Consider the following 72,089-nt stretch of genomic DNA (forward strand, 5'->3'; position numbering starts at 1 on the left):
AGAAGTTATGGCTAGACAACAGTTCCTGTGGAAAAAGCCAAAGGGTTGGGGGAGAGGAAGGAGGAGGTATGTGGTGTTTTAGGGCAAGCTCAATATGAGTCAATGATGTGATATGATGTGATGTGAAAGCCACAGAAGCTAATGTGATATTAAGCTATAATGACTGAAGCATAGTTCTCAGAAGGAAGGAAATTGTATTTCCACTGCATTCTATCCTGGTCAGTTCATATCTGGAATATTCTGATCATTTCTAGGCACATTTGATTTTTTAAATTTCAAATATTTTATTTTTTCCAATGACAACATAAAAAATATTTTTAAACCTTTACCTTCCATCTTAGAATCAATACTGTATTGGTTGCAAGGCAGAAGGGCAGAAAGGGCTAGGGAATGGGAGTTAAGTGATTTGCATAGGGTCACACAGCTAAGAAGTATCTGAGGCTAGATTTGAACCCAGAACATCCTATCTATAGATCTGGTTCCCAAAACACTGAGCCATGTGACTGTCACTTAAAAATAATTTTTAACATTTGTTTTTTAAAAATATTGAATTCCAAAATTTTCTCCTTTCCTCTTTCCTCTATCTGCTCATTGAGAAATCAAATGATTTGATATGAGTTATATGTGTACAGTCATGAAAAACATATTCTAATTGTTTAGATCTGACCTTATTTGTTTGAAAAGTGTTTTATAATTGTGCTCATATGGTTCCTGCGTTTATCTTGGCCTCGTATCATATATTTTCTGTAGTTATATTAAATGGAATTTCTCTTCCTATCTCCTCCTGCTGGACTTTGTTGGGTAATATATAGAAATGCTAATAAGTTATTTGTATATTCTACATCCTGCAACTTTGCTAAAGTTGTTAATATTTAACTAGTTTTTTAGTTGGTTCTCTAGTATTCTCTAAGTATACTATCATATCATTTGCAAAGAATGCTAGTTTTATTTTCTCATTGCTTATTCTAATTCTTTTAATTTCTTTTTCTTCTCATTCCTATACCTAGCATTTCTAATACAATACTGAATAGTATTTGTGGTAATGGGCATCCTTGCTTTAACCAGGATCTTATTGGGAGGGCTTCTAGTTTGCTTCCATTATAGATAATGCTTAGTGATGGCTGTAGATAGATACTACTTATCAATTTAAGGAAAAGTCCATTTACTCCTATGCTTTTTAGGTTTTTTATTTGTAATGAGTATTCTGTTTTGTGGATTCATCCGGTCCTGTTAATTTTTTTTCTTAGGTATCTCATTCATACCTTGTTCAATATCTTTTTTTTCTAAGATAGGGTTATTTGAGTATTCTGTTTCCTCTTCTGTTAATCTGGGAAGTTTATATTTTTAAAGTATTCATCCACTTTACTTAGATTTTTTATTTTTTATTTATTATTTATTTTAGATTTTGAATTTATTTTGAATTATTTATTATTAATTTAATATTAACTATTAGATTTATTGGCATGCAGTTGGGCAAAACAGCTCCTAAGCATTGCTTTATTTTCCCCTTCATTGGTGGTGAATTCACCCTTTTCATTTTTGACAGGTAATTTGTTTTTTTTCTCTTTTTTAAATTAAATTAATCCACAGGTTTTCTATTTTATTGTGTTTTTCTCATACAACTAGGTCCTAGTTTTATTTATTTGTTTGATATGTTTTTCTTTCAATTTTATTTTCAGAATTTCCAATTTGGTGTTTAATTGTGAATTTTTAATCTGCTCTTTTTCTAGTTTTTTTAGTTGTATACCCAATTCATTGATCTGCTCTTTCTCCATTTTATTGATATGTATTAGAGATATAAATTCTCCCCTAAGTTCTGCTTTATCTGCATCCCATAAATCAATCTCTTTAATGAAATTATTTATTGCTTCTATGATTTGGTCTTTGATCCATTCATTTTTTAGGATTATTTAGATTAAATTAACTGTAATCTGTCTCCACAATCCTTTATTAAATGTATTTTTATTGCATTATGATCAGAAAAAGAAGTATTTAATTTTTCTGCATTTGGTTGTGAGATTTTTATGCCCTAAAACATGATCAGTTTTTTGTGAAGGTACAATATGTAAATGCAAAAGAAAAGTATATTCCTTTCTATTCCCATTTGATTTTCTCCAGAGGTCTATCATATTTAACTTTTCTAAAATGCTATTCATCTCCTTAACTTATTTTTTTATTCATTTCTTTTGGATAGATTTATCTACTTCTGAGAGAGGGAAGTTAAGGTCTCCCACTAGTTTAGTTTTATTGTGTATGTAATTCATTTAGCTCTTCTTTTAAGAATCTGGATGTTCTACCATTTGGAGTGTATATGTTTAGTAATGATATTACTTCATTGTCCAGATATTACTTCATTACTTTTAGCAAGACGTAGTTTCCCTACTTAATCTCTTTTAATTAGATTTTTCTTTTTCTTTTGTTTTCTCTGAGATCAGGCACTACATTTTAGAAAACATAGTGGTAAGCTATAATACATCTAGAAGAGGGCAAACAGAAAGGTGAGGCAACTTGTCATCAAAGGAATCGAGGAAGCAACTGAGTTGTTTTGCCTGAAGAAGTCTTAAGGGATATGATAGATGTCTTGAAGCAGAGGAAGAACCCTCATGTGAAAGAGAGCTTGACTTGTTTTGTTGGGTCCCAGAAGGCAGAACTAGGAGTGGTGGGTTGAAATCATAGAGAGGCCGATTTCTCTTCTTAGGCAAAGAAAAAAATGTCCTAATGACTAGAATAGGATGCCTCCAGATGAAGCAGTGAAGAACTGAATTTTCCTCTCCCCAGAGCCCTTCAAGCAGAGATGCTATAGAAGGGATTCTAAGCACATTACAAGAGTTCATGCTAGAAAGACTGAAAAATGATCATCTGGTATATTCCAAGTGATTAATACTAGGCATGGTCTCATAACTTTCCTAATGTCCCAATCAATCAATGAGGAATTTGTATGTTAGAATAAGTAACTCCTGAGATCTTTTCCAGTACCATTCTGATGCGATTCTCTGATTAATTTCCACCCAGAGTGGGGTAAATCTTCATATGTACTATAAGCCAGTCTGTATCAGCTTACCTAAATTTGGCCCTGTGACCTAGCAGTGAAAGACACCATGCCCTACAGCTAACGGATTTAATGTGGATAATCTTACAGCTAATCCAAACATCATCACATACCAATTATGACTAGGAAAGGCCATTACTCATCTCATTTAATGAAATTACTATGTATGGGGGAGCTGATGATTGAATTGATGTGTGAAGCCCTATATCTTTTACTGTTATTTCCTATGAGAACTCAGATTTAAGAGAATTAAGGGCTAAAAGATGAAGAGAAATATATATCTATAGCTAAGCATGGTGGGTTTTGTTGAACTATACTTATCCAATGATGTATAAAGCGGACCTGAATTTTGAGATACCCTTGACCAAATAACTTAAAGCTGACCAAATTGGCCTTCTTTCTATTCCTCATATAAGACACCCCAGGCTCCTCACCTCCGCTTCTTTTAGAATCTTTATATCCCTGAGAAGTGAAGCTCATAAAACCTTTCCTGATACCCTCCCAGCAGCTAGTGCAGGGATCGGCAACGTATGGCTCTTTCTGCAGGAGCCATAAAGTCAATTTTTTTTCAGGCACTGTTACAGGAGTGTGCAGTGTTACAGGAGCGCACTGTGAGCACTGTACGGTTCTCATGAAATTACATTTTTAAAAATGTGGCGTTTATGGCTCTCACGGCCAAAAAGGTTACCGAACCCTGAGCTAGCATTTCACCAAAAAAATTACTTTGAAGAGAGGAGGTAACAGTAATGTTGCCCCTCCCCCAAAAAAAGTCAAGAAAAGAAAGCAAATGCAAGATTATTTGTTTTGAGTTTAGAAGAGAACACAAGGAAGTTCAGAAGGAAACAAACAGGATAGCTTTGAAAGTAACATGCCAAATTCATCATATGCTTTTTTTTTTAAAGTAACTGTATAAAAGAAATGTGTAGTTTCATACATAATCCTCTTTTCATTGCACTTATGCAGAAATGTTAGGGCTGGGGCAGTGTTTGTGGCATTCAAAATGAAAGAATACAAATTTCAAAACATGAATTGTTTATTTATAGGTAAAGTCAGTACTAATTACCAACCTATCCTATCCTGGAAAACAACTTTTTTTTTGTATTCCATGTGCTTTAATTTTTTCTTTAAGTATTTTTCTAGGATTATATGAATCATGTTCTTTCCCTACCTTTTTCCCTCCCTGCTCCCAGAGCTGACGTGCAATTCCATTGTATTATCATTCAATACCTATTTCCATATTATTCACTTTTGTAATAATCTTTTAAAAACCAAAACTCCACATCTAATACCCATATAAACAAGTGAAAAATCAAATGTTTTCCTTCTGCATTTCTACTCCCACAATTCTTTCTCTTGATGATGCATTCTTTCTCATAAGTCGCTCAGGATTGTCCTGGATCATTGCATTGCTATCTGTAGCAAGGTCAATTACATATGATCATTCCACAATGTTTCTGTCTCTATGTACAATGTTCTCCTGGTTCTGTTCATTCCATTCTGCATCAGTTGTTGGAGGTCTTTCCAACTTGTATGGAACTCATATTTGTTCAGCTACTGAGAAACAACTTTTGCATTGTAGTTGTTAGACTCCTCTTTCTTTATGAAATTACATAATGTATGTAAGGTGCTTTGTAAGCCCTCGAGTGCTTTCTAAATGTGAGTTATTATTATTATTATTATTATTATTGTTGTTGTTGTTGTTGTTGTTGTTGTTGTTGTATAGCCAAACTTTTGTATATTTTCTTACCAACTTCTGAAGATTCTTAATTTCATGTTGTTGTTTGTTTTTTAAGTAGGTGGCATAAGGATACCAGTAAGTGCAAAGGCATGGAAGTTCTGGGTTCCAGCTCTGACTCTCCCAGATCCTTGCTTGAGTGAAGCAATTGTACCTCCCTAGAACTCAGTTTCCTCAGCTGTAAAGTGAAGGATTTAGTTTAGATCCTTTTTACAGCCTTTTCTAGTTCTAACACTTTTTTTTAATTTATAGCTTATATTTTGAATTTATTCTTTGACATATTGCTGCAGTAAAATATAAACCAAAATGTGTCTAAATGTGGGGGGAAATCCATTTTTAAACATCTAGATACAAAATAGGAAATAGCCTATTTTAAAACACAAAGAATTATCCTTTTGTGTTTGAAACAGTCCAGGATCTTGTTCCTGAGATATGATGTTTCTACATGAAACAATACAGCTGCCCTCTGGTGACCACATTCTATGATGTTGGGAATACAAACTCTAGCTAATTAATGCTTTTTGCATTGTTTGACATGTTATCTGTCTGACATGTCAGATCTTTAAAGTACCACAAAAATGGAGATGTTTATTCTATAATAGATAAAAGAGGGGAAAGTTACATAGTAGTCTATACAATTTAGGTACTTTTCCATTTCTCTGCTAGATGGTAAGCTCCTTGAGAGCAAGGATTGTCATTTCTCACCTTTGTACCACCGATATTTTGCAAGGAGGAAGCATTTAAAAGTTTGGAATGAATTGAAAACACATGGAAAGAAAGACCCTTAGTTTTTCAACACAATATGACAAAACCTGTACTGTATCCTTGACATCCTAAACTCTCAGAATCTCAGAGCTGGAGGAGACTTTCAGAGATCAACTAATCCAACCTATAACAAAAGGGAAAAAAATCTTCCTATAAGCCTCTCGAGAAGTAATCAGTCTGTTCTAGAAAACTTCTAGTAACAGGAAACCAAGTGACGGGGGGGGGGGGGGCAGCCTATTCCACTTCCTGATAGCTCTTAATATGAGACTTTTTCTTAAATTGAGCTGAAATATGCCTCTATAGGGTACTTGTTGTGTATATGTAGATACTTTGTTTTATTTTTAAGAATTATATTCTGTATAATATATGATCTTACTTCAGGCAAAGTAAAAATCATAAATTACTTTAAAAGACAGAAAAGGAGAGCAACCAGGTAGCTCATTGGATTTAGAGCCAGGCCTGGAGACAGGAGATCCTGGGTTCAAATATGGCCTCAGATACTTCCTACCTGTGTGGCCCTAGGCAAGTCACTTAACCCCCATTGCCTTGCCCTTACCACTCCTCTACCTTAGAACCGGTACATAGTATTGATTCTAAAACAGAAGATGAGGGTTAAAAAAAAAAGATATCATAGAAGCAAATTTTTCTTGAAGAGTGTTCTTTAATCATATTGTACTTGCTATAGAAATAATTCTATCCACTCAAAACTATGTCAAATTTTGCTAGCTATTAGATTTTCCAAATATAAGCATTTATATATATTGCTAGCTATTAGATTTTCTAAATATAAGCATTTATATAATTTGATATCAAGCTACAGTAGTTTGGCTAATATTTGGAAAGTATATGATTCAAATAGCATTGAAGGGGATCCAAAAACACAAAATTGTCCTGACTATTTAAATGTAGATGGTGATTTTTTTATTACATGATTATCCACAAAACCCTTTAAATGTAGTCTTTTTAAATGCTATATAAATGCCCTTTTTATAATGACATTTTCAAGTTAGAGAGCTCTCTAGCTTAATTTTTTAAACCCTTACTTTCTGTCTCACTTATGTGTCATTTCTAAGGCAGAAGAGCAGTAAGAGCTAGGCAGTTGGGGTTAAGTGATCTACTTGGGGTCACACAGTTGGGAAGTATCTGAGACAAGTCTGAATCCAGGTTCTTCCAACTCCGGGTCTGGTTCTCTCTCCACTAAGCAACTTAGCTGTTCCTCACTAGCTTCATTTTTAAAGATCAATGCTTGCCTAATAACTTTATATCTTCAAGATAACTTATGTGTGTAATCCTATACGTGGCAAATCGTTACATAAATGAAGCACATGTTCCTAGCTCCTGATCATTCAAGTCTGGTTTTTAACTTTCAAAGGTTTCTCTATTATACTAAGTAATTTTTTAAAAATACTCTTAAAAATGCAACACATAAATATCTTTCCCATTTCACATAACAAATAGCTATTGTGATGGTTAGATGACATTGTCCACTATGAAGCATAAATTGGGGAATAGATTAAAAGCCTGAAGAGCATCCCAGAGGACATTAAGTCCAACTCCATCATTTTATAGATGAAGTAACTTTGACCCAAGGCAGTAAAGTGACTTTCCCAAGGCCACATAGCTAGTACACGATCAGAGGCAAGATTTGAGACTAGTTTCTCCAAACTCCCCAACTAGTATTTTAAGTGATGTTACCATCCACCCAAGCATCTACTAAACACTTGTGTACCAGGCAGTATCCTAGGCATTGGCCATTACAAATCAAACCAATTCTAAAGGAGCTGTTATGGTAAGTGCCTAGGGAATGTTCATTGATTGCCTAACCCTAGGCTCTGTAATGCCAACAAATGGGCTTTCTCTCCAGTCCTCATTCCCAAGGGCACCTCTCTGCCTTGGTACTGGCTGTCTCTAGTGCCTAGAATGTACTAACTCCTCACCTGCAGTTCACAGAATCCCTCTCATCCTTGAAGACATCACTTAAAACACTCCTGTTTTGCAGCCTATCTGATCTCCCCAAACTGCTAGTGCCTATCTTTTTTCTTAACTCACCTTCCAACTTAGAAGACAGGAGAGTAGTAAGGACTAGGCAATTGGGGTTAAGTGACTTGCCCAAAGTCCCACACTTAGGAAGTCTCTGAGGCCAGATTTGATTCCAGGACCTCCTGTCTCCAGACTTCGTTCTCTATCCACTGAGCCACATAGCCACCCCAAGCTAGTAACTATTTTATTTTAGCTATTATACTTAAACTATTATCTTCTATATTTTGTTAATACTTATTCCACATATATTCATATATGTATATGATATTCCCTCAATAGAATATAAAGTACTATAGAGAAGAGATGGCTTCATTCTTTGTGTGTATCTCCCCAGTGCCTAGCACAGTGCCTGGCACATAGTAGGGACTTAATAATGTCTATTGATTAACTATCCCTTTTAACTATTTGTTAGTGTGAGAAAAGGCATCCTAAGGAAGAACAGTCCATAAATGGAATTGCAGCTGGAGGTGAAGAGGGTTTCCCCTGATTCCACCGAGTTCTCCATTTAGAACCTGGTGACAAACAAAGATAATTTGGAAGATTTGTCTTCCAAAGAAGACCTCATGGAAAGTTACATAAGCCTTCTGCTAACTGAGCTTTTATTCTTGGCTCTAGACTTCCTTAGATCCATGGCTCCAGGTTGGGGTGGGGTTACGTGTGAGTGACACAAATTCATTGGCTTATACATGATTCTGCATGTTTTAGAATGCAAGCCTCCTTAACTATCCATAGATATTATATAAAACCATGATGCTAAAAAAAATTAATAAGGGATAAGACACCTCCCTCTCTGCTCCACCTGAAGGTCCGTTCCTTAGTCCATAGCCAGTTCCTGTAGCCTATATGGTTTCTGTAGGCTCCAGGCCAGCTAGCATATGCAGGAAAAGGAGCAGCTAGCAGATGAAAAAATAGGTGACTCAAAGGCCCAATGAGAATTTCTTGCCAAGTAGAACCACGTCAAATTAGACCCACCTGTCTCTACCTTCCAGCTGCCTCTGGGAAATGGTCTTACCCAATCAGCCTAATTAGTTAGAAGAAGTTTTACTAACTGTGAATAGCTCTGAGGCTCTGAAATTTAATCAGTTCAAAAGGGAAAACTTCTTGTGGGGACTTGAAGCTGTTTCTGAGCCATGGGCTTAAAAACATTGTCATATGAGAAGATGCTCTGCCAAATTTCCCAAAAGGCTAAAATTAGGGCTGCCCTATATATTCACAATTTGAAGACATGACACTCCTCTCTCTTTCAACCATATGGTTGCTGAAGGTCTTAACCACCTCGGTTACCATGCAGGTTCTTCCTTTGGTTACAGACATTTCACAACCAGATAAGTAAAACAGCACAAGATAATTAGCTCTAGGTATAAATGTCCCTTTTTTCCTGCAGGTGCAACATTAATTTGGACAAGAAGCTTGTCCAAAGTGGTATATTTAAACCTTTCCTGAACTCAGTTAAGTCTCTTAGGCCTTAATTCCCTATTTGCTGAGCCACCATTAGAGATCTTCCCCAGACTATCAATCAGTAATGGTCAAAAACCACTTATTAAGCACCTACTGTGTGTCAGACACAATGGTAACTGGAGCGACAAAATTGTAACAGATACTGTGTAACTATAATAAGCAAGAATTTCAGCCCTGAAGATTAGAAAATTTACCTCCCTCATTTCTTTTTATGGGGTGGATGACTATGAGAATAAAATATGGTATATGTTCTCAGACTCATTTGAAGTTTTAGCTGGTTTTGCTAAATTTTCTCCTTTTCATATTTTTTAAATAAGAGACAGTTCATTGGGAGAAGGAGAAATCTGTTCAGAAATGGTGACATGAAAACAAAAGATATCAATAAAATAATTTTTTTTCTAAAAGAAACATTATGGGGAGCACAAGACTAAAGAAAATCAAATGTTCCAATCTTAAAAAAAATAAAGGAAAGGGAGTAGAATTGAGAAACCATAGACCAGTGAACTGGACTTTGATTTCTAGAAAAGTTCTAGTATGTGTTGTTAAAGGGTTAGTGAATATCTAGAAAAGGAAGCAGTCATGACGAAAGGTCAATCCATCAAGAACAGGGACATGCTGGGCTTACTATTTCCTTCTTAATTAGTTAAAATGAAGGGATTTTACTGACTAATTGTGAATAAATCTGAGGCTCTGGAATTCAGTCAGTCCAAAAAGGGCAAATTCTTGTGAGGACTTGAAGCTCTTCTTGAGCCATGGGCTTAATACCGTTGTCAGAGATCAAAGAAATAGTTATATTTTATTGAGGTTTTTTAGGGGTTTGTTTTTGTGGGTTTTTTGCAAAGCATTCGACAAAAGCCTTTCATGCTATTCCTATGTAAGAGTTTGGGAGATGCTAGCCATCTCCTGGGAAAATTTAGGTAAATTTGAAGCTAGTTGAATGACTGGATCCAAAGGATAGTCCTTGATGGTTTTGATGGGTAACAAGCTTGATATGAATCAAATGCTGACTAGCATTTGGGGGACTTAAACATAACCTAGGTAAATATTAATGGGATCTTGGCCTTCATTTAGGATGGTGAGAGAGGAGATAATAAGCCCATTTGTCGCCATCTTAGTCCAAAAAAGGTTATGTTTCAGATAGATTGCTGAATTCAGGAAAACCATTGGTTCCAGTTCTGACTCATAGTAGCTTTATGATGCTGGGGAAGTCATTCAAATTCTCTGAGTCTCAGTCTTCCCATCAGTAAAATGGGCATAATAATGTCTACCTTGAATAGTTGTTGTGAGGATCAGTTGAACTAATTACTATATGTTATTAATATACTTTGGAAGAATTGAAAAACTATATAAATATACATTATTGTTGTTATTGTTACATTGCAAACACATTTTAGGAACTACACAGCTAAACTGTAAAGTGTCCAGAGGAGAGCAATCAGGATGGAGATGGGCAATGTAACAGGGAGATTGGGTCAGAGAAAATAAATGTTTAGTCAAAAGAGGAGCCTTAGGGGGATATGAATTTTGATGTTGTTCAGTCATTTTCAATCACATCTGATTCCTTGTGGCTGTATTTGGAGTATTCTTTGTAAAGATACTCAAGTGATTTGCCATTTCCTTCTCCAGCTCATTTATAAACTGAGGCAAATAGGTTAAAGTGCCTTGCCCAGAGTCATATAGCTAGTAAGTATCTAAAGGAAGTTTTGAACTCAGGTCTTCCTGACTCCAAGCCCAGCACTCTCTACTGCCCCATCTAGCTGCGCCAAGCAGGACATGAAAGTCATTTTCAAGTAACTGAAGGACTGGGGGCAGCTGGGTGGCTCAGTAGACTGAGAGCCAGAAGGTCCTAGGATAAAATCTGACCTCAGACACTTCCTAGCTGTGTGACCCTGGGCAAGTCCCTTCACCTCCATTGCCTAGCTCTTCTGTCTTGGAACCAATTCATGGTATTGTTTCTAAGATGAAAGGTAAGGGTTATTTTTTTAACTAAATTTGAAAAAATATAAAGTTTTATCTGGAGGACTGATAGGTAGGAAAATGATTAATTTGTTCTTTTGGCCCTGGAGACTAGAACTAAGAGCAACAGGATAAACTTGTAAAGAAGTAAGCAAAAACTTCTTATCAATTTGTTATCCCAAGAGATGGGAGGTCCTATGACCTTCCTAGCTATGTGACCCTGGGCAAGTCACTTAACCCCCATTGCCTACCCTTACCACTCTTCTGCATTGGAACCAATACACAGTATTGACTCCAAGACAGAAGGTTAAGGTTTAAAAAAAATTTGTTATCCCAAAGTAGAATTTACTATTTAGGGGCATAATAGCTTCTTCATTGGAAGACTAGGGGGAAAGCTGGATCACCACATCTGGCTGTGTTGTAGGGGAAATTCCCTTTCAGTCATGGCTTAGATTAGACAGAGAACTAGTGAAGTCATTTGAAATTCTAAAGATACATGATTCTGCTTGTATTTAGCTATCGTATTGGCTGAAAATAGTTTCTGTTTGGGGGGTTTTATCTCAATCTCCTATAGAACATGAGTTCCCTGAGGACAAGGGCTGTTGTTTTGTCATCTCTCTATTCCCAATGTCTATTCATGTGCCTATAATAATTATTAAATGCATGTTTGAATCAAATGGATCACTTGTAATAGATAATATAAAAAGATGTCTGAATCCTTAACGGATTAAAAAAAAAAAGTCACGTTCATGCACACATAAGTTCCTGTATCAATCCACAAGCATTTGTTCAGCAGGTTCTATGGGCCAGGCACTGTGCTTGGTTCTGGGAACACAAAGACAAAACCTATGTAAGGCTCTAAGAAGACAGAGACTACCAAGAGAAATAGCACATATGTATAAATATATTCAAAAGTCTAAAAAGTAATTTTCTGGGGGAGGTACTGGCAGCTGTCAGAAAGGCACTCTGAGAGAGAAAAATCCTCATGTAAGAGGTAGCATTAATTTTGATAAGATAATTATGTATAATATATATATATGAATTATATAAATAATTTTGAAAGAACCTGGAGATTCTAAGACATGGAGTCAAGGAAGAGTTTATAGCCAGCATGTGAGAGAGCCTTGGCATGAGCAAACTCACAGAGTTAGACAGGAGCAATATAGCAAGACCCGTTTGTTTGGACTCAAATAAGCCCAGAAAAATAAGTTGGAAAAATTGTTTGCATTTGGTTGGAGAGCTTAAGAGGGCGCCACTGGAATTTAATCAGCAGGAGAATGGCATGGTCAGAAAGAAGACACTTGAGGTTAAGGGGAATGAGTAAGAGTGAATGGATTCTCAGAGACTGGAAGCCATATTAAAGGACCTTGGAAGGACTCAGCCAATCTTGAAAGGTTTACCTCAACCAAGAAAGATATATGTATTGTCTCCTTTTGCCCTGAATGTAAATGTAAGGACATGTTTTCCCTCAAAAGTCACTTTTTTTTTTAACACTTTTTAAATTTACTTAAAACACCACATTGCCTATAAGTATCGGAGAATTTGGCCAGAAATTACCTTAGAGATTGTCTTGTTCAAAACATTGATCTTATAGGTGAAGAGTGTGTAAATAGAATTAGCTCGATCCTATTAATAGTCAAAAATCTACTCAACCCAGGCGTGCTAATGATGTCACTCTCAGCTCCCTTAGTGGGGAGGGGAGCCGAGTTACCCACACGTGAAAATAAGTAACAAATCAAGAATAAGGGACTGCCCTTTGGGCAGTCCAAATCAATGTAGAAACTGCCATTTGTCCATTTGAATTAGAGGTGGACCACAGGAAGTGATGAAAGACATTATCTCTTTAAGTAAGTGAGTGAACTTCCTGTGGGGGCAGTTGCGGTCTCGAACTGGAAGAAGAAGCATCTCCTGAGACCACAGACAGATTACGCTCTATATTGTCATGTGGATAAGTTAGGCTGACTTCCTTGGCCTAGCTGGGCCAATTCTAAACTCTACCTATCTGGCTGTTGGGCCCTGTGGCTTACAGCTTCATTATTAAGCTTTATAACCTTCTTCTCTCTCAGTCCAGGCCAAAGGCCTGGACTAGCCTCTACTTTTCTCTTTATTCCTACTTTTACCTACCAATTGTAAATAAACTCTTCAACCCGATGCTGACTTGGGTCTGATTTAATTACGGAATCAACCTAAATTGTTGATTCCTGGCGGCCACATATTTTTAATATATATCTATAAATACCTAAATTTTATTCCTTACAAGAGGAGAAGGGGCTTCTCTAGGGGCACATAAGGCTATTTGTGCCCAACCTATGGTACAGTATTCCAAAGTCTGTATTGGTCTGATCAGCCACAGTAGGTCACACTGGACTTTGACCCCAATGTAGTGGTGCCATTTTGGGTCTCTTTGAGGTTGAAAGATAGTAACCGACCAAGGGTCACAAAGCAACATACATATTTTAAAGTATGTTTAAGGTTACAGAGGACTTCTACACAGCAGCACTGTGAAGGAGGTAGTATGAAGTACTTTTCACTATTAAGGATGAGGTAACTGAGAGTATAAAAGGTTGCAACTTGCTCAAGGTCATAAGGCCATTAAACAAAAGAGATGAGATTTTGACCTTTTTGCCTCGAGTCAAACGTTATTTCCATGACATCATGCTTCTTGAAACATCATTGTTTTAAGTCGTATCACCCTCCAGCCAAATCTGTCTTTAAGACCAGACAAAACACACGCGAGCATACATACACAAACACACATTTGGAGGGGTGAGGAGTCCAAAATGATAATTTCCTCAATGCAAGGACCTCCCAGTATATAAATTCCCCACAGAATGTACAGACGAACTACTCAATTATACATAGTACATATGAATAAGAGAGTCTTTGTGACAAAGTGAAGACTGCCTGGGGTTTCAGGAAGATCTGGGTTTAAGTCCTGCCTCCAAGATGATTCCCATTGTGCCAAGCACAAGTTTCTAACCACACATGTACTTTACAGTGCATTGCTAGTTTGCATTAGAGAGAGTTTTGACACTTGTGTAGATGAATTATCGTGTTTATCGTGTATCTGGACCAAGATAAATAAATAATACATGTAGCAGATATTCATTTATGTATAATAGATACATGCATATACATACTATAAATATGCATATCTACATATATTATTTGTTTATGTATTATATATGTACATATACGTACAGTTATTGAATTTTCCCAGTGTTAAATATGCATAAGGCAGGAAGGAATCTGCCACTCTCATATTGCTTATTAATTTCATGCATCATCCTAAGATAAATCTTGTCCCATTTGGTATCTTTGTTTTGGAGTGGAAAAAAATAGCTTAAGAGTGTAGCAATTGTCTCATGAAAGCTGAAGTCACAGGGGTGGAGCAAAAAGGGGAATTGGTAAGTAGAGGTGGGGCTGTGGAAAAATTTTCCTGAAGGTGGAATATTTTAGACTCTCCCCACTACTCTTGAATATATTCATGAAGTTGCTTTTAGCAATTGCCTGGATCCTTTTAACTGTGTGGAAATTCATCACAAATTGAGATGGATTATGTATTTGCAGAAGCAATTTCCTTAGGGCAGATAACTAACTTTTATTAGTTAGTGGATACTGGGGGACCTGTTAGTAAATTTCTGCTGCCTGCACCTTGAAAAGCCCCTGAATGGATTAAACGAGCTGACTGTCTGGCTGATTGACATGATTTGGCAAGAGATGATGGCATAGAAGAAAATCAATTTCAAACTTTTTACTTCTGTGATCTTGGGTTCTGCGATCTCTTGGGTCCTTTGATATTTCAGAGGTAGGATTTTCATCTATATTCATCTATTCGAATCTTTATAGCTCCACACCTAAGGAAATAGGTTTTAAAGTTGCTAAGCTGAGTCGGTTTATTATACCATATCCCCTTCTGTACATTCTGGCCTTCTTGCTCTTTGTCACATGAAACATTCCATCTCTCATCTCCATCCTTTTTTGCAGGACCCTCTGCCCCATTCCTCCAATGTACTCCTTTCTTACCCTGGCCTCTTTGAATCCTTAACTCTTTCTAAGGTTTAATTCCTTCATGAGGGCTTTCCTGATACCTCCAGCTGCTAGTGTCTCACCCCTACCCCAACCTGCCTCCTCAACCTGTGACATTATTTTGTATATTTTTAATAGACTCGTACATGTACATGTTGTCTCCCCAATAGGATGTAAATTCCTTGATGCCAGAGATTTTTTACTTCATATCACTAAAACCTAGCATGGCACTTAGTTCACAGTAGATGCTTAATAAAAGCCTGTTGATTGACTGACTGACTGACTGTAGCCAGTCTCTCTTCAACTTGCTAGTTGGTCCATGGAAAATGTACATGCACAGTCTGTCATTGGGCCTGAGTCTAAAGACCTTCTAGCTTTGTAGGACTTGTCATAGCTTGTAGCCTTTAAAAGCCCAGAATCATCATCATCATCTTTCATCATGATGAGTCAGCAGAAGAAGACTTAACTGGAAGATGTTATAGAAAAGGTTCTAAAAGGTTCCAGCCAAACACTGCTGTTTATGCAAATGGAAGTTTTTTAAAGATCTATGCTCATTTCCAAGGGTAGGAGGGAGTGGAAGACGGAAGACCTTTCCCTGAACTAAATCCATCTTGCTATGGTTCTTCCTTTTCATTAAGGGAATTGGCTTTATGTCCTTTACTAGCTGGTGTTTTCAAACTGTGATACTGAAAAATTAACAGCATACTTTGCCCATTTTCTGTGATTCTGGATATATGGTTTGCTTTCAGATATGATAAACTGAAGTATCTCATGTTCTGTTCCAGCATCAGCTAAATTTGAAAGATTTCTTTCCATTGTTTTTCCTTTCTCTGTCTCACCTCTTGTTTCTACCCCAAATAGACTCGGAAACAGCAGTGGGTATGCAACCTCTCAACTTCGGCAGAGTGGGACTCATCATTTGGCCTAATGGTTTGGCTACAAATTGTAGTACTTTTGCAATAAGGGCCTTTAGTTAGAGTTTTGGGTTTCTGTGGGTCAGGAGATGGGGAATTACTGAAATATGGATCTACATAATGATAAGTTTGGTGTTCACTAACCAAATGTTCTTATTACAGGATGAAGCACATGGATCGGATATTTAAAGCTTAATCACTACTCTTATCACCACCTTTTCTTAATAAAGAAATCTCTGGAAATCAAATCATTTGCAGACTGTTGTGAACACGGAAGGCTAGATCCCCTTGTTGATGGAAATGCCACAAAATTCAAGGGGAGAAAACACCTTCATTTCAACCCAGCCGTTTGTCTTTACCAGCGTCCCCACTCCAGTTGAGAATGGATTTGACGTTGAATCTCCTGGCACAAAAGAGCTATGTCACACACCCTTGAGCAATGGCACTTTACTTTCCAATGCAAACAGCCCTTTAGACTCCTGCATCCAGCCCCTCTGCAATGCCACATCAGGCAAATCTAGCCCTTGCAGTGAAGAAGTCAAATATGTGTCTGCAAACGGAGAAAACATTGCCTGTGGCTGGGGGGCTTTCGCTCCTGACTGTTTACAGTTTTTCAATACACCCAAAGGAATCCTCTTTTTCCTCTGTATGGCCTCCTTTCTGCAGGGGATGACAGTGAATGGCTTCATCAACACAGTGATCACCTCTATAGAACGTCGCTATGATCTCCACAGTTACCAGAGTGGGCTTATTGCTAGTTCGTATGACATAGCGGCTTGTGCCTGCCTGACCTTTGTCAGCTACTTTGGGGGCACTGGACACAAACCGAGGTGGCTTGGGTGGGGGGTTTTGGTAATGGGGCTTGGCTCCATTGTGTTTGCTTTGCCTCAGTTTACCACTGGTCACTATGAAGTGAACTTCTCAGAAGAGTTTGGAACATGTGGCTCAAATCAAAATGTATCCTGTACAGAAAGGTCCTCGAGCCTCTCCAACTACAGATTTGTCTTTATGCTTGGGCAGTTCCTTCATGGGATTGGTGCAACACCACTGTACACTCTGGGAGTGACCTATCTAGATGAAAATGTCAAGTCGAACTACTCTCCGGTCTACATTGGTAAGTATGATAGCCAATCGATGTAAACCTTTCTTTTGTTTATTCAGCGTACTCGGTGTATATAGACACTTCAGCTCTCTTAAAATGGAAAGTGAACTATTCCCAAATGAGATGCAATGAATATTTGTATGTGTGTGTGTGTGTACCTGTGTGTACAACTAATAAAATGTTGTACTTAGCAGAGACAGGCCCTGCTAACAAGTCGTCATTTTGATTCGATTAAGTATTAAGTTGGTTCTGATAGCTGGGAAATATACCAGTGAGAGGAGGGAAAAAAGACAGGCAAGTGTAAAAATTTAACCTCTCTTTGGCTGTGTTGAGGAGATGGATGAGGGTGAAATCCTAAATTATGATTCATTATCTACAATTTGCTGTATAATTGAAAAAATATAGTCAGTTCGATACAGGGCTGTGTCCTTTTTAAGGTTTGCAAATGGATAGGAAAGCACATTGCAAAGTGCAGAGGGTTCTTAACCTTTCTGGGTCATGAAACCCCCCTTTATTTATTTTTTAACCCCTACCTTCCATCTTGGTATCAATACTGGGTATAGGTTCCAAAGCAGAAGAGAGGTAAGGGCTAGGCAATGGGGGTTAAGTGACTTGCCCAGGGTCACACAGCTAGGAAGTGTCTGAGGCCATATTTGAACCCAGGACCTCCTGTCTCTGGGCCAGGATCTCAATCCACTGAGTCACCTAGCTGTCCTCCACAAAACCCCCTTTCGACTTAAACTTTAGACCCATTTTCAAAATAATGTTTTTAAATAATTACAGGAAATGCACAGTATTGGTTAGAGGTCAGCGAAGATAAGGTGTAAGTATTTTCCTATCCAAATTCATGGATCCCCTAAAACCTATACATGGACTCTGAACCTCAGATTCAAGAAGCCTGCCAGTTCAAGTCCTTTCTCTGCTACTAGCTGAGAGACCACCGACCACCCACCGGCAAAACACTTATTCCACTCTTGCCCCAGGCAATTCTCTATGTTGATATATTGAAGACAATTATTGAGTTGATTCAATATAGAGTTTTACTGTGGGGACTTTCCCAGAATATTTATTTCAGGACTTGTGATTTGATAGGTTTAGGGAACTTCCAGGGTGATACTCTCTCTACTCACGCAATTCAGAGCAATATGGATTTGCACCTGACATGTGAGTTCATAGGTGAAACTCCCATCAAGGAAACTCCCTCGAACATTGCAGGTTAGTTTTAAGAAGCTAACTGGGGCACTGAGAAATTAAATGACTTGCCCAAAGTTACCCAACCCATTTGTATCTCTAAATAAAAAAAAGGGGGGCTTGAACCCAGGTTGTCCTTACTCTGAGGTTGGCTCTATCCTTTATTTCACTTGCCTCTTATCTATATATAAGATTGTATCTGTGTGTGCGTAACTTACTTAAGAGGCAGTGTGGCATGCATATGCATATACATATGTATGGTTTATGCTGGAATCAGCTTGTACTGTAGAGTCAGTTATTAAAATTTCAAAGCAAGCCTTTATTTATTTCTCAAAAATTGGCAAAACTTTCAAATTAGGGTTTGATTATTGTTTTGACTTAAGAAAGTGATGGATAAAATGTTAATAATGCAGATTAAACTCATAAAATGTGGTATGCATACTTTTTTTACAAAGAGTCAATAGTTACACATTTATCAGCACACGCTTTATGTGTATAAATTTGCGTATAAATGAGATTTTTTTCCTCCATTTCTATTCATAGGTGAGAACTGCAGAAGCTATTTTTATTTTTTTCATTTTAATTATTAAACAAACCCTTATTTTTAGTCTTAGAATCAATATTAAATATTGGTTCTAAGGCAAAAGAGCAGGAATGGCTAGGCAATCAGAATTCAGTGACTTGCCCAGGGTCACACAACTAGGAAGTATCTAAAGCCCATCTCCAGGACTGGTTCTCTGTCCACTGAACTACCCAGCTGCCTCAGAAGCTACTTTTATAAGTAAGACAGCAATGGATTTTCTGACTTGGCATATGAGGAAATGTATGAAATGTATCCATGAACTTAGTCAGCTATCCAATTCTCTCTGTTGCCCTTCTAGACCCCCATAAATATGTAAGTTGAAGAGAGAACGGCATGATCACAAGAATTAAACGTGGTATAAAACCATCACCATTAATGAAATGAAAATGCAGAGCATCTATTCCAAGTAGCTTTGTAACTTCATCTTTATGTAGAAAGTATTAACATTGTGAATGTTGGAAGAATCTTGAAATTTCTAACTTCTTTCCAAAGAGTGAACTGGAGATATTATTATCTGAATTTCAAACAGCTGAATTCGGCTTCAGATGAATTGAGTCATTGATATGCCAGATAGAGAAGAATTCCAAACTATCATTTCTATTAGATTTCTAGTTTACAATGCTCAACTGAGAAACTTTGATAAATTTATTTCAGGGGTGGGTCAGTAAAGAAATTCCTAATTCCATTCAGAAGCAGCCACAAGGTCTGTTCATGAGACCAGAGACAAGTGTTAATACTGAACTTTGGCCCCCCCATCATTGACCAAAATGACTCAATTGTTCTCTTGTGATTTAATGGCCTCACTTGATTAGTGGGTATATAGGTCTGTCCCTTATCTAGGAGTTAATGCTTAAGACTATTTCATCATTACGCCTCCAAGAAGCTCTTCCTAGACCTCTATTTCTGAGGAAAGTGTTGAGATACATATGACCCAGCCTAGCATGGAAAGGATTATAGATTTAGAGATAGAAGAGATCTACAAGGTCATCAAATTCAAATGGTCCTCATTTTAGAGCTGGAGAAACTAAAAGATAACTGAAGTGACTTACTTTGGGTCACACAGGGAGTACAGGGTATGGTACAGATTTGAACTTAAATCACCAAATTCCAAATCTGGACTTCTTTTGCACCATGCAACTCTTTTCCCCAAAAAATACTTAGCAAGACAACATTTTCAATGGGGAGAATACTCTAGATCAATGGTCGGCAACTTTTTTGGCTGTGAGAGCCATAAATGCCTGTAGAAGGAAGAGGATGGAGGCAGAAGGCGCGAGGGGGGCGGGGAGGGGGGGCTGATGTGCCCCCTGGGGCACATCCTAGGGCACATCCTGGGGCTCTGCCCAGACAGGTCGGGAGGTAGAGCCAGATATAGCTCGAGAGCCATACGTTGCCAACCCCTACTCTAGATGAAGTTCACAGCTGATACCAAAGAAACAATTTTGGAAAATATACCTACATATCATAAAAAAAAAGCTTTCCAGAAGCTTCAGAAACCATCTTGCTTGACTCGTATCCAAATCTGAATCCCCTCTATTTCATACCCTACAAGTTTTCATCCAGCCTTTGTTTGAAAACTTTCAGTGGATAGGAGTTTACTAACTCTTGAGATAACTTTTGTCATCCATGAAATGAAAGAAGGAAGGGTGGAAATAAAGGAGGAAGGAAGGAAGGAAGGAAGGAAGGAAGGAAGGAAGGAAGGAAGGAAGGAAGGAAGGAAGGAAGGAAGGAAGGAAGGAAGGAGAGCTGTGCCCGGCACTTTAAAAATGTTCTTACTTGATCCTCACAACAATCCAGAGAGGTAGGTGCTATTTTAAAGGTAGGGAAACTGAGGTAGACAGAAATTGTTATTTACCTACAGTCACACAGCTAGTATGAGGCCAAAATTTGAACTCAGGTCTTCCTCACTCCAGGTCCAGACAACTATTAGCCATACCACCTAGATGCTTCAAGTAGATGATCCAAGGTTCCTTCCACATCTAAAAATCTGAGTCTGACTAGCAGAGCCAAGATTTGGACCCAGTCTCTTGGGTTCGCATTCAGTGTTCTTTCTACTACATTATGTGTCAGTTTCTCCTCCACTTTTCCCTTCACAAAACCCTCTTAGTCCTTAAGTAAGAAAAAAAGACTATATGTATCTCAGATATGTCAGAAATGTGTCATCCAGAGCTTTAGTGAGGAAGAATTTCTGGAGTTATATTGGGGTGAAAATACAGGGATATCCAGTGCAATCTAGGTAATATTATTCCTTAAGTAAAATATGCAGTCCCCCAATTTAATTGATCTTTTTGTTTATTGAACAGCAATTTTTTATACAGCTGCAATTCTTGGCCCAGCAGCAGGTTACCTGATTGGAGGAGCACTGCTGAACATTTACACAGAAATTGGCAGAACGTAAGTAGCCATGAATTGTTTTGTTCTATTTGGGTTCAAAGACACATTTGATTCTTAATTATATGGGAGAATCATTTTGGGGGACTGGCCCTGTTATTTCTTTGTAAAGAATTTGTAATGGGGAAACTCCCCCTACCAGCGCAATTTGGCACCTTCTTTGTCATTTATAATCTTAGAAATTGTCTGGAACACTGTGAAGTTAGATAGCTTGCCCTGAACTAAATAGATAGTATGTGTCAAAAGTAGGATTTGAACCCAAGTGCTCCTGAACCTGAGACCAAATTTTTATCCATGGTGTACATTATTGCTGATTCTTTTTTTTTTTAAATCCCTACCTTCCATCTTGGAGTCAATACTGTGTATTGGTTCCAAGGCAGAAGAATGGGAAGGGGGTTAAGTGACTTGCCCAGGGTCTCACAGCTGGGAAGTGTCTGAAGCCAGATTTGAACCTAGGACCTCCCATCTCTAGGCCTGGTTCTCAATCCACTGAGCTTCCCAGCTGCCCCGTCATTGCTGATTCTCTAATGGGATACCATGGTGACTTTTTCTATGTGACATCAGGTCTACTTGTATACCCTTTGCTGGAGATGGTTTCCAACCCTAATTATAGTTGTACAGGAGAGTATCTATAGCAGTATTGGTGAAGTATTGGCATGTGTGCCCAGTTGGTACAGGGGGAGCTGCTCTCTTTCCCCTCTTCCCAGCTCCTGAGGACAGTTGAGGACATTTTTTGCATGTCCCACCCCTCTATCCAGCCACCCAAAGTAAGCACTCCCTCCCTCTGATCTCTGGGGTAATGTAGGGCAGGAAGGGGAGTGGGGGTCCACCTCACAGGCAGCTTGGGCACACAAACTTGAAAACCTTTGCCAACACTGATCTATGGTAACTCAGACTGCCACATCCCACAGGAACCTTGGAGTCATAGGACCCAGAGCTAGTAGGCATCTCAGTGGTCATTTTGTTCAGCTCCTTGAGTCTCACAGCTATTCTATATCCATTTGAAGGGATGAATCCTGATCATAGGTCTCTCTAGAACTCTCTCCACAGCCATCTCGCACATAGGGAGGAAGCACAGTACTGTGGAAAGAATTAAAAGACATGTGTTTTAATACCAGTCCTGCCATTTAATATCCTTGTGACCTTGGTCAAGTTACTCTGTGCATTTTGAGTTCCTCAACCATAAAAGTAATCACAGAAATTGTTAGCATTAATAATATTGATTCTATCAACTTCCATTAACCTCTTTTTCCTTTATGTAAATTCTATTAATAATGTAAATCTTATTTTATATTAATAATTAATATATCAACAATGTAATTAATGAAATTAATAAAATAGCAAGCATTTATATGGCACTTGAAAATTTGTGAAGTCATCAATACAAGTGTGCATGTGGGTGTACTGATTTTGTCCTCCAAAAGCCTATAAGATAGGTGCTTTTATTATCTCTATTTTTCAGTTGAGGAAACTGAGTTTGAGATAAGTAAAGTGATTGGCCTATGGTCACACAGTTTTGAGTGTCTGAAGCAGAATTTGAAGTCAGATCTTACTGATTTCAAGTCAAATACTCTATTCCCTGTGCCCCCTAGCTGGCTTGACAAAATCAGGGGTTTGGACTAGGTGAATCTCTGAGGTCCCTTTTAGCTTTAGATCTATGATTCTTTGTGTGAATCACACTTCCTAGGTAAGTGCTAAAAGGGGATAGACTGTCAAGGTCACTTAAGAGTTTGGATTCTGGAAGCATCTAATGAGGTCAGAACTGTTTATCAGTCATATGCTGCAGTGTCCCCAAAAAAGCAGCTAGAAAAATTTAGAACAAGAATTTACAGATCTTGGCAGCTTCAGAGACAATCTGGTCAAATCTGCGGTGGGCTCGTAAATGCTTAATAATTGGTTCTCAAAAAGATGTGTCCATAACACACTTTAAATTTTAATCTACATCATGATCATTTTCTCTGTCACTTTCCTAAGTGTAGGCAGCCAACAAAATAATAAATCGAGCCCTGATTTGTAACATTTGCTGATTTCCAAGGTATAAATGCTCAGAATGAGAAATCAGTTCTCGAGCCAGGCTGAACTTCTTCAGCTCACTCCTATGTCAAAGCCATACCTAAACAAGAATCTTCCATCTAACATAGCCAATATATAGCCCTCTAGTCCTTACTTGACCTCCAACAAGGAGGAGAATCCATTTCCTACCAAGTCCATTCTACTGTTGGACAGCTCCATTGGTTAGGAAGATTCTTCACTTCATGTTTCTTTGCAGCTTCCACTCATTGCTCCCATTCTGTGTTCTGGTGCTAAGCAGGGCAGGTCTATACCCTTTTTCATGTGACAGTCCTTCTAATACTTGAGGACAACTCTCCCTTCTACTTCTCTCTAAGTCTAGGTATTTCCATTTCTTTCAGAAGACTCTCATCTGACACAATCTCAATTATCCTTCATTATCCTGGTTGCCCTTCTCTAGCTGATTTCTAACTAATCAATATTCTTCCTAAAAATTGACAGAACTGAATACAATCTCAAGATGTGTAGTCCGACTAGGGTAGAATAGAGTAGGCCTAAAACCTCCATAATCCTAAATGCTATCCCTCTTTCCACTTCAGGTCCACAACTGGACACATCTTTTCCCACAAACATACCTTCCTTCCAAACTTGTCTGTTTCTGTCAATGATACCACTCAATTTCTCAGATTCATAAATATGGGAAAATATTCAAAATTTTAAAAAATTAAAAAAAATTTCTCAGATCCATAGCTACAGCATTAAACTCCTGACTTTCCTTTGTCCTACATATCCAATCAGTTGTCAAATTTATTATTATTAATTCCATATCTCACACATCTAACCCCTTCTCTCTATACCTACAGCCACCACTTTATATCAGGCTCCAATCTCTTGCCTAAACTCTAGCAATGACTGGTCTCCCTGTTTCAAATTTCTCCCTACTCCAATCCAGCCTTAACACAGCTGCCAAAACTGATTTTCTTTAAGGGCAGATCCAACCGTGTCAATCTCCTATTCAAATAAGCTCTATTGGCTCCCTACTGCTTCTAGGATAAAGCATACACTCCACAGTTTGGCTTTTAAAGCCCTTTACAAACTGTCGCCAATCAATTTTTCCAGTCTTATCATATATCACTCATACTACAAGTCAGCCAAATTAAACTCATCTTTTTCCATAACCACAATACTCCAGCTCCTATCTCTCTACGTTCTGGCCATACTCCCTGCCTGGCATGCACACCATTTTGACCTCCATAGAATCTCTCCCTCTCTGCATGGTGAAACTCAAGTACCACCTTCTACAGGAAACCTTTCTGGATTAACCTTCCTGACCCTAATTGCTTTATAGTTGAAACATTTTCCATTTATTTTGTATTTATTCTATCTATGCTCATATCTCTATTTATTTTCTCTCAATATAATGTAAGCTTCCTGAGATCAGGGATGATTTTTTTTTTGTCTTTTTGTTACTTTCTGCCCCAAGTTCTTGCATAGCTCCTGGGTCATAGAAGTACTTAATAGATGCATGATTGACTGATTTTCATACAGCCAAAGATCTTGTTAACTTTTTTTTGTGGTTTGACAGCCAGGTGGCACAATGGATAGAGTGCTAAACCTGGAGTCAAAAACACCTGAATTCAAATTCTGCCTTACCTCGTAGCTATGCAGCCTTGAGCAAATCAATTTACTTCTGTCTATCTCAGTTTCCTCATCTGAAAAATATGAGTGATTTTGGCTCCTATTTCCCGGAGTCGAAAAGAGGGAAAATGAGATAATATTTGTAAATGCTAGCTATTATTTTGGCTACCATATGATACCATAGATATAGTGAGCTTACAGTCCATTAATAGTCTTATATCTTTTTTTCAGATAAACTTCTCTAGCCATACCTTCCCTAATTTTTTAATGCTTTCTTTGAATGCAAACAAAGCACATGTTGTTTGCCAAGGAGTTCTAGTTTTACAAATTATGTTCTCTTTTGTAGTTACAAAACAGGTAATGACTATACTTCACAGTTGTTTTCCAGGGCTCACAAGGAAGAAAGACTTGTGGCAGCACTTTATGAATAGGAACCAGAGGGTTAAATGCTTTCCCAGTGGTGGTACTGGGACACAGTCTGAGAGTTCTTTGGAAAGAGATATTCTGCTGATAAAATCATTTTTAGTAGGCAATTGACATTCCATTTTTTTTGCTTGAAAATGGAATTTCATTTTCTTTTGCAATTCTTCTCTTATTGATGAGAGGTCTTGTTTTTATCTGCAGGGAGGGGGAAAGGAGGAAGGGCAGGAGGTGGGCATTCTCACCAGCAACAAGGCAAAATGAGAGGCAGCATAGCATGGTAGTTAATCATCAGCTTTGGAACCAGGAAGACCCGGATTCAAATTCTGCCTTTGACACCTACTTTGTGATCTTGGGTAAATCACTCAACATTAGGTTACTCTCTTAGGTCATTCATTACAGACAATTAAATATCATTATCAGTTGGTAAAATAACAAGAATCAGCTGGGTTCCCACAGCAGGGCTTCTTCATTCTGTAAGATCCAAAAGGTGTGTGTTGCGGGAAGCACTGTAGATTCGGTAGGGGATAGTAGGAACCCTTACATAGCCTCTTTTCCTAAAGATTGAAATTTTCCTTAGAATGATTTTGTTGTTGTCATTTGCGATTATCAAACTCCATTCGTTTCCAGTGAGTTACTAACATTTTCCTTCATCCTATCTTCCTTTCCCAAGCTGTCTTAGTTGGATTTGGTTTCTATTTCTGAGCCTCATTTCAGACATTTCCACACCTTGAAATGTTTCCACAGATGGGCTTCCTTGTCCTTGGTCTTCCTAAAGCTTTACAGCTGTTACAAATTCCAATATCTTGCTACATATTAAAGAATAGGTGTATCAAATGTTGCTATTATTGTATACACCAAAAATGCATAGCGGATGCCTCACAAAACCCTTGCTGTAACTGGAATTTCATTTCTCCTTTTCGCTGTTTTGCATTTGTTGGGAAACAGTAAAATCGGAGGCATTATAGCAATGTTCCTTACCCAGGAAGCTTGAAGAAGCCTTCAAAACTATGCAAGATATGCCCACATCCTGCCCACGTTGGATGATTTCTTTCGTCCCCAGAAGTTTTCTAGTCTGCTGTATGGCCCCTCTTATTACCATTTTAGGGAATTACAGCAGACTGGTTGTGTGTGATCACAGCCTGGGATGTTCAAGGAGTATATAGCAAATGATTCCTAAAATCCCTACTAACTCTAAAGATCTTGTGCCCTGTGTACTTACTCCCCTCCAGTTTTCCTTTTCTGGAAAGACCTGGAGCTCTCCTGCTATCTTAACAGATAGCTCAGAGTGGAAAGCCAATGTGGGAGTCCTGGACAGCTCAGAATCTGGACATAGAGGCATCGTAGTATAGTACATAGAGTATGAGACTTAGAGTCAGGAAGACCAGAGTTCAAATCCTTCCTGTGACATTTACTAGTTGTATAATATCTAGGGTAATTTAATCTCTCTAGGCCTCAGTTTCTCCATCTGTAAAATGAAGAAGTTAGACCTCTAAAGTCCCTCCCAGCTCTAACTATGATCTTCTGAGTAGTTTCTATAGCAGACTGAATTGCCAATTAGATCAAAATCCCTCCAAATAATTTTCTTCTCCTTTATATTGTCAGTTGGAAAATTTTTTTTTCAATTTATGTTGCAACTAAATTGGTGAGGATCCTTTTGCTGCGAGCTTCCAACTGGTTCTAGTTGAACCTCTCTGCTCCGACTCAGAAAATTTTATGAGGCCTGAGATATGCAATCTGTTCATCTCATTTAAACTGTCTTAGTTTTAATGACCGGAGGATAGAATACACTGCATTTGCTCATCCATGGAACGCCTGCTGATCCTAGACCTCAAAATAGGAAGCCTGGTATCTGTGGGCCCCATTATGATTGCTTTGGAGAGAGATCAACTTACTATAGTTCCTCACACTAATCCTTAGAACTCTAGGCACATTGGTTAGAAAAGCATTGTGCCCAAATTCATCATTAGGGTTGCTTGAGAGGCCACAAGATGAAGTGGAAAGAGTGAATGCTTTGGAGCCCTGAGTTTGAAATCCAGTTCTTAGATCCCTTACTAGATGTGTGACTTTGGGCAAAGCCTGGACTGCTCTATGCTATGCCACTGCACATAACCCCCTCTTTTCCAGATCCCCTTTATGTAGAATCTTTTCTCCATTTGAATATAAGCTCCTTGGGTACAGGGACAATCTTACTTGCTTTTATTGGTATTCCAGAACTTAGCACCATGCCCGAAATATAGTAAACATTTCATAGATGCTGTCTGCTTATCTTCCTGTCTCTCTGTTTACCTATATCTATCCAACTAATCTTCCATCTGTTTGAATTTCCTCCTCTATAAAATGAGGATGATGTTACTTATATAAGCTACCTCACAGGGTTGTGAAAAAAGGACTTCATAAACTACTATACCAAAGGGGCAGTGGGATGCCACTCAAAGAACAATGATTTTGTATTCAATAGACCTGTGCTCATAACCCGCCTCAACTATTTTCTACCAATGTGACCTTAGAGAAGTCCTTTAACCTTTCCAGGCCTCAGTTTCCTTCTCTTTAAAATAAGGGGATTGGATTAGATGGCTTCTATGGTCCCTTCCAAGTGTAGGTCTGTTGCACAGGCATCATAGGAGTGAGAGCAGCTGTCGTTTTTACAACAGAATCAAGAGCATATTTATCAGTCCCATATAATGACCTAGAATAATCAGAATAATCAGAAGAATATATGAGGGGGCAGCTGGGTAGCTCAGTGGATTGAGAGCCAGGCCTAGAGATGGGAGGTCCTAGGTTCAAATCTGGCCTCAGACACTTCCCAGCTGTGTGACCCTGGGCAAGTCACTTGACCCCCATTGCCTACCCTTACCACTCTTCTGCCTTGGAACCAATACACAGTATTGACTCTAAGACGGAAGGTAACAGTTTTTAAAAAAAGAAGAAGAAGAAGAATATATGAAGAAGGGACACAAATCTAAGGTTAGCCCATTTCTGTCTGGATTTATGGTAAACAGTGATTTGAAACATCACCTTCTTTTTCTCTACCTCCCTCAGGACTGAACTAACGACCGAAAACCCTCTGTGGGTTGGGGCCTGGTGGATTGGATTCCTGGGGGCTGGCGCATCTGCCTTCCTCATTTCCATCCCCATCCTTGGCTATCCTCGTCAACTGCCAGGTAGGCTCTTCCTTTTCCCACTCTTTCTCAGGTAATAAGGCGTCTCTGGGCAGGAATAAGAATTCTGTTCAGGGACAGGCAGCTCACACTTTTGATCTTACCTTCCCCTTTGCCATTGGAACAATGGGTCCCTAAAAGTCTTTTAAGTCTCATTTTTAACATGATTGTTCTGGATTAGTCGTGTGTATACAGGAGGCTGAGCTGAGCTGCCAGAGTTGAATATGTTTAAGTCAAGACCAGAAAAGACAAACAGCTACTAAATTGTGCACAAAGGGAACCCAAACCTTTGTCGCTTGTGGCTATCCTCTCTGTTTTCCAAGTTAGCAGACCCCAGGTCTGTTCTTCTCCTTCATGGTAAACTGATTTATGAGTACATACAAATAAGGAAGAAAGTACAGTTGTGACTGTGGAATTTGCCTCTGGTTAAAACATTTTCTTTCCTCCATGCCCTAATCTCTAACCTGCCCATCTGTCCTCCATCTCCTATTCTCATTCATCAGACAGGCCCCCCCTGGTGGCTGTTGGACAAACCTGGGAATAATTCCTTCCTCCTTCAGACACCCTCCTCCTCCAAAAAACTCCACATTTTCTGGCATTTTGCCCCTAAAACTCTGCTGTTAAAGCTCTGCTGTCTCTAAAGCATCTGAGGAGCACCTCAAAGGTGATAAATTGAGGGAACCTTGATTTCCATAGTCCCGTCTTCCTTGTACCTTCAAGTCACCCAGTCCTGGCCATCCTATAACCACAGGCCCCATGTTTATGGGAAGGGGATAGAGAGGTTTGGGGCATCCAGGTAGGATTTTTCAAGAGAGGTGTTAGAAATATAACTTGCCTGACTGAGCATTATGGGTATTCTCAGTCATTTGACTTACAGGTTACTTTCCATTCTTTTCATTTGGCTTTAAATTTTTCTTTTCATCTTCTTCCAGGATCACAGCGCTACGTGGTAATGAGGGTATCTGAAACTCATCAGTTAAAGGATGGGAGCCATAAGACAGCATCTAATCCAGACTTTGGGAAAACAGTCAAAGATCTGCCTCTGTAAGGACCTGTCTCATCACCCTTCTGAAATCACTGCTGCTGATGACCCTTTTACTTGTAACGAACTTTTATTGTAATTGTGCCTTTCCTTGCCTGGTTCTCCTCACCCCTCAGGGACTGAAGTTTTCATTATATTTCCCATGATTCCTTTCCTGCAAAAGAGTTTATTTTTATATCTTAGAGATCTATTAGAGACAGGTTAAATGATTTTTGAAAAGTTACATAATGAACAAATGATGGTTTCCTAAGCCCTTTCTTAAAGTCCTGGTTTCAAAGAAGCATCTTTTGATTCTCAGGTTAGGAAGCTGGAAAAACTTTAGGGCTAGAATCCCCTTTATTGAACCACTATCACAACAAATGAGTTTTGCCCTTAACGAAAGGTTTGGAAAGTCCTCAATGGGCAGCTTACCTTTGTTACAATCTGTCTGGGCACCAGGTGCTGGTTAAATATGTCTTGCCCTGCTTAGCAGCCTTACTGTTGTCACTGTTAAGAGTCTCTCCATGTGCTTGGCATCTGGCAGCCCCCCATCCCCAGTGGTCCTTTATACTCACAAATCAGATCCCAGTCACATAAATGGAATCATGAGAAATTAGTTACCAAATTAGCTTCCTCTAAATCAGAAACAGGGAATGCCAGCAGGATTCACCAGCACTGAGATGATGCAATTTGACCCTCAAAGGAAATCTCTAAGGATTATGAGTTTCAAGTGATTCCAGCAAGCTGAATTCTATGCTGGCTCTGTCCCATGCACAGCAGGATGGTGTCAGGCTTATATCATTATCTCAAGGGGTATTTAAAGGATTTATAGCAAGAAAACATTGCCTCCCATTTCTTTCTCATTTGTCTCCCCATCTGTCGGACGTGGAGTGCATTTCTTGTTATTTTCTTTTTGTTTCCAAATATTCACTTCTCTTGGTTTCATGTCATGGTGATTCATTCCCTCCTCCTTCCAACTTTTGGTTTGATTTGATCCTGTGCCATCTTCCTTCAGAGTTATTTCATGCATTGTCCCTGGTCACTCCTACAATGACAATTTTGTTCAGAATGTGATTTTGAGTCAACCTCAGCTGGTGCCCTGACCTCCTTTTAGACGCTCTGGAGGTAGAATTTAGTTTCAAAGAATCCGGCAGCTCTGAGAAGCATTGCCGCCCTCCCTACTGAATCCATTAGTAAATCTAATTGGACACATTAGGCCTGGGTGAGGCACTGTTCACTGTGGGAATTGATTACAACCTCTGCACGGGGCTAACGGATGTTGTTAGGGCTCCTACTCTGTTTTTACTATTAGACAGGAAGGATAAGAATAAATATCAGGTACAGAATGATCTATTTCTGTAAAGGTACTTGTTGTCTCCCTATGGCCTTTCTTCTCATTTCTTCTTGTGACTGACACAAGAGTGAAATAGAAAACAAAAATCCAATAAGCCTAAAGGAGCTTCAGATCATCATATTCTTTCTTAGGACTGAATTAATTGTTTCTTTGCCTCTGCAAATAATTTCAGAATATCAAGAACACTATCATTCTAAGAAGTAGCCATATTAATAGCATTGTTCTGTTAAGCAGGATAGAACAAAGCATGGCTTGGCCTCTGCCTCAAGGTGAGACGTAACAGGATTACCTGGAGGGTGCTATACATTATACACCTACACAAGTATAAGATAAAGGAAGGCCTGCATAGCTAAACAACCATGGAGTGAAGTGGGAGGAAAGGGGAAGAAATCCATAGGTTTTAGTGAATGACAAATTAAATAGAAATTATCAAAATGAGACACAGTAGCCAAAAAGGTAGAGCCATCATAGACTGCATTAAGAGATATGAAATTTCCAGAAGGAAGGAAGTGATTCCCTTTTGTATACCTGGCTTTGGTCATACAGCACCAGAAGAACTGCATTCAATTCCACGGGGCCCTACTTTAGGAAGGGCATTGACAAACCAAAAAGCATCCAAAGAGGAAGCAATGAAAACGAGAAGAGAATCATTGCATATAAAGATTAAGGGAAGGAACTGGGGATGTTTACCAGTCCAAAAATCAAATCCTGGCTGACTACATATAGGTATGTGAGAGAGAGAGAGAGAGAGAGAATTTGTTATGTGTTAGGTGGATTTGCTAACCTTTAAAGTCCCTGTTAACTCGGAGATTCTGGGAAGTTTGACAAACTCTTGTCAAAGATGAGTTGTCCTGATAAATCTTAAGGTCAGCTTGTCCTCTCTCTAGGACAGGAAAGAATAGAAAGTTTCTTGCTATCATCAGGTCACCAAATATTAAAGCAGGCTTTAAGTTTTTAGAGATTGTGCAGTTCAGCCTCTTTATTTTAGAAAAAAAAACTGAGACCTAACTAGAGAAAATGTTCTGTATAGATCCCCAGCTTCTGACTCTATCCAAGTCCATCATTAGTTCCACTACCATTAAGGGTAAAATAAGAAACTAATTCTTCACATAGTTCAACATTTGGAAAATAATAGAGATAAAAGTAAAGAGCTAGATGCCCCAGTGAATAGAGCACCAGGCCTGGAATCAAGAGGATGTGGGTTCAAATCTGGCCTCAGATATTTCCTAGCTATGTGACCCTAGACAAGTCTTTTAACCCCAATTGTCTAGCCCTTGCTACTCATTTACTTTGGCACTGATACATATATCGATTCTAAGACAGAAAGTAAGAGTTAAAAAAAATCAGAGCCAGGAAGATCTGGATTCAAGACATACCTCTGACATATATTGACTGCATGAGCCCAGACAAGTGACTTAGCTTCTCAATGTCTCAGACAACTATCTAAGACCCTAAGTGACAGAAGAGTTATCGATGTGTTTTAGTCAAGGTTCCCCTCCCTTACTCCCAATCTGGGTAACTCCTTTCATGGATAAAATTATTTATCTGGTTTCCTTTCCACATATACTCCCCCCCAAAATAAAACCATAGAATTTAATCAGGTCTTTCTATTTACTTGATCTTGAGCTAAATTATTTGCTTCATCAAAGGTTAGATGTGTGAGTATGAATGAGTTGCTACCAATAAAGTAAATTCCAAAAGAAAAATGCCATTCATCAAGATCATAACTCATCTACTAGGGAAATTAAATCCAATTATTGAAAATGCAGATAATAATCAAAGCTAAGGAAACTCTCAATGTTACCTCAAACATTCTCTTTTGTGCTTACTACTTATTCGTGTGCCTTACCTAAGATGTCCTTTTATTTCCTTCCATGTGTGTTTGAGTAAAGCCATATTAAGAGAAAGAATAAATTTCCAAACCCCTGGCCTGAGCTCTTGTAGCCTAAAAGTACCCATTTCATTGGAAGAGCTTTCTGGTATCAGGTAGTCATGTACCTTCAGAGTATATTAACTGAGCCTTGTGATTAAGTCGGAATAGGAAATAGAAAGTACTGTTTTTTACCAGAGCTTGAGAAATACAGAACCATAACTAACAATTTTTACTACCTGGGGAAAGCTCCACAAAACATACCTGACCCAAACATTTCAAATATCCTTAAATCACCATTTAAAAAATATCCTTGTGGGGAGGTAGGTGGGGAGGGACCTTAAACCTTGAAACATGAGGGGGAGCAGGGAGAGGAGGAGAGAGATGGAGATCTTGGTACACCAAGAGGATGCTAGGAGAGGAAGCAAGAGAAAGGAAGAATGCAGCCATCTGGTGTCATTCCTATTCTAATTCACTGCTAACTAGGTGCTAAACTCAATTGCTTTCCCATGCTAAAGGAATACAAATAACATCAGCATCCTTAAATTTTTATGCCCTTAGACAAAGCCATGATTATACCTTTCTTGAAGTCATGGCTCCAAGTGAACCCTGCAATTAAATACCTTTGGATTTCCCTATTTTCACCAAAATCTTACTCTGATTCTTTCTTGTGGTGCTGAGGAAAGCCTTAAAGGTTGTGCTATCAGAGCACAAACCCTAGTACTATGCCTGAAGGGCTTTGAAAATGCATTCAGTGAATGATGAGAATGAATTGCTTTGCTACAGCAACTTTCAAAGACCTTCTCTCTACTAAGATTATAGAAAATTGTAATCTACACCTGAGGAGGGAATGCCCACACTCACAAAATTATAGATCATTAAAGTCATTTCCTGATACTAAAGGAAGATATTTTTTTTCTCCATTGAGGAGTGAAATCAAGTGGTTAACTAGAATGGAAACATCTAAGTTTTCAAAAATAAACTTCTGGAAAACTAGGTTAACTGATTTTAATGTGAACAGGGAGCAGCCAAAAAGATCTTTGGGGTCTTGATTTCAGCAATTAAACAGCATTGGCCTGAAGGGACCCCAAGTCTACTTTTATTCCTGCTATAGAATAGCTGGGTGACCTTGGAAGAGTCCCCTCCCCTCTCTAGGCTTGAGTTTGTTCCTCAGCAAAAGAATGAAAGGGTATAAATAGACAAGCTCAAAACTTGCTTTCTGCTCTAAAAATCTGCATTTGCTCAATACTTAAAAGCCAATTCAGTTCACAAACTGAGGAAATGTCATTCCACCAATACCACCTCTAAAGTGCTAGATTTTTAAGAGAACTTATTTCAACGGTAAATGACAAGTACCTTTAAAAAGTAATGCTCCAGAAGTATAATTGAGTAGAATTGTTTGTTGTTATTGTGGTTGTTTATTTTGAGGGGAGGAAGGGTGATTCGTTATTTCAAAAAATAAGGTACACATCTGGGAGCTAAAGAGACTTTCGCAGACAGGTAACAGGCCAAGGCAAGGCCAAGACATTTCAAATGGCTTATTTAAGACATAAATCGTCAAAGCAGCATTGTACAGTGGCAAAACCCTGAACTCGGAAACAATAGACCCAGGTTCAAGTTCTAGTTCTAAATCTAGCTTCGTGACCCTTTTAAACTCAGCTCGGCTTTCTAGTCTTTTCATTGTTGTTTGTAGTCTTGATGTACAAGTTACCTCTCTGAGCTTTAATTCCTTTATCAATAAAATGGAAATATTTCATTTTATTGGTTAGTATTACGTATCTCCATTATACATGTCTATAAATATGTATGTGTGTGTGTGTATATATATATATATATATATATATATATATATATATATATATATATATATACACAAACACTCACACAGATAATCATTTGAGCCTCCCAACCTCCTTGGGAAATATCTGTTATTGTTATTCTTTTATAGATGAGTAAACTGAGGCATGAGAGGCTTGATGACTTTCTGAGGATCACATAGCCTACAAGTGTCTAGGCAGGATTTGAACTTGGGTTTTTCTGACTCAAAGCCCAGCATTCTATGTCCTTGTCATTTAGCTGCCTCACATTCCTTGCCTAAATAGTTTGTGAGCTATTTGTAATCTGTTTTATGTTATGTCATAAGCAAAGCACTTTATTAATTCCATCTTAGTGCTTTTGGATCCAGAATTTTGTCAGTATGGATATATAATACAACTTTTTCATGCCTTCTCTTTCTGGATCATTCCTGCCCATGTTTCTCCATAGACCTCCTCTGAAGGCTGAGGTGCTAACTCTGGTAAATAGCATACTGAGATCTATAGAGTGGTGCTATACCATTCATACTTCAACTCTCTTTTGTGTTGTGAAAGGTAATAGTATATGCCACCTATTTTGGCCTGATTTATAAAACACTTTCTCCCCCGAAGTCAAAAACCAGAAAATGTATTTATTTCATTGTCATTTGAGCAAACTGCAATTTCACGAAGCACTCAGAATTTTTCTTTCTCAGGAGAAGTTGCTTTTTTTTTCAAACATTTATTAATATTCATTTTTAACATGGTTACATGATTCATGCTCCTCCTTTCCCCTTCACCCCCCGCACTCCCCCCACCAATGGCCGATGCATATTTCCACTAGTTTTGTCATGTGTCCTTGATCAAGACCAATTTCCAAATTGTTGGTGGTTGCATTGGTGTGGTAGTTTCGAGTCCACACCCTCAATCGTGTCCACCCCGACCCATGCGTTCAAGCAGTTGTTTTTCTTATATGTTTCCTCTCCTGCAGTCCTTCCTCTGAATGTGGGTAGCATCTTTACCATAAATCCCTCAGAATTGTCCTGGGTCACTGTATTGCTGCTGGTACAGAGGTCCATTACATTCAATTTTACCATAGTATATCAGTCTCTGTGTACAGAGTTCTTCTGGCTCTGCTCCTTTCGCTCTGCATCAGTTCCTGGAGGTCTCTCCAGTTCGCCTGGAACTTCTCCAGGTTATTATTCCTTTTAGCACAATAGTATTCCATCACCAGCATATACCACAGTTTGTTCAGCCATTCCCCAATTGAAGGACATACCCTCCTTTTCCAATTTGTTGCCACCACAAAAAGCGCAGCTATAAATATTTTCGTACAAGTCTGTTTATCTATGATCTCTTTGGGGTACAAACCCAGCAATGGTATGGCTGGATCAAAGGGAAGGCATTCTTTTATAGCCCTTTGAGCATGATTCCAAATTGCCAGCCAGAATGGCTGGATTGGTTCACAGCTCCACCAGCAATGCATTAATGTCCCAATTTTGCCACATCCCCTCCAGCATTCATTACTCTCCCTTTCTTTCATTTTAGCCAATCTGCTAGGTGTGAGGTGATACCTCAGAGTTGTTTTGATTTGCATTTCTCTAATTATTAGAGATTTGGAACACTTTCTCATGTGCTTATTGATACTTTTGATTTCTTTACCTGAAAATTGTCTATTCATGTCTCTTGCCCATTTATCAATTGGGGAATGGCTTGATTTTTTATACAATTGATTTAACTCCTTGTATATTTGAGTAATTAGACCCCTGTCAGAGTTTTTCGTTATAAAGATTTTTTCCCAATTTGTTGTTTCCCTTCTGATTTTGACTACATTGTTTTTGTTTGTACCAAAACTTTTTAGTTTAATATAATCAAAACCATTTAATTTACATTTTGTAATTTTCTCTAACTCTTAAGAAGTTGCTTTTTTTTCATCTGAGGGCATGAAAATTAATATATTATTCTATGACTCAAGATATGGGATTTTTTTTCTAGCACCAAATCAGTAATTACTTTGTTGATATATTACTGTTTGGGAAATGAACACAAGCAGAGAGCTCTGGTATGCACAATTATTCCATTCCTTTGGAATTTGAATTAGTTAGACCCTAGAAATATTAGTGCATAGGGACCCCTGGATATGAAGTCCATGGGAAAAAAAAGGAGTTCAGACCTCCAGATTAGGTGTGCTATAATGGAATGAACATTGGTATCCAAAGGCCTGAGTAATATATCATGATCTACTACTTAATAGCTGTGTGACCTTGGACAAGTCATTTTTTACCTCTTGGCTTTGGTGTTTTCATCTATAAAAATGGAGATTTTGGATAAGATGACTTCTAAGGAAAAGTAGATGGCAAGAGGGGAGGAGAAAAAAAATATTAAGCACCTATTTTGATCCAGGCACTGTGTTTGATCTTAATCACAGCACTGGAAGGTAGGTACTATTAATATCCCCATTTTACAATTGAGGAAACTGAGGTAGTTAGCAGTTAAGTGACTTTCCTAGGATCACAGAGTTAGCAAGTAGTTGAGGCCAGATTTGAATTCAGATCTTCCTGATGCCTGACATAGTGTCCACACTATAGTCATATCCACTCCACCCTGCCTTCCATTGCTATCCAAGAATTCCTTTCGAGGAGATGTGGCCTTCTACTACTCCACTGATGTGTAGAGTTCTTGCAGCACCCAGCTTGGCACCAGAATTCCTCCTGTTGTTCTGTCACTGATTTCAGCAGTAGCCATCTCTAGGGCCACTTGATTTCCCAGAAGGAACCTCACATATGCACAGTCTTTCCCTCCAGAGAATAGAGCCTGACTGCATTTCTCTGTTCCTATCTGCATTTCTCAGCATTAGTTCTCTCCCTCTCTCCCTCTTCTCCCTCATCTCTTTCCTCCTGTTCTTCCCTTTTCTTTCCTTCTCTCCCTCCTTCTCTCTCCTCTGTCTCTTTCCCTCCTCTCCTTCCCCTTCTCTCTCTCCCTTTCTTCACTCTCTTCTTCCTGTCCCTCCTTTCTTTCTCATGTCTCCTTCTCTCTTCCATTTCCCCTTTGCCCACTTTCAAGGCCAAGCCTAAAGGAGTGGCTCAGGTTTATTTCTAGCAATGACTCAATCATCGTCAAATATGATATTCATAGAAATGTTTGTATTTTTTGGTGTGGAAATGTCTTAAATGGCACTCAGTAGTAGTTGGCAAGGAAGACCAAAGATAGTGCCTGAGTGCATCTCCCTGGCAAATCTTATCCCTCTCCTCCATGCCAACACTTCAGATACTTGAATCTAGGAATCATGGTCATGCCCCTACCAAGTCTCCTCCTCTTCAGGCTACACCATCCCCATTTTTGTCCACTAATCTTCAACTAAATACAAAAATAAGTTTTTCTTGAGCACCTAACATGTATAAAGCACTATGCCAGGCACTAGAACTACAAAGCCCCCCAAATGAGGCAAAATCAGGCCAGTTCTTGCCCTTAAGGAGCTTGCATTCTTTTGGGCCATATATTTTGAAAACCAAGTAAATTCAAGATTGTTTAAAAATAGGGAGAGCATCAGCAACTAGGGGAATTAAGAAGCATTTCCTACAAGAAGTGGCACCTTAACTGAGCCTGGAAGCTAAGGATTCTAAGAGGGAGAGGCACAGCCTGCCTTCCATATAGCCTAAACAGAAGTAGAAGATGAAATGTCAAGTGCAAGGAACAACAAGGCCAGTTAAGCTGGATCTTCAGTCAATGAAGTATACAGCAGGTCCACAAACTTTTTAAAAATGTAGTATGGGGGGTGGGGGACAGCTAAGTGACTCAGTGGATGGAGAGCCAGGCCTAGAGACAGGAGGTCCTGGTTTCAAATCTGACCTCAGGCACTTCCTAGCTGTGTGACCCTGAGCAAGTCACTTATCCCCCATTGCCTAGCCCTTACCACTCTTCTGTCTTGGAATCAATCCACAGTATTGATTATAAGATGGAAGGTAAGAGGGGTTTTTTGTTTGTTTGTTTTGTTTTGTTTTTTAAACATGGTACCTAAACTAAACATGATATTCCAAATATAGTAGAGCCAGGGTGTAGCACAATGAGACTCTCGTTTCCTGTGTTCTGTACACAGAATCTCTCTCATTATACACCAAAACTGCATGAGCTTTTCTTGGCTGCAATGTCATACTTTTTACTTTTTTAAATTTGCAATCCACCAAAACCACAATTTTTTTTCCCATACCTACTCTTATCTAGCTCTACTTCACCCATCTTGTCCTAGTGAAGTGGATATTTTTGACCAAACGGGAAGATTGTACATTTCTCTCCTTTAAAGTTAATTTTTTAATTAATCTTATCATTATAGTCTGTCTTTTTGTGTCCATTATTCAACATATTAGCTTGCCACACTGACTACATTTCATTCACAAATCAACATACCTTCTGTGTCTTTGTCTAAATTATCGACATAGTGTTAACCAGATTCCTTGTTCCCTCCAAGTTAACATTAACTTTTTAATTACTATTCTTTGGGTACGGTCATTCGAGTCATTCTTTATTTTTTTTTAACCCTTCCCTTCCATCTTAGAATCAATATTGTGTATCAGTTCCAAGGCAGAAGAGCAGTAAGGGCCAGGCAATGGGGATGAAGTGACTTGCCCAAGGTCGCATAACTAGGAAGTATCTGAGGCCACTTTTGAACCCAGGACCTCCCATCTCCAGGCCTGGCTCTCAGTCCATTAAGCCACTTAGCTGCACCCCCCCCCATTCAATTGACTCTGAAGTCACCGAGTTGTGCCCTTATCTAACCTGTGTCTCTCAAAGACTGAGAAACTACCAGGTTGTTTACTGAAATTCAGGAAAATCTGTGCCTACAGCATTCATTCTCCTGATTAACCAGAAGAGTTAAACTGGAGGAAAGAACAATGTTATTGCTAGCTTCCTCATCTATATAATCAGGGAGTGCTACTACTTTGTCTATATAGCCCCTTCCAGTGTTAATATCATATGATTTTAAGAAATTGAAGAATTGCCGAGTGATTTCCCCCCAACTTTTCAGGTGTAGGTGTGAGTTTGGGACTGGGGATGCTGTATTACACATCAAACTTCCTATGAAGCTTCCTAAGAAGGGCATTTTTACTTCTGTTTCCTTTTTGAAATCCAAGCTTTAGTTATTTGTTTCAGTTTAGTTCTAAGCAGTTCTCTAATTTTTTTTTTATCTGAGTGTACTTTCTATAATGGCAGGTTGCCTCTCCCCCTAGCCTCTCAGGTTACCCAGTTTCTTTCTCTTCCTCAACCAATATGACTCAATCTTTGAAACCACCTATATCATTGAATGATATTTTAAATGTAGCATTGTGCATACAGAATTTAACACCCTGTCACCTGATATAGAAGAGACGTTATAAAGCCTTTTCTAAAAGAAACTTCTTTAATTTTACTATGACTTAATCTGTGTAGGAAACTCCCTAGTGAGAAAACTCACTCTGGCAACAGTCCTTTGTCTTAGAGAGCTGCTTCGGGAGACAATTTGCCCAGTGTTACACAGCCAGCATTATGTTAGAGGCGGTGCTCCCCCCCCCCCCCAGGTCATCCTGACTCTTGGCTAGTGAGCCAGCCATTATACTGAACATTACACCATCTCTCAATTTGACTTTATGACTCGAAAATCTTTTCCTTTTTTCCCTTTGTGTCAAGTTACATCAAATTGTAGCTTCAGAATCCATCGTTGATTTAAGCAAGAAGCCCTGCCGGGCATGAGATACATCCAATGATATAAAACAGGCCTTCTTCTCAAAGAGGTTACATTCTAACAGCTAATAGATGAGGCGTAAAGGGTAAGAAGAAGGAAAGCCACGTAAGGAACTATGATACAAAGGGGATTGTGGTCTATCCAAAAGAGGGAGCGCATCAAAATGCCATGAGAAATTCAAGACCGTCAGCCTCTGGGGTGTCAAGGGTGGCTTCTATTTCTGGAGTGTGTAGGAACCCCTCCCTCCCACAGCTGTAACTAGTCATTTTAGCACCTGGACTACTTCAGTTGGGAGAGGGGAAAAGGGAAGTAGTGTGATGGTGAATCCAGCTATAACAAGGCTATTCTGGGAAAGCACCGATAAGGGTTGAGCCATAAATGATCTCACTTAGAATATGTCTATAGAGGAAGGGAGATCACATGGTAGCTTCCTATTTTAACGATCCTTGCTTATTTCGTCCTAACCTTAGTTGTTTCTAAATGACAGAAAAATTGCAAAAGCTGTCACTATCCAAATTTCACACCCTGTGAGAAAGCTGGGGTCACCTTGCCTGGTTGTAACCCTTAAAAACCCTTCCCCACACCCACAAAAATGTAATGCTATGATAACAATAGCTAGCAATGATATAGTATTTTAAGGTTTGCAAAGTATTCTACACATGTTATCTCATTTCTCAACAATCATGAAATAGTTGTTATTCTTTCCATTTTACAGATGAGGAAACTGAGGCTGAGAGGTTAAGTGACTTGCTCAGGATAACAAAGCTAGTAAGTGTCTGAGAGGATTTGAACTCAGGTGTTCCTGACTGCAAGGCCTGACTCTCTTCCCTAAATCATCTAACTTCCTATAGTTTAACTTTAATATAAATCCCTGGAGAAGCATCATATTATAGAGCAGTGATGGGCAAACTACAGCCCGCAGGCCAGATGGGGCCCCCTGAAATGTTCTATCTGGCTGTTCGACATTATTCCTAATCTGACGAATACAATGAATAGAATACAATACAATGAAACTTCAAAAGAGTTGCCTTAGAAACAGACAGACAGATGAGCATTTCCTTTCCTTTGGCCCCCTCTTTAAAAAGTTTGCCCATCACTGGTATAGAGGATAGGGAGTCTCTAAGACTCCAAGTTGAAGGGCCAGCATTGATCTGCATTAGTAGAGGAAGTTTTTCAGCAGGACCTCCCTAGAAGGATGAAATCAGAGTCTGGTTTAAAAATATATGTATTTCCTCAATAAGGTGGAGCTGCATTAAAACTTGGCTTGCTACCGCACACATTTGCATATCCCATGGTTCCATTCATTTCCCTCCATCTTAGCAACCAATCCCTTGAAAATCTAACAAAACACGTCAAGTCTGTAGCATAAGGGTTAAGCAGGCCCCTTGGGTAGGGTTAAACAGGGCATTGCTTCAAATGAATAAAGGAGAAAGGCTCTTCAAGTTGACTTGTGGTGTGTCTCTGAGAGAAGCTCTATGCAGGAGGCTATTTCCCCTGGCTGCCCTGATCAGCCTCATTATGAGGAAGCAGCATTCTCCTCAATGCATTTTTAGGCTTTACAACCATACCCCCTGCCAGTGTCATCCAAGACAAGTGCTGGGGCATTACTCAAAGGGGTCTCTGTTGGAAGCTGAGGTCTGTTGACCCACCAGCTAAATGCCCGCCTTTCCTTCCGAATCAGCGAGCTTTCACAAGTTCCCTTTCTAGTCATCCCTGTGACAGAGTGCCTTGGGAATGTGACCCTTTTTATCCTTCTGTGACCCAGAAACTCTTCTTCAGGGTCTTCTGCCTTTAGACCTTGCAAATGCTCCCTCAAGTCTAAACTCACTGTTCAATACCCCCAGATAAGCCACTGCACCAAGATTTCCTTGTCTTTCTGCCCTGCAAGGCTCTTCCTTTGTTCTCTCTTTTGTCAGCAGAAGAGATATTAGTTCCTCAGTTTTCAAGCCTGTGAAACTGAAGGTTATTAATTCTGCTCCCTCTTCATGTCTGTGTATGTGAGACTGGCTGATAGAAACTACAATGACTGGCCTGGGAATTAGCAGACTTCAGAGTAAACCCCAGCTCCATTGATCAGTCTTGAGGGGAGCAATAATGAATTGTTTTCCTTCTAATTCACTCTTCAAAATTGGAGGGAATCATCAGTACAGAACAAACCACTCTTAGTTAGAACAATGCACCTGAGCCAGACACATCATCATTTCTGAATTGGGAATTAAAAGTGAACCTTGGAAGAAGTTTGCCTGTCTCTCTCAGAGCCAGGTTCCCTCCTCCCCCAAGATTTTGGTCTTCCTGGATTAAATTTACTAGATCCTATATCTAATCATAAGCAAAAGATAGTGCCTCTATATCCTTCTGGGAGACTCCCTGGTGTTCAGGTGAACAGTAGATCCCAAGTCTCGAGTCAAGGAGAAAAGCTTTTTTTTTATATTTAGAATCTTTTTCCATGGTTACATGATTTATGATTTTTCCCATCCCTTCTCCCTCCCCTCTCCCAGAGATATATATTTCTTCTGCGTTTCTGCTCCCAAAGTTCTTTCTCTGGATGTGGATAGGGTTCTTTCTCATAAGTTCCTCTGGATTGTCCTGGATAATTGCATTACTGCTAGTAGAGAAGTCTATTACATTTGATTGTGCCATAATGTTTCAGTCTCTGTGTATAATGTTCTCCTGGTTCTGCTCCTTTCGCTCTGCATCAGTTCCTGGAGGTCTTTCCAGTTCACATAGAATTCCTCCAGTTTATCATTCCTTTCAACACAATAAAATTCCATCACCATCAGATACCACAATTTGTTCAGCCATTCCCCAATCAATGGACACCCCTTCATTTTCCAACTTTTTGCCATCACAAAGAGTGTGGTTATAAATATTTTTGTGCAAGTCTTGAGAAAAGCTTCTTTTTTATAGACTTCTATCTCTTCTCAAACATATAGCATCTGGGGGATCAAAAACAAAGTTGAAGTCCTCAAAAGAACACTGGACTTGAGGATGAAAAGACTTAGATGAGATTCTGGATCTACCAATTATTTTTTTTTAAACCCTTGTACTTTTCAGTGTATTGTCTCATAGGTGGAAGAGCGGTAAGGGTGGGCAATAGGGGTCAAGTGACTTGCCCAGGGTCACACAACTGGGAAGTGGCTGAGGCCGGGTTTGAACCTAGGACCTCCTGTCTCTAGGCCTGACTCTCACTCCACTGAGCTACCCAGCTGCCCCCTTGGATCTACCAATTATTAACTGTGGGACTTGGGGCAGATTACCTCTTTCTGGACCTCAGGCTTTGTCTATTAAAAAAAAAAAAAGGTAGGGAGGAGGAGTAGATTAGAAAGATGTCAGCTCTTCCTTCCAGCTCTAATACTTGCAGATTTTCCCCCACTTTTCCAGTCCATCTGCCACATAGCTACCAATTTAGTATTCCTAAAGCCAAAGACCAGTCCTGTCCCTCCCTATTCCTGTCCCTCCCTATACTCAGTTGCTTCCTGTTGCTTCTTACATAAAATGCAAGCTCCTCTCTGCCACTTAAAGCCCTTCACTGTCTGACTCTGAGTTGAATTTCCAGACTGATTATAAATTGTTCCCCCTTGTGTGCTACTTGTTCCAGTCAAATTAGCGTATTTGATGCTGTCAGTATATGACATTGTCTCCTGTTTCTGTCTTCTCATCAGCTCTTCTTCATTCCTGGAATGCTATCCTCTCCTAACCTCTGCCTCTTCTATTCTTTACCTTTCTTCACAAGTCTTAGCTCATGAACTAATTCTATATTTAATTTGTATTTATTTTGCATTTCATTATCCACAACATGCTATTTCAATAAATTAAACTCCTTTAAGGCCTGGGACTATGGTTTTTGTTTTTATGCCACCAGTGCCTAATATATTCATCTGGAACATCCTGGCACCTAATAAATGTTTTCTGAATTTAGTTGAAATTGGCGATAGTCAGTTTATTACATGATTTTTAGAACTTTGATGAGTCTATGATTTCACCCATGCAAGATTTTTGAAAAAATCAGCACAGGACTAGCAATTTGATTATGATTTGCCTTTTTCATTTCCGGTCCACGCTGACCTCCTGGTTTCCAGCTCAATCTGGCTGCTCCTGCAGAACCCCACGTTCATCCTCCTCTGCTTAGCTGGGGCAACAGAGGCTACCCTCATTGCTGGCATGTCGACTTTTGGACCCAAGTTCCTTGAATCACAGTTCAGTTTGAGTGCTTCCGAAGCTGCTACCTTATTCGGTAAGAAACAGAATGTATGAGTTTTTCTTGGACTATCTCTGCAGAGAGTGCCTTTGAACAACTCAGCCAGAAGTCTACTGAACCCTTAGGAGTGTTTAGAAAGCTCTTTTCCTACTGTACTATCATTCCTATGATTGGCTAAGTGTGAATGTGAGAGTAATCACTAACCAGTAGGAATTCTGAAACTCTGGGGAGAGACGAGTTTAAAAGTCAAGCTAACCGATCTTCTTAATACACATGCTGACCTTTTGGCAGTTCTTCAACTCCTCCCCACCCAGAGGTGTTTTAGCTCCATTTGGTAGAACAGTACTTAAGTTTTCATGTTGCTATGGTGACACACAGACTTGTTTCTGGCATTGAGCATCCTTAGGCTGGGAGAACCCAATCTTAATAGGTTATCCCATTTCAAGCAAAGTAAGTCTCCCAAACAATCAAGTTCTCAAAGTTAATTAGCAACGATTATGATTAATTCAATTTTCAGTTGCTTAAATATATGTGTGGCCACATCAGACATTCTGTAGTTTTTTCTTTTTTTAAAACCTTTGCCTTCTATTTTATAATCAATAATTATCAGTTCTAAGGCAGAAGAGTGGTAAGAACTAGGCAATTAACATTAAGTGACTTGCCAGGGTCAGAAAATGTCTGAGGCTAGATTTGAACCCACATCCTCCCAACTCCAGGTGTGGCTTTCTGTTCACGGAGCAACTTCACTGCCCCTCACCCAATAATTTTCAAAATATAGCATCATTTGATGTGTCTTGCTGGCAGCAGGCAAGCTTTTTCTAAAGCATCATAGAACATCTTTCCTACCTAATCCTTTCATCTCCAGGATCCATTGTTGATTGGAAGCTGGTGGCATAAATAGTAGACTACTGGATTCCATATTGGAAAAACCTGTATTCAAATCCCTCTTAAGGCACTTACTTGCTGATTGGCAGCAAGATAGAAAAATTGAAGTGTTAGAAAAATCCATGTTCAGATTCTTCCTCAGACCTTTATATCTATTACTATGGGCAGTATCTACCTCTCTAAGCCTCAGTTTCCTCATCTACAAAATTGAGATAATAATAGTACCTGCCTAACAGGATTGTTATAAGGACCAAATGACATTTGCAAAGCACTAGATGCTAAATATTATCAATGTTTTTATTGTTTATATCCGAATTAAACCATGAGTGTGATTATTCTATGTAGCTAGAAGTTACCACCCCTACCTGGCAGCATGCTTCCCTGCTCCCCCACCAAACATACCCACCGAATCCACACAAGCCTGTACTGTTTTAAACTCTGATGTGGAACCTCAGGATAAAGAAGATCTTATCTCACAGAGTCTCAAATAATATCACATCAAGACTCAGAAATTTAGGATCCTTTGTCCAATGCTCATATTTTTCTAGTGTTCTGTAACCACCTTTCTTGGACTAAATTCAGATTAGCCATCCAAATGAGCAGAGTGCCTTATTTATTCCTTCTGGAATCCTGCATCCTGTGTGAGCAATCAGCAAGCACCTAAGTGCCTACTCTGTGCTCGGCATTATGTTGTGTACTGTGTGTACTGAGGTTACAAAAATGAAAATGAAATAGTCAAGGAGCTTACATTATATTTCTGAAGTTGCTTCCAGTTCTAAATCTATGATCCTTTGCTCCTTCATAAATAACACCCCTATATCGAAACAGACTAAACACTTCACTTCATCTGAGTAATATTTTCTAATTGCTTTTGGTGCAGAAAGGTGCCTCAATTCCAGCAATGTTCTAGTGCTTGAATTATAATAATCATTCCTATTTTGCCACGTGAATTAGAATGGAAGTTCCTTGAGGGCAGGAATTTTTTCCCCCCCGCTTTTGTTGTTATATCTCCAATGCATAGCACAGATCCTGGCTCAGAGGAGGCACTTAATAAGTGCAGGAAGGTGGCCTAGAGTTGGGAGGACCCAATTTCAAATCTGGCCTCAGATCCACCCCAGCTGTGTGACTCTGGGCAGTCATAGGCAGTCCCATCTGCCTAGCCTTTGCCTTTCTGTCTTAGAGCTGTCACTGAGACAGAAAATGAGAGGTTTTATTATTTTATTAAAAATAAAGTGCTCCAAAAACTGTTTTACATAGCACTTACTTAAAGGTTTTCAGGGCCCTTTACATGTATTATCTCTTTCATTTATTTACGTATTTATTTATTTATTGGGTTTGTTTTTTTATTTATTTATTTGTTTGGCCCAGAAGCTTATCCAATCAAGTGACAGTGGACTAAAAGCCCACCCTCAGCAATCTCCTTGTCCTTTGCAGACACAACAATGCAGTTCTCTTTCTTGTAGGTTACCTGGTGGTGCCAGCAGGAGGAGGAGGTACGTTCCTGGGTGGATTCTTCGTGAACAAATTTAAGCTCCGCTGCTCAGGGATTATCAAGTTCTGCCTTTTTTGCACGGTGACAAGCCTTTTAGCCACATGCATATTTTTCATGCACTGTCCAAACATGCCTGTGGCTGGCGTGACATTTAAATATAATGGGAGGTAAGCGCCCAAAACTTAAAATTTGATTGGAATGGCACACAGTGGTTAGAGGAGAGGTCCATTAGGAATAAAAGTGGTGATTGGGGTGCTACATTTCAGGAGAGATCTGGATGTCAACAGAGATAAGGCTTCAGGTGGAGTTAGGATGTGTAGCTATTAGTAGATCTTTAATGCTTCCATAAAATGGGACTTGTAACAAACTGTTAGTTGAGAAAAGAGTCAGGTAGAGTAGAATCACTAAATCTTGATCACTAAATTTTGAGACTGAAGGCTTAGTTTTGATTCCGACCCCTGCCACCTACTACCTTTGTGAACCTGAACAAATTGCTTCCCTTCTTGAGTAGAGAGAGAGCGCACGATGGTCCAGTGACTAGAGTTAGACTTGGCAGAAGGGAGATCTGAATTCAAATCCCAACTTTGACACTGTGTGACAATGAGCAAGCCACTTAAGCTCTGTGAGTCTTACCTTCCTCATCTCTAAAATATGGATGGTAATTCCGGTACTACCTATATCACTGAACCATTGGGAGGCTCAAACAAAGAAATGTATATAAAATGTTTTTCAGACTTCAGTGTTTTATAAATGTCAGTTGTGTCCATTATTCTTAGGAAATCTCATTCTCTCCTGTGAGAAATCAGATCAGAATAGATTAAATCTAAGATCCTTCCTAACTCTAAATCTTGTGATTCTATGACTATTTCTCAGACCTAAAAAATTAAAGTAAATGTCTCCATTGCCCTAAAATTATAGATGAGAAAACATTAAAGAAGAAACACAGGTTAATTGGTCACTTTTTTTTTAACTTGGGTGAAGTTAAAGCATGTCTGACCCTTTAAAAAAAGAAAGAGCTTCCCCTCCTCCATATTTTCCATAAATCTTCTCTATGGCTTTTTATTAGCTGTAGGATACAAAATGATTTCTTTAATCAAATATTTAAGCCTTCCACCCACATGATTTGGTTCCAACCTACCTTACCGGGCTTATTTTATGATGTCTATTTCCATTATATTCTTTATATCCCAACCAAACTAACTATAGCTATTCTTTGAACTCGATGTGGTATCTCTTATCTCTACTCTGGTTTTGTGCAGGTCATCCCCCATGCTTGGGTTGCATTCCTCCTTCAGTCTTCTTTGAAGAATTCTCTTCTTCGTTCAAGGCTCAGCTCAGATGCCACATTCTTCTGAAGCCTTCCCCAATTTCTTCCAACCATTTGAAAGGGTTCTCTCCTACTTTGTATATTCTATGGGCATTTTGACTGGATCTCTTTTCTGCCTTCATCACACTCTTTCTTTTATAATGAGATAGTATTTCTCTGTGCAATGGAAGTCAAAGCTATAATTAGCACAAGCAACAACCCATGGAGCTTTTTATCCCAGGATGTTAACATTCAGGCAGCATAAACAGGTCTTCCATGCTTCTTGGTTCTTTCTCAGATTTGCATTGCCCAGTGTGATCTTCTCCTGCTCCCTTTCTTCAACTAGCTACCCCCAATGATGCCTTTGTCCTTGTATACCTCTCCTAAGACCTGCTTTTCTATCTTCCCCCAAACACTCACCATGCTAGAACAACTGTATCCACCCCCAATGGACTGTCTGCATTGTGATGCCAGGCCTAGAGATTTGTGCAATGTAAGATTCTTGGGATGAGTGGCAACGGCAGTGATGACAGTCTTCCCAGCAGCTACTTTGAGTTCTAGATCTCCTTTGACTCCCATCCAAATCTGCTCCAGGAGCCAGAAGTCTTAATTATGACTCTATGTCATATACTCTTCCCTACACCCAGCTGGATAGAAATTCCTTGAAGATAAGGAATATATCATTTTTATGTGGCTGTCATATAATACCATCTTAATAAATATTTGTTGAATTGAATCTCCTGTTTTCTCTAGCGACTTGCCAGAAGGCACTCTACAGCTGTTAGCTTCCTGCAATGAGAACTGTGGGTGTCTGAGGGAGATCTACAGTCCAGTGTGTGGTCCAGACAATGTGATGTACTATTCTCCCTGCCATGCTGGGTGCTCCACAGTGTCTAGATTTCCAGAAGGGGGCAAGAAGGTAGGTGACACTGTCTCACTGGCGTATTTCTATGAGAAACTTTAACGTGATCCATTCCTTCCCCTGAGTAATTGGTAATTGGTCTGATGTTGTTGGGTTTCCCAGGTTTACCGTGACTGTAGCTGTATTCTTCAGCATTTCCCCTCTGGTTTGAGTCATGCTACAGCAGGGAAATGTACTTCATCTTGTCAGAGAAAGTCCCTTCTTCTGGTTTTCATATTCATTGTAATTTTATTTACATTCCTAAGCAGCATTCCTGCTTTAACTGCAACTTTACGGTAAGAAATGGGATGGGGTTTTTGACCTTACTAAAGTCTTGCTTTCAGCATCTTAAGTTCTGGAATTCCATGAGCTCAGCAAACCAATAGCTGAGATTCTGACCATAACTTCTTGAATAATTTCCCCTAAATAGGCCAAATTTATATAACATTCAATGATCTGAATAACGTGGATTTAAAGCTGGAAGGGACATTAGACATCACCTAGGCAAACTCTTCATTTTACAGTCAAGAAATTAGGATCCCCAAGAAAGGAAATGATCTAGATACAATATAGTAGCAAAGCCAAGATTCAAACCCAGGCTTTCTGACTCCCAATCCAGCACCCTCACCATTGAGCCATACTACTACCAAAGAAGTCAAATGGCCCTAAGGATGTTACACATACTATACTTTAAATAAAACCTTAAACCCCCAAGGAGATGTTAATATAATATATCTGCCACTCTTGATATGTGTTCTGAAATAGGCATGAATCGGGGCTGTAGTATTTAAAGAATATCATTTTTGTATAACCATGTAACTCTGAAACTTTGTATTGTAGGTGTGTCTCTGACCGGCAGAGATCCTTTGCACTAGGAATTCAGTGGATTGTAGTTCGCACTCTAGGTACAGTATAATATATAAAAGGATGTCCTCTTGGAGGCTCCATCTGCTTTGTTCTTCTTAAAACATCAGGGGTAGTCAAAATCCCCCTTTGTGAAGTTCAAGAATATTACTTGACTAACTCTAAGTGCCTAATTTAACTTTTTCTCAAAACCTCTCTCTCATGGATTACTTTAATGCTCCATATCATGAAGACTACTGAAACATCTTGCCCTCAAATTCTTCTCCTCTTTGATTAGCTGATTACCATCAAAGGCATTACCATCTTTCCAGTCATCTTGGTTTTATCTTTTCTCCTCTATCCTATATACCCAATCCATTACCAGAATTTGTCATTTCTACCTTCACAGCATCACTTGTATAAGTCCTCTCCTCTCCCTTCACAAAGCCATGACTCCAGTCCAGGCCCTTATCACCTCATGCCTGGACTGTTTTAATAATTACCTTCTAATTGGTTTCTCAGATCTCTAGACTCTCCTCTCTTCAATAGATTCACCACTCAAACATGAACTGACCATGTCAACCTCCTTTTTAATAAGCTCTATTACCATCAGAATCATTTTTTTTAATCCTCTCTTTGGTATTTAAGCCCTTTCTAACATATTCCCTTCCCATTTTTTCAGTATTATTAAACTCTACTTTCTTCCATATACTCTGATCAAACAACTCTGGCCTACTTGCTATTTCTGGTCCAGAGCAATCCATCACCCACCTCTATACCTTTGTACCAACTGTCCCTTCTGTCTGGATTTCTCTCACTCTTCATCTCCACCCTCCGCCTCCCTGACTTCCTTCAAGATTCAGCTCATATCTCACCTTCTGCAAAGAAGCTTTTGTTGGGCCTCTCAACTGCTAGTGCCATGCCGTGAGATTATCTCCTACATACGTGTGTGTGTGTGTGTGTGTGTGTGTGTGTGTGTGTAACTTGTATATACCTAGTGATTCACATGTTATCTCTCCCATTAGAATGTGCGCTCCTTGAGGGCAGGGACTTCGTTCTTAGCTTTACTTTGTATCCCTAGTACTTAGAACAATGCCTGTATTATATAGCAAGCACTTAAGTATGTGTCCTCTGACTGGAGGATTGACTAACATCAGGACCCAATTTATAGGAGCTCTGTTCATATAAAATGCTATTTCCCCTCCCCTGCAGGTGGAATTCCTGGCCCAATTGCCTTTGGCTGGGTGATTGATAAAGCTTGCTTACTCTGGCAGGACCAATGTGGAGATCAGGGATCCTGCTACATTTATCAAAATTCTGCCATGAGCCACTACACCCTCATTGCTGGAATCGTTTACAAGGTGAGTTAGGACTATATCTTACTCCTTTAGCTCATGACATGCCAATAGAAATTAGAAATCTCACAGTGAACATTTTGAGAGTCTTGAGTATGAAAAATATCTTTTGTACTTTTCATAGAGTAGAATTTGTCAAAACCAGCAGATCGTGTATATTCTTAAACTTGAACTGGGGTCTCCAACCAGTGGATTCTGCATTCTAGTTGGTGTTGCCATTCCCTCTTCTGTCCCACTGTTCTCTCCCCAGGGAAGGAGCCTAGACAATAGCAAAATCCCCTTTTAGTCTACTTAGAGACTAGCTGTCAATAAGCATGGCCATCTTCCCTCAGTGATCTTAAGGTATCAAGAAAATGAGAAGTAATTCTTTCTCATCAAACAGCTGGGGATTCCTAAATTATATGTTTAATCCCATGTGTTAATGTTTTGATTGACGTGCTGATATTGATTTCGTTCTTTTCCTTGATAATCATCCAGGTACCCTTAGTTCTTAATTTCAAGATAGTTTTTCTCTGTGGCACTCTTCTCTTGTATCATTAGAAAAACAGATTCTAATTCCCTAGATAGTTCTATGTTAATTTAATAATCAGTAAAACTCAAGAAAGAATGGAGAAATACTTACTGGAATTGGGAATTCTACTGCTGACACTTACTTTTGTGGCCTTAGGTACATCATTTAACTCTCCTGGCTCTCAAATTTCTCTTCTGTAACATTAGGTATGGCTTGTGAGGTCTCTTCCAGTTCTTTGATCTCAAATGGCAGAATTAGAGGGGCGACCAAAAGACTGGTTTTCTTAGATGTCATAGAGGCAGCTATTGTGCATAGTGGATAGAATACTGGGCTTGGAGTCAGGAAGACCTGATTTCATCTTCTGCCTCAGATGCTTAGAACCTGTGTGACAATGGGAAAACCACTGAATCTCTCTCGGGCTCAGCTAACTCATTTGGGAAAGCAGACTTGATGGCTTCTAGCTCTAAGTCTATGATTCAGTGATTCCCAAAGTGACCACTACCGCCCCCAGGTGGGTGCTGCAGTGATCCAGGGATATGGTGATGGCCACAGGTGTATTTATCTTTCCTAATAATTGCTATTAAAATTAAAAAATAATAATAATTTCCAGGGGGCTAAGTAATATTTTTTCTGGAAAGGGGGCGGTAGGCCAAAAACGTTTGGGAGCCACTGCTATAATTCAATGATAATTACAGCACATTATTTTTCTCTTTGGGAAAGAACGAAGAAGCTCACCTGAAATTTAAAATATAAAGTCCTTAGATTTTATTCTTATTTCTATAAAGTTTTTTCATGAAGTCTGTTGACAGAGAATCAGCCTAGTATAGAGATCCTTACTTTAGGTCACAATATCTTTATCTACAAATAAGAAATTTTTCATTTTCAGGCTTGGTCAATGATGTCAACTGGTTTTCTTTTCATCACTAAGCTTACTTGATATAAAATTAGGTATATGTATTACAGTATCTCAGGATCACATTAGAAACTAGAAGCAACCTCAGAGATCATCTAATTTGGAGGTTCTTAGCTTATTTGTGTATGTCATAGATGTCATAGACCCCTTTTGCAATCTGGGATAGTCCATGGACCCTTTCTCAGACAACTATCTTTAAATACCTAAAATAAAATACACAGGGTTACGAATAGATCTGTACTAGAAAATGTTGTTGGTTTTTTTTCATGTTTTTATTGTCATGAAAAACATACAACAATTTGTTGTTATAAGAACACACTCATATATAACCAAAACCCCCAAATAAAACCACAAATACACTGATGTGGAAGATCTTCCTCTAGATAGCATTCCCCATCATAGATCTTTCAGGATTGTCCCAGATCATTGAGAGTAGCCAAGTTTTCACAGATGATCATTGTCCAATATTGCTGTTATTGTGCACAATCTTCTGCCAGTTCTGCTTATTTCACTCTGCATCAATTCTCACAGATCTTTCTAGTCTTTTCTGAAATCATCTTGCTTATCATTTCTTATAGTACAATGATATTCCATTACCAAAATGTACCACAACTTGTTCATCCATTCCCCAACTGATGGGCATCCTCTCAATTTCCAATTCTTTGCCACCACAAAAAGAGTAACTATAAATATTTTTATACAAGTAGGTTCTTTCCCCTTTTTTATTATCTTTTTGGGATGCAGACCAAGTGATGGTATTACTGGATCAAAGGGTATGCACAGTTTTATAACCCTTTGAGTACTATGCTGGCAAATGTTTAACAAATAGCTATCTAGGGGGAAATGTACCCATGATACACTTTTAAGTTCAATTTGCATATTAAATTCTCCATCCCTTTATTAAGACTAGACACTTAATAAAATAGCAAATCAAGTCCTAACTTGTAGCTTTTTGTTCATTTCTGAAGTGTAAATGCCCCTGCTGAAAATTTAGTAATTTGCTCCTGGGGATGGTACAAGTTGGCTCTGTCATGCCTCTAAGACTTATAAAGAGACTCAATTCTACTGAAATGCAGTTTTTGAAATGTATTTTTAAATAAGTTCACAAGAGGGCAGCTTGGCTGTTCAGGGGATTGAGATATGAAATGCTTCAAATCTGGCCTCAGATACTTCCTAGCTGTGTGACCCTGGGCAAGTCACTTAACCCCCATTGCCTAGCCCTTATTGCTTTACTGCCTTGGAACCAATACACGGTATTGATTCAAAGACGGAAGGTAAGGGTTTTTTTGTTTGTTTGTTTTGTTTTTTTTTAAAAACCCTTACCTTCTGTCTTGGAGTCAATACTGTGTATTGGCTCCAAGGCAGAAGAGTGGTAAGGGTAGGCAATGGGGGTCAAGTGACTTGCCCAGGGTCACACAGCTGAGGCCAGATTTGAACCTAGGACCTCCCGTCTCTAGGCCTGACTCTCATTCCACTGAGCTACCCAGCTGCCCCCAAGGTAAGGGTTTTTTAAAAGAATGAATTCAGAGCCTCAAGGTTAAGAACACCTAATCTAGTCTAATGTAGTAGTATTAAATAGGAGTGAACTTTTTGATATTAAATTACAGAGTTGTACAACATGTCCAAGAGCTAGCTGCCAAGGTTCTTTACAATTATCAAATGGTAGCTATATTCACATCTGGCCTCAGACACTCCCTAGTTATGTAAACCTGGGTGAGTCACTTAACCCTCACTGCCTAATCCTTACCACCTTTCTACCTTAGAACCAACACACAGTATTGGTTCTAGGATGGAAAGCAAAGGTTTTAAAAATGCACAGGGAGCTTTGCATTATACCATATTATATTTAAAGAACAATTTAAAGACTTTTACATTAATTTGAAACCTTCCAACATTATTGCAAATGGTCAAAAGAGTCAAGATGAAGAAGGTAAAAGCACAATAAGTTGGCTTAATATTTAAAAAGAAAATACACCATTTTGCCCTGTATAGGATAGATACTGGGCGTACAATTTCATTGACATAGGAAAATATACTTATTCACACAGACCACGTGAGTCAGAGATGAGACTTAAAGCCAGGTCTTCCTGGCTTTGAGACCAGCATTATACACTATACCAGTGACGGCGAACCTATGACACGTGTGTCAGCACTGATACGCGTAGCCATTTTCAATGACACACAACCGCATGAAGCCACATACAAAGAAGTATGGGGCCACATGCCGAGGATGAAACATTTGCTGTAGTGTAGTGTAGACACTCTGTGCACTATAGATGACAATTCTACCTATATTAATTTACCTATTTTGGTTTATTAAATACAGTTATATATTGCAATTATACATCTTTGTTATTTAAACTATGAATATCGTGAAATTATGGGTTTTTTTCTCAAAGTGACACACCACCCGAGTTATGCTCGGTTTTTTGGTGAATTTTGACACACCAAACTCAAAAGGTTGCCCATCACTGACTGCTTCTCCTTGTCTTCTTTGTATAAGATAAATATTGTTGTTTAGTTGTATCTTACTCTTCATGACTCCATTTGAAGTTTTTGTGACATTGACGCTGGAGTGATTTGCCATTTACTTTTCAGTTCATTTTATAGATGAGGAAACTGAGTCAAACTTGTCCTAGGGCACACAACAGGATGCATCTGAGGCCAGATTTTAATTCAGATCTTCCCGATTCCAGGTTCTGTGCTCTAGCCACCAGGTCATCTAGATGCCCAAAGTAAATATAACAATTCCAAATTATCTAAAGTCCAAGCAAATATTCTAGTATTCATTAAACTTTTAAAAACTTTCAATTCACAATGTTGTTTAATGCTCTTTAGCAAGTTGAAGTAAACTCACTTGACAGTGCTTCTGAATAATAACAATAATGGCTAACATTTACATTATGCCTACTATGTGCCAGACACTGTGCTGGGCACTTCACAAGTATCTTATTTGATCCTCACAACTGTGGGAGGCAGAGATTAAATAGCTTGCCTAGGGTCACATAGCTAATAAATGTCTGACTCAAAGCCATTCTTCGGAACTAATAGTTATACTTTTCAGAATTGATACAGCCCTTCAAAGGCAACTTAAATATTTGTTGAATGAATTTACATATATCAAAATTTGAACTCATCGATCATTCAACAAATATTGACTTCATTCATTCAGATATGGAATAGGGGCATAATTTTATTGGTGGAGGGAACTCATAGGTGAGGAAAGTACAATCTGTACAATCGATGTCTTATAAAGTCACCTGAACACTGAGAAGTTACTGCTTGACAGATTATCATCATCATCACTAATCATGTGTTCAGCACCAGAGACAATGAACTTGCCAGAAGGGGGGGGATAGGGTTCTGAGTAGTACACCATTCTGAAAGGTTGTTGGGGCATTCTGACATGGGTCAGGGAGTTTATGCCTACTGAAATTTAAATCTCTGATATTTTAAAGGGGATTATTACCTTTAAGAGAAAATGAAAGTTCTATTGTGAATTCTAACCTTGTCCTTCTAATATCCTATATTTTTTGGGAAACTAAAAGCTAGACTTTTAATCTCTTGCTGTAGCAGTAAAAACAAACAAATAATAAATAAATCTCTCTCTCTTTTTCCGTAGGTGCTTGGGATCATTTTTTTTGGCTCAGCCTGTTTGCTGTATAAGCCACCAAGAGGGTCTCCAGACTCCCCAGCAGCATCTCCTCCCAGCAGTTCAAGTGCTTCTGAAAACATCACTGACCTCCAAGAGCAGGGCTCTGTCCTACAGACCCAGGATAGTGTCTAGACATCATGCTGTGTCTCCATATCAGACCCCATATTGCACTGTATTACTGAAATCCCCATTTAATTTCATCACTTACTTTACATCTGTGCTCAGTGGCTTGAGTTTTTCTCAGAAGGGCTAACTGTAAATTTATTTGTTCTTAATAGAACTGACAAACCATTCTCATGTGATCCACTCCATCTTTACCTTTTAAAAAGCACATATTGGACTTTTGTGTTTGAGAATAACCGAAGGACTTGAGACAACCTGATGGGTTAAGTTTTGATTTCCTCAGTGAAGAAAAGTAGATTTGTTCTAGTCACACTCAGACACCAGTCCTGGACGTTGGAGAAAGGCATGGAGTTTTTCTGTCCTGTCCCTCCCTCCTCAAAAGTAAAGGTGGAAGCAGAAAGAAGAAATTAAACAGAGGAGACAGGAAGGAAGCAACCTCCTGGACTTTACTGGAAGGCAGGAGGGGCCCGTCTGAATCCACCACTACATCACCATACAGGACTTCCTGGTTGCTAGTCAGCATGTGTCATAAATGGACTTCTAATTGACCTTGGGAGCTGAGGGTTCAGCCAGATCAGCACCAGGACTGTCAGAGCACACCTTGGTCGTCCTGATGTTCTGTCACTGCCAAAGCCTCTGATCCGTACCTTTTCCTGAGCTCCTTTGGTTCCTTAACTGTGGTTTCTATTTCAGAGTACTTTATTTGACATAGGTGGTCTTGAAAGACATCTAAGGATCCACTTGAATGCATTGAAAGCTTTTTTTTAAAAAATAAGACACAAAACAAGGATCTATGCAATTTTAGATTAGCTTTTTTAAAAATCTATCAAATGGGTAAGTTTGTCTGAGAATATCTGTGTATTTTGGAATTTGTTGGAGTATTTTTTTTTGGAGGGAAGGGGGAAATTAGTTTAATGGTTTCCTCAAAGGCTTCCTGGTATGTGGACTTTTTAAAAAAATTGTGCTGTATTTTTTATTGAATGTTATTGATGAATGTTAAGATTATTATTCTTTTTGGAGAAAACTACTGATGAGCTATCTATCTAGTAAGAAGATAGAGCCAAACCTTTCTCTCTTTTTCTTTCTGAGCCTCAGATTGCACACATAAGCACAATTTGTATTTATTTGGAAAGATGTTGCCCATTGGACTTCAGTCCTAAGTGTGAGAAAGGAAACTTTTCTACTTGTAATTAGACCCTCTGAAGGCCCTTTTGAAAGTCAGACCATTGAATCAGATAACCTTCTATCATGACCTCGGTTGTCTTCATAGATTGCCTGTCCTTTGATTTTATATTTTGTATTCTGACAAAGAAAGGTATAAGAACAGTTAAACTGTAGTACCATGAAAAATGATTTTCCTTTGAAAATCCTTTATTTTTCCTTTTTTGCTAACCTTTACAATGAGAACTGTTCTATAACCACATTGCACCCACTTAAGCACTTGCTGGGGCTCCCCTTGTTCATTGGCCATTTAAAGTCTGAAGTCACTTTTTGACTGGGCCTTTGAGATGGGGACCATTCACACAGATAAAGTGGAACATGTTTTAAATAAATATTTATGAAGCTGCAGCTTTTAGGTCTAATAACTAGTATATAGAACATATGATTCAACTAGATGCACAGATGTGAAGCTCGTGATATGTGCTAGTATGAAATCAGGAGCTTAAACTTCAAAAAAATTGTATATATTTACCATGTCCTAGTGAAATTGTATATATGTACATATACTGTATTTTTAATATTTAAAAATCTCCACATCCCCCATAACAAAGGCTTATATTTCTATGAATTATAAATCAAATAGTTTTTAACAAAGTCTTTGTATAAACTTTATTAGCTCTATACTTGGTTAAAGGGCGAAGAGCACTTCTGACCTCACGGGCATCTCAGCGGAAATGCCAAATGCCATCCTAGGTCCTTTTTGTTTCTCTGTGGTCCTCTGAATGACATTTTGCTTGCCTGAGGTCTGGTGAGTCCCAGGGACTTGAAGCCTTTGGGGTCAAGGGTAAATGTGCTTCTGCTCATAGCACAAATACTTCCTGTTGGATTAGGACCAGGCAGCATAATTGAATGAAGTTACTATGTTTAGGAAAGCTTGGACAATAGTTGTCAGCCACTTCCCTTCCTGGTAGCCCTGATGTTAGAGCTCCATTCTCTCTCTCTCTCTCTCTCTCTCTCTCTCTCTCTCTCTCTCTCTCTCTCTCTCTCTCTCTCTCTCTCTCTCTCTCTCTCTCTCTCCGTCTGTCTCTCTGTCTCTCTCCCTCTGTGTGTGTGTATATGTGTTTTGGGGAAGAAATAGACAAGCTATACCCTCACTTCCAGCTTTAAAGATAGGGTTGTGTCAGTGTGGCTCAAAATCCACTGTGAGGGTGGTTGACAAGGTTAAATTTATTGACCCATTCCCAGGGTGCAGCCTGCCATGTCTCAGGAGTCCCTTATATCTGATCATGGAGTAAGTATATGCAATTTCTATTTATGGAGGGATGGTTTCATGGAGAAGAAGTTGTGGAGCTTGGAGCTGAGATTTTCTCAGCAGTCATTAACATGTTGAGCTTTGATACCTGTGAGAACAAAAAAGGTAGGGGCGGAAGGTGGAACAAAAACCTGAAACTCCTACTACAAAGGGCTTTGTCACATTTCCATTGAGTACCTCTAGCTGCTGTCTGACTTTCCACTCTTTGATGTCCTGACCTGAATTCTTGGAGGAGAAATGATCCTTTGGAATTAGACTAATGGGCCAGGAATTGGGGGAGGGAAGAAGGAAGAAGGGTATTAATGCCAAGTTCATGATAAACTTTTGAACCTGAAACAAAACCATTGGAATGGCAGAAGTCTGGAACCAGGAGCTTTGCAGAGATCAGGACATTGCAGTTCCACTTGAACATTCTTACAAGATTGAGAGAAAAATAATATGGATGCTTTGGTGCACAGAAATGTAAATTTTTAATATTTGCCCTAGAGAGCCAATCCAAATGTCTTGGTTAACTCAACTGCGTGGCAATCAAATGTATGAAAGTTCATTTGTTTGTTTGTTTAAATAAGCACAACTTTACAAAATTGCTTTTTAGAGAAAGAAGAGCTCATGGTAAATCACAGAGCAGAAATTAATAGTGTTTGAAGAATTGCCTCCATGGCTTCTCCATGTAAATGTCTGGCATTCCCCAACCCACAACTATGAACTTATCATCCTGAGACTGGAATCACCAGGCTTTATAGCTATCAGTTCTTTCTTCATGGAAGTCTGAGAGCATGTTGACCGATTTTCATGCCCTTTCAGCGCCTGGACTGGGACTGGGTCAAGTCTGCGTACTTGAAAAGTATTAAAGGCAACTGAATGCAAAATGTCTTTGAAGTAGCTATGTGTTTCTGTCCATTGTGATAAAATAAATACAAAAAATTAAATCTCCTCAGAAGATTTTGTGGCATTTGTTTGGTTTGGGAGAAGCGAGTTGAGGGAAAGAGGGTTACTGAAATGAGGACAAAAGGGAGGGTGGTGATGATGAAGATGGGTGCAAGGATGGAGCTTGTTCTGTCTCCTTCCTGAATTTTAGACACCTCATGTTGTCATTCTCATGGATGGCAGTAATGCTACAGTTTAATGCCTGACTCCTAAATATATTAAATCCATTTCTCATTTGTATGCTGGAGATAAGAATGGAGGGCAGTATGGAGCAGTGGAAAGAAGGCTGGATTTGGGGTAAGGTCCTCAGTTTGGATTCTAGACCTGCCTTGAACTCCCTCTGGGACTTTGTCCAAGTTGCTAAACCTTTCAGGACCTCTTATCCAAACCAGTAAAAATGTATTAAGTACCTCCTATATGTTAGGTACTGTACTAAGCTTCTTTCTCATCTATAAAATGAGAGAGGAGGGTCAGAGGACCTCTATGTTTTTTCCCAATTCTAAGTATGTTGATATTCATTTACAAAATGCTATGTTCCAGGCACTTGACTAGGTATAGGAAAAACATGAAGACAAAAATATTGATGATTCTCTACTTTAAAAAGTCCTGATGACATGGATATGGTCACTTTTCACACTGAAGCAGAACCCAACCCTCCCACATTTGAGAGAGCCTCTAGTCCTCAAGTTAACACAATCAACTCAACTCTCAGCTAACTAGAAAGTGTTTATGAATGACAGAGTCTATAAATCACTGGAAGAACACAGACACAAGAGAAGACATACTTCCTTCTCACCACTATCATTGGGATCCAATCTTAATCTGATTTTAGAAAGTGAATTCTGTCAGTCTACCAAAAGGTATTCATTTAAACAAAATGCCAGTCACTCTGAAAAGTACTGGAAATACCCCCCCATGCCACAAAAAAAAAGGCAAAATCATGGTCCTTGTCCTCCAGGAGCTCACATTCTAATAGGGGAATCAATATGCAAATAACTATGTACATAGATGTCATACACAGTATAAAAGGTAGATAATCTCAAAGAGAAGGCAATAGGAGTGGGGATGAACAAGAAATGGTTTCTACAAAAGGTGAGATTTGAACTGACTCTTGAAAGGAAGCCAGGAGTCAGAGACAAGAATGGAGAGGGCTTAAAGCATGGAGGATAGCCAGGGAAAAGGCATGGAAGTGGGAAATGAATTGTTCTATGTCAGGAACAGCAAGTAGGTCAGTGTAACTGGATCATAGAATTCAGGGAAGAAGTCTCAGTGTAATAATGCTGTAAAAGCAAAGAGGCCAGTTTAGGAAGATTTTTTAAATGCCAAATAGTTTGATTTGGTTACTTTTATTTTATATATATAACATACATAATATAATATTAGATTGATACCCTGGAGATAATAGGGAGCCAATGGAGTTTACTGAGTAGGGAAGGTTGACATAGTCTTATGACTTGGGAAAAACCATTTAGACAACTCAGTTGGGGAAGAGATTTGAGACAGTGATATCATCTAGAAAGCCATTGCAAAAGTCCAGCTATGAGATGTACCATCAGGGTGGCTATGTGAGTAGAAAGGAGACATTGTTCAAAAGTAAAAAAACAACAACAAGATGTCATCTGAGAAAAAAATTTGATGACGGAAGATCTCGTCTTTCTTCCCATTATAATTGCCTTACTGTAAGGAAGGACTTTAAATTGGTTCACTTAAGTGGATCTGCCAAAAAGAGAAAGCATATGCCTGAAAGACATATGGTACAGTGGATAAGGCACTTACTACCTTTAGAGTCAGAGGAACTGTGTTCAAATTCTACTTCTGTCATTTAATAGCTATGTGACATAGGGCAAGTCAGTTAATCTCTCTGGGACTCATTTGTTTAAATGTTATTTTTTTAAAGGAGGAGGAGGGGAAAGCAGGCTGGACAAGAGGTCCTTTCCAGCTCAAAATCAATTGTCCTATGATCTGAAAAATTGAAAACATTTTCCTGAATGACAATATGAAGTAGGAGAAAGAATACTGTGTTTAGAGTCAAGGGACCTCCATTCAAATTCTCTATCATTTACTAGAAATAAAAATCAACTAAACTTTCAGGGCCACAGTGATCTTGTCTGTTAAATGAAGAGGAGTTAGACTAGATGATCTCCAAAGTCCTTTCCAACTTGAACCCTAGGATCATGAATTCCCTTAGAAAAGGACCCTGCATCTCCTTGAGTCCAGCCTGTTAATTTGTCAGATGATAAATATGATCACTGGGGAAGAGAAGCGGTTTTCTCAAGGTCACATTGATTTAGTGGCAGAAAAGATATTAGAATCAGGCTTTCAATTTCCCACTCCAGCATTATATACAAATTTTGGTAGAATGAGAGAACTTTTACTCAAGAAAAAAAAGGAAGTGAGTATGTGTAATAAGGATATCCTTAGAAGTTAAATTTCACTAAATCTTGAAAAGTCAAACCAACAAATAATAATATGTAAAGAAATCAATCTTTGTAGCTATAGATGCACCTTAATACACATACGGCAAAGAAAATAGCAGTATGGTGGATAGAGCATTTTTTGAACTTAGAGATAGGAAGACCTGAATTTGAATCCTGCCTTAGACATTTAATAGTTGAATGACACTAGGCAAGTCATTTAACCTTAACTAATTTACCTAAAGATAATATAGACTTGGGGCAACTAGGTGGCTCAATGGATAGATAGAAAGCCAGGTCTAGAGATGGGAGGCCCTGGGTTCAAATCTGGCCTCAGACACTTCCTAGTTGTGTGGCCCTGAGCAAGTCACTTAACTCCTGTTGCCTAGTCCTTAACTGCTCTGGTGCCTTAGAACCAATACTTAGTATTGATTCTAAGATAAAAGGCAAGAATTTTTAAATAAATAAATAATAGCATAGACTTACCTCATAGGGTTATTTTTAGGAACAAAAGATACATGTGTAAAGTGCTTTGCACATCTTAAAGCACTATGTAAAAATGATAGCTATAGAGGTATAGGGATGCAGAGTGTTCCAAATGGATTTCTTAGCTCCACACTAGTAAATCTGGTTCTTAAATGGAATAATTGATAATTGCAGCAAAATAAAACAATGAATGTCTTGGATGACTTAAGTGAGGTTTTAAATGACCTTATCAGGTGGGAGCAAAGGGCTAAATCTACTAAGTATAAAGTTTATGTAGAAAAAATGTAGAAATCTGAACTTGAATTTAAATGAGATAAAGCTGTGACTTTGGGGAGAGGGGAACTTTTGTTTGTTTGGAAAGGACCCAGGTTTTTTTTAACCATTTATTAATATTCATTTTTAACATGGTTACATGATTCATGCTCCTACTTTCCCCTTCACCCCCCACATTCCCCCCACCCATGGCTGATGCACTTTTCCACTGGTTTTAACATGTGTCATTGATCAAGACCTATTTCCAAATTGTTGTTAGTTGCATTGGTGTGGTAGTTTCGAGTCCACATCCCCAATCATGTCCACCTCAACCCATGCATTCAAACAGTTTTTTTTCTTATATGTTTCATCTCCTGCAGTTCTTCCTCTGAATGTGGGTAGCATTCTTTACCATAAATCCCTCAGAGCTGTCCTGTGTCATTGCTTTGCTGCTGGTACAGAAGTCCATTACATTTGATTTTACCACAGTGTATCAGTCTCTGTGTACAATGTTCTTCTGGCTCTGCTCCTTTCGCTCTGCATCAGTTCCTGGAGGTCTCTCCAGTTCACAAGGAATTCCTCCAGTTTATTATTCCTTTGAGCACAATAGTATTCCATCACCAGCATATACCACAATTTGTTCAGCCATTCCCCAATTGAAGGGCATCCCCTCATTTTCCAGGTTTTTGCCACCACAAAAAGCGCAGCTATAAATATTTTTGTACAAGTCTGTTTATCTATGATCTCTTTGGGGTACACACCCAACAATGGTATGGCTGGATCGAAGGGCAGGCATTCTTTTATAGCCCTTTGAGCATAGTTCCAAATTGCCAGCCAGAATGGTTGGATCAGTTCACAACTCCACCAGCAATGCATTAATGTCCCAATTTTGCCACATCCCCTCCAGCATTCATTACTCTCCCCTTCTTCTTTCATTTTAGCCAATCTGCTAGGTGTAAGGTGATACCTCAGAGTTGTTTTGATTTGCATTTCTCTAATTATTAGAGATTTAGAACACTTTCTCATGTGTTTATTGATACTTTTGATTTCTTTACCTGAAAATTGTCTATTCATGTCTCTTGCCCATTTATCAATTGGGGAATGGCTTGATTTTTTATACAATTGATTTAACTCCTTGTATATTTGAGTAATTAGACCCCTGTCAGAGTTTTTTGTTATAAAGATTTTTCCCCAATTTGTTGTTTCCCTTCTGATTTTGACTGCATTGTTTTTGTTTGTATAAAAGCTTTTTAGTTTAATATAATCAAAATCATTTAATTTACATTTTGTAATTTTCTCTAACTAAGGACCCAGGTTTTTAGTTCATAACTAGCTCAATGGGCAGCCTAACTCCAGTCCCCAAAAGATAATATGATCTTGGGCTACATTCATAGAAAAATCATGTGTAGAAATAAAGTCAACAGTCTAGCTGTTCTTCGTTCTTGTCTGACCACAGCTAGAATAATAGGTTTCCTTTTGAAGTCACACTTCAGGAGGGCCTTTGGCAATCTAGAGAATATTATAAAGAGAGGTCGAGGGCAGGACAGGGGCTAGAATACTTGGCATTTGAGGACCTATTTAAGGATCTAGGGATATTCAAGATGGAAAAGAAAAGATATGGTAGTAGGCAGAAACCTACTTGAAAGCTTTAGATTTTTGAATTATTACAGGGAAGAGGGATTCTATTTGTTTTACCTGGCCTTAAAAGGAGATTTGGGCCCCTTATAAAGATATATTTCCTAATCATTGGGATTATCCAAGCAAAGAATGAGCTATCTTGGGGAACAGGGTATTCACCTAGTGTTAAAGATCTTCAGACAGAGTTCAGAAGCTGGATGACCAGTTGTTAGGAACATTGTGGAAGAGATTGCTACCCGGATATTGATATAATATCTGATATTTCCATCTAGTCCAAACTATATCCAAAAGAATTCTCACTATTCCATACCTGACTGGAAGTTGGATGACTTCCAGTGTGATGAAGGAGAACCAAAGCAACCCATTCCACTTTTGAACATCTCCAATTGTTGGGAAGTTTTCTCTCCTATCACGTCAAATTGCCACTTGGTAACTTATGCCCATTGCTCCTAATTCTGGCCAAGTGATACCAATCATTCCTTTTTCACATTGCAGCACCTTCAATAATTGAACAAAACAATTGTGTCCCTCTTGAGTCTTGTCTTCTCCAGGCTAAATATTCCATTTTCTTTTCGACAGTTCTCATATAACATGACTTCAAGACCCTTTACCATCCTAGTTGTCCTCCTCTAAATGCTCTTCGGTACAAGCTGGACAGCAATGTTCTCCATAAATTGTGGCACCCAGAACATAACACAAACCTATGGAAGTGGTCTGCTGAGGACAAAATACAGAGAAACCTCTTTACTCCTGGAAGCTCTGCCTCTCAAAGTAGCCCAAGCTCACATTGACTTTTTTTATAGTCATCCATGACTGATTCAGATTGAGTTTCTAGTCTATTAAAATCTTCAGATATTTTTTTTTCAGATTCCTCTGTCTAACCATTCCTCCCTCATCCTGCCCTTCTAAAGCTATTTGTTTTCGTTTTTGTCTAGTTGGTCTTGAGACTTTTTGTTGCTGTTCAGTCATTTTTCAGTCATGTCTTCATGAACCCATTGGGGTTTTCCTGGCAGAAATACTGGAGTGATTTGCCATTTTCTTCTCTAGCTCATTTTGCAGATGAGGAGCAGAGGCAAACAGAATTAAGTGACTTGTTCAGGGGACACAGTTATTAAGTATCTGAGGTCAGATTTGAACTCAGGAAGATGAGTCTTCCTGACTCCAGGCCTGGCACTCTATCTACTGAGCCACCTGTGCTCATGTATGACTTTATATTTATCCTTATTGAATTTCTCTTACTAGATTCATCCTAATGTTCTGACCTAGATCTTTGAGGATGTGTTTTTGGTGAGGATTTTTTTTTATTGTTCTTGGCAAGAAAGGGTCATTGGGAGGCAAAGATAATAAAAAGCTTAAATATACAAACAAACAAACAAATAAATAAATGACATTTTGAACATCATAATATAAAAAGATACTTCTTAAAAATATATTCAAAGAAGCAGTTAGGTGGTTCAGTGGGTGGAGAGCCAGGCCTGGAGATAGGAGTTCTGGGTTCAAATCTGACCTCAGAAACTTTCTAGCTTTGTGACCCTTGGCAAGTCACTTAATCCTTATTGCCTATCCCTTACCTCTCTTCTTCCTTGAAACCAATACATAGCATTAATTCTAAGATGGAAGGTAAGGGTTAAAAAAATAATATCCAGAGGGCAGCTAAATGGCACAGTGAATAGAGCCTTGAGCCTGGAATCAGAAATGTGTTCAAATTCAGCTTCAGGCATTTAATAGTTGTTTGACCTTGGATAAGTCACTTAACCCCAATTGTCTAGCCCTGCCCACTCTTCTGTTTTGAAACTAAAATATAGTATTGATTCTAAGATGGAAGGTAAACATTTAAAATAATAATAATAATAACAATAGCATCCAAAAATCTCTGAGGATGAATGAATCATGCCATTTGTAGATGATAGATGGAGACATTTCGATCATGGACTTGGTCTTTAAAAAGGGAGCAGACCATCTGAAAAGATGGACAACAGATAAGAGCTGAGACAATCAGATAGAAGAAGTTACACATTGAAAGGCTATAGAGGAAAACAAGCAATTCATTAAACACTACTACATGTCAGGCACTGTACTAAGTACTTTATAAATATGATCTCATTTTATCCTCACAATAACTCTGGGAGATAGGTCTTATTATTATTCCCATTTTACAGTTGGTGAAACTGAAGCAGGCAGAGAGGCTAAGTGACTTACCCAAGGCCAAACAACTATTAAATATCTGAAATTGAATTTGAACTCAGGTCTTCCTGAGCCACCTAGCTACATCCTAGACATGGGCATGGATCCATAGGGGAATATCTGCTGATTCAGACAGCCTCTTTGATTACAACCACTCAAGGAACCTCTTTTAGCACCAGAGATACCAGCAATGGAGGGGCACTGTTGCAGTTCCTGGTAGAGAAGGAATATTCACTGGAGCAGGTACTGGGTTAAGCCTCCTTGAGGAAGAAGGAGAAATTCCTCCACTCTAATGAGAACATGAACCCAACCTCCTAAAGAGGAGGAGACACCTTCCTGGATAACACCAATTGCTGAACTCAACCTCTGGGAGAGAAAAGTAGGAGCCATGTAGCCCCTGCACCTCTGAGGAACAACAAAGGGCAAGGCTAGGAGCAATCAGTGAAGCTCTCTACTAACACTGTGAATTAGATAGCCTGGCGCCTTTGCCCATTTGTTGTTAGTCTGGAGAATTGTCTAGATTCCATTTTTTTTTAAGCTATGGGTGAACTTATTATATACCTTTTTTAAAAAATAAGCTATACACGCACAATCTTCTTTTTATGTTCTCCAGTGGCGTATAGAAAGATCAATTTCATTTGATGTTTATAAAGTTCAGAATAAAAAACGTGATTTTTTTCCTTATTCCTTTTCAACGTCGCTGTAGTACCTATCACTATTGATCGCATTCTCCTGGATATTCTTTCCTCTCTAGCTTTTCATTGCTTCTCTCCCTGGATTCCCCGTCTGCTTTTTAGACTTCACTATTCCCCGAAGAGCTGTCCCAGGACTCTTCTCTTCCCACCCATCCTCCTTCTCCTGGTAACTTCATCAGATGCAGTGGTTAACTATCATCTTTATGTAGATATCTCACATATCTTTATTTGCTGTTCTGTTATTTTTTTCTGACTCTTCATGACCCTATGGACAGTGTCCATAGGATTTTCCTGGCAACAATACTGGAATGGCTTGCCATTTCTTTCTCCAATGGATTAAGGCTAACAAAGGTTTGGTGACTTGTCCAAAGTCCCATAGGTATCTGGGGCTTCCCTTATACTCGGGGGCTTCCTGACTCAAGGCTTGAGCCATCTAGCTGCTTCCCACACATCTATCTATCTCAGCTCCATGTGGAGAATTGTCTGGATTCCCAGAGGAGGTGAACTCACCACACACGGGCTGGTACAGGTTGAAAACTTTGTGCTTTTCCTTTTTTGAAATGAAATATTCCGTTCTGGTTTCAATGCATAATTAAGGTGAGTGATGTAGGGGAACCTCCTAGAATCTGGGTCTTTTTTGTAGAGTTCTAGACGTGAGCAATATGAAGATATTACCGGGCGAGATTCCGCTCCGGAACAACAGGAACCGAAGAGAGAATTATCCGAGAGAACTCTCTCTTCTCCCTCCCTTCCCCAAGATCAGACTCATTCTCTGTCCATCCAGAGCCAGAGTTCTGCTGCACAGAAAACAGAGAACGTTTTCATCAGTGGCAAAATCGCTAAAGCCCTCAAGACAGCAGAGAAGCCAGATTTCCCCTTGCAGTTCTGAAACATCACCACTAGATGGAAGCACAGACAGCCTCTTCTCACCCGTTGCGGCGACTGAGATAAAAAACTGCTCTTTTGTTCTTGGAATCCGTAAACTAACCAAATCAATGAGCATCTAACAAACTCCAAGCGTTGTGTTCGGTCCTGGGAGTTTAAACACCAAAATTAAATTAAGTAGTCTGAGCTCAGAGGCAGCCAGCTGGCACAGTGGTTAGAACAATGGACCTGGAGTAGAAAGCCCTGAGTTCAAATCCATACACAGCCATTTGTTAGCTGTGTGACCCTGGGCAAGTCGCTTAATTCTGCCTCAGTCTCCTCACCTGTCAAATGAACTGGAGAAAGAAATGCAAACTACCCCAATATCCACACCAAGAAAACTTCAAATGGGGTCACAAAGAGTCAGATAAAACTGAAAAATGACTGGAAGGCTGAGATCATTCTTCTCTTCACTGAAGAACAAAGAAGTTAATCAGGCCTCATTATATCCTAAAATCAAAACGTCCTCTTTTTCCTGAAAATTATTTTTCCTCCCTCCAATGAATATAACCTCCAATTCCACTGAGACCAATACAAAGACTTTATCACCAGACACTGGTGGCATTGCTGTAAATAAAAAAAAATGATTTTGTATTTTTAAAAATGAAAAACAACTGACTTACCTTCTATCTTAGAGTCAATACTATATATTGGTTCTAAGGCAGAAGAGAGGAAAAGAAAGAGCAATGGAGGTGAATTGACTTGCCTAGGGTCACACAGTCAAGAAGTATCTGAACCCAGGACCTCCCATCTCTAGGTCTGGCTCCCTATCCACTAAGCCACCCCACAAAGACTCTGTATCTTAATGGTGAAACATGAATGGATGAATAGATGGATGGACTGATGACTGAATGAAAAAATTGTAAGAAATTATTAAGTCCATTAAGTGCCAGACACTGGGCTAAGCATTGAAGATATGGATGCAGACAAGTAAAACAGTCCCTGCCCTCAAAGAGCTTATATTCTATTTACAAGAGGCTCATAGAGGGGAGCAGGAATTTGAAAGGGGTAGGAATCAGAATTTGGTAAGTGGGAGCCAAAGAGGAATGTAGAATACAGGTACCCCAGCTTTAGAGATAGTCAGGAAATGGGTTAATGAATAAATGAATAAAACCTTTATTAAGCACTTGCAATGTGCAAAGCAAGGAAAGTGATAGTCCCTTCTCTGAGCTATGTTTTATTGGGAGAGAAAACACATTTGGAAGGTTTCCACCCACCACGAGTTAGACCTAAAGGTCTGATAGTCCTCGGGCTGTAGAAGCAAAAACAGAAGTCAACTTTCAAAAAGATGTGATTTGGGCACAACAGGAGCTCTCTTCTCCAGGGCAGATCACAGCCTGTTTATAACTTAATAGAGTTATTATATATTTAATGAGAAAAGCAATGAGCATAATAGAGATTCTCAGTTTCATGTATAGCCTTCTTTGTGTTCTGTAATGCAAATACTCATTTCATTTGGTATTTAAGTTCAAATTTTTTAAGAAGTCAGTGATCTTCATATCATTCCTTCCTTTCTCCATTAAAGTCATTTCCATTTGCTGCCTTTACTTCTCATTGCTTCGAAGCAATTTGAAATCTGGTTGTTAACCCCACAACTCTACTAGAACTGCTCTCTTCCAGATTACCCATCACCTCTTATTGTTCAGTTTCTTGGCTTTTCTTCAGACCTTCTCCTCCTCAACCTCTCTAAAGGTTTTTGGCATTGACTCTCTTGTCTTCCCATATATTCCCTCCTTCAAAATAAAAAATTCCCTCTATTAGTCAGATATCATAGAATGGGACCATAGATTTAGAACTGGAAAGAAACTTAGAGGTCACCTAGCCCAACCCTACAGAGGCGGGAACTGAGTCATATAGAGTTTGTTGGGTTTTTTTAAATAATTTTCCCAAATACTTGATTGGGGTTGTAGACTCTAAAAGATCACCCTAATGCAAATATTAATAATATGGAAATAGATCTTGATCAATGACACATGTAAAACCCAGCGGAATTACTCATTGGCTATAGGGGAGGGGGAGGAAGGGAGGGAAAGAACATATATTATGTAACCATGAAAAAATATTCTAAATTAATTAATTAAATAAAGTTCTTCAATTTGAAAAAAAAAGTAATTTGCCCAAAGGCATGAACAGTAAATGACAGAGACAGATTTAAATGCAGGTCCTCTGACAGCACAGTGAAGAGAGTGCCAGATCTGGAGTCAGGAAAAGTCTTCCTGAGTTTAAATCCAGCCTCAGACACTTACTAGCTATGTGACCCAAGGCAAGTCACTTAACCCTGTTTGCCTCAGTTTTCTCATCTGGAAAATGAGTCAGAAAAAAGAAATGACAAACCACTTGCCAAAAATACTCCATATAAGGTCACGAAGAGTTGGACACAACTAAGAAAGGACTGAACAACAACAACAATCCATCTTTCTTTCTGCAACACCACCACAAGGCTTGCAAGCCATTCCTCTGAGTTCTTCTAAATTCTGAACATTTCCGCTCCAGCTCTTTGCCTGGATCATCATACTTCTCCTGTCCCCTAAGCATGGATATTGTCCAAGGTTCTATCATAGGCTGACCTAAGAAGTTCACTGAATATAGTGTTAGAGCTACAGTCAAGAAGACCTGATTTCAAAACCAGATTCTGACCTTTCCTAAGCCGTGTGACCTTGGAAAAGTCATTTAACTACTCCATGGCTTAGTTTCCCCATTTGTAAAATGAAGATAATTTTATCTAATTCCTGAGGGTTTTGTGAAGATCAAATAAGATAATATTCATAAAGTGTTTTGCAAACATTAAAGGTCTGTGCCAATGCATCTTGTGGTTGTTGTTGGATTTTTGTCCCTTGGAGATTTCATCTGTTCCCATGAGTTCAATATGATCACTATATAGATTATCTCCAAATCTACAAATTTAGCCTTAATCTTTAATTTTAACTCCAGATCCACAATGCAATTATTTGCTAAACATTTTCCACTTGGTTGTAAAATAAAATGCAGACTTCTTCAGGGCAGGACTATTGCATTATTGTCTTCATGTCCCCAAAGCCCAACACAAGGAACTGTGCATAGGAGACCCTTAAAGGAATTTTTTTTGTGTATTTGATTGACTCCTGAATTCAACATATCCAAAATAGATTGCCCTAAAGCAATCTCTCTTCCAAACTTCCCTATGAAGCATATCCTAGTTGCTTCCTCCCTCTTAAAGCCTAACTTAGGTTTATTTTTCAACTCAAATAAATGTCTTTGCCACTCTGAATCTCCTCCTGAAAAAGAAAACACAAAAAAACAAGCAGTTTTTTTTATCAATTATATGACATCATATTGTGATGGAGAAAAAGAACAATTTACTACAAACCCAGGATAAAATTAGAAAAACACATTAACAGTAATCAAACCTCCAGGCTTGGCATTAGTTCTACTACATCAGCTCGCAAATATCACCAAAGCAGAATGGAGGAGAGGGGAGAGGAGATTTGCAGGCATTACCCAGTGATCTTGCTAGGGCTACTTTCTCTTTCTTTTTGTTACCCTGGCTATTTGCAGTTCTGGGGAGAAGTGGAAAATGCCATTGTTGTTGCACATGGTCAAGACTCCAGGAAATTTTGTTTTGTTTTGTTTTGTTTTAACTCTTACCTTCCATCTTGTAATCAATACTGTGCATCAGTTTCAAGGCAGAAGAGTGGTAAGGGCTAGGCAATGGGGGTCAAGTGACTTGCCCAGGGTCACACAG

General features: G+C 38.9%; 1 protein-coding gene across 1 annotated transcript; it reads left to right on the forward strand.

Annotated features, from left to right (window-relative positions):
- Window positions 1-16,240: 16,240 nt before the first annotated feature.
- On the forward strand, window positions 16,241-56,384 carry SLCO4A1 (solute carrier organic anion transporter family member 4A1). Its single transcript, XM_044661161.1, has 11 exons — window positions 16,241-17,060; window positions 21,123-21,213; window positions 28,321-28,442; window positions 29,372-29,483; window positions 44,273-44,427; window positions 46,740-46,935; window positions 48,828-48,993; window positions 49,099-49,271; window positions 49,816-49,880; window positions 51,031-51,179; window positions 56,220-56,384. The coding sequence occupies exons 1-11, from the start codon at window positions 16,241-16,243 to the stop codon at window positions 56,382-56,384; spliced, it is 2,214 nt and encodes a 737-aa protein (XP_044517096.1).
- Window positions 56,385-72,089: the final 15,705 nt, after the last annotated feature.

The sequence above is a fragment of the Gracilinanus agilis genome, chromosome 2 (genome assembly GCF_016433145.1).
Source record: "Gracilinanus agilis isolate LMUSP501 chromosome 2, AgileGrace, whole genome shotgun sequence".
NCBI classification, from domain to species: domain Eukaryota; kingdom Metazoa; phylum Chordata; class Mammalia; order Didelphimorphia; family Didelphidae; genus Gracilinanus; species Gracilinanus agilis.

Bases quoted from the DNA above. Each gene is read 5' to 3' on its own strand.
- SLCO4A1 (XM_044661161.1), top strand. From the start codon at position 16,241: ATGGAAATGCCACAAAATTCAAGGGGAGAAAACACCTTCATTTCAACC. The intron at 29,484-44,272 runs GTAAGGACCTGT...CCTGGTTTCCAG, and splicing joins ACAGTCAAAGATCTGCCTCT to CTCAATCTGGCTGCTCCTGC. The intron at 46,936-48,827 runs GTAAGCGCCCAA...TGTTTTCTCTAG, and splicing joins ACATTTAAATATAATGGGAG to CGACTTGCCAGAAGGCACTC.